This window comes from Trachypithecus francoisi, unplaced genomic scaffold (assembly GCF_009764315.1).
Source record: "Trachypithecus francoisi isolate TF-2019V2 unplaced genomic scaffold, Tfra_2.0 Lachesis_group10, whole genome shotgun sequence".
Lineage (NCBI taxonomy): Eukaryota > Metazoa > Chordata > Mammalia > Primates > Cercopithecidae > Trachypithecus > Trachypithecus francoisi.
The window spans coordinates 19,469,061-19,541,149 of NW_022681455.1; positions in this window are offsets into that span (position 1 = coordinate 19,469,061).

The window sequence follows — 72,089 nt, forward strand, 5'->3', positions numbered from 1 at the left end:
GAGAAAACCCCTTATAAAACCATCAGATCTCATTAAACTTATTCACTATTATGAGAACAGTATGGGGGAAACCACCCCCATGATTCAATTATCTCCCACCAGGTCCCTTCCACAACATGTGGGGATTATGGTAACTATAATTCAAAATGAGATTTGGGTGGGGACACTGCCAAACCATATTGATTTCCATGTAATTGTATGACTAGGAGTGAATTTATTAGTCTTGATTCTTAATTTCATTACACTGTTGTCCAAGAGATTGTTTGTTATGATGTCAGTTCTTTTGCATTTGCTAAGGAGTGTTTTATTTATAATCATGTGATCAAAGTATGTGCCACGTGGTGATGAGGAGAATGTATATTCTGTTGTTTTGGGGTAGAGAGTTTAGTAGATGTCTATCAAGTCCATTTGATCCAGTGCTGAGTTCAGGTCCTCAATATCTTTGTCAATTTTCTGTCTTAATGATCTGTCTAATATTGTCAGTGGGGTGTTAAAATCTCCTATTAGTATTGTGGAGCAGTCTAAGTCTCTTTGAAAGTCTCTAAGAACTTGTTTTATGAATCTGAGTGCTCCTGTGTTGGGTGCATATATATTTAGGATAGGTAGGCCTTCTTGAATTGAACCCTTTACCATTATGTAATACCCTTCTTTGTCTTTTTTATCTTTGTTGTTTTAAAGTCTGTCTTGTCTGAAACTAGAATTGCAACCTCTGTTTTTTCTGTTTTCCATTTATTTTGTAGATTTTGCTCCATCCCTTTATTTTGAACCTGTGTGTGCCATTGCATGTGAGATGCATCTCTTGAAGACACCATATGAATGGGTCTTGGTTCTTTATCCAACATGCAACTTTATGTCTCTTATCGGGACATGTAGCCTATTTACATTCAAGGTTAGTATTGACATGTATGGATTTGATCCTGTCATTATGATATTAGCTGGATATTTTTCACAGTTGTTTAGTGATTGCTTTATAGTGTCACTGGTCTGTGTACTTTGGTGTGTTTTTGTAGTAGTCAGTGATGAATGGTCTTTTTTCCCCATATTTAGTGCTTCCTTCAGGAACTTTTATAAGACAGGTCTGGTGGTAACAAATTCCCTCGTCATTTGCTTGTCTGAAAGGGATCTTATTTCTCCTTCATTATGAAGCTTAGTTTGACTGGATATGAAATTCTGGATTGGAAATTCTTCTCTTTAAGAATATTGTATGTTGGCCCCAATCTCTTTGGCTTGTAGGGTTTCTACTGAGAGTTCCACTATTAGTCTGATGCACTTTCCTTTGTAGGTGACTTGACCTTTCTCTCAAGCTGCCTTTAAGATTTTTTATTTCACTCCGAACTTGGAGAATCTGATGATTATGTATCTTGGGGATAATCTTCTCATGAGTTATCTTACTAGGTTTCTCTGTATTTCCTGAATTTGAATGTTGGCCTCTCTAGGTTGGAGAAGTTCTCATGGGTGATATCCTGAAATATGTTTTCCAAGTTGGTTCCATTCTCCCCAACTCTTTCAGGGACACCAGTGAGTTGTAAATTTGGTCTCTTTACAAAATCCTGTATTTCTCAGAGGTTTTATTTGTTCCTTTTCATTCTTGTTTTCCTGTTCTTGCCTGGCTGTCTTATTTCAGAAAGGGAATCTTCAAGCTCTGAGATTCTTTCCTCCATTTGGTCTATTCCACTATTAATACTTGTAAATGCATTTAAAAATTTTTGTAGTGTGATTTTCCAGCTCTATTAGGTCAGTTATGTTCTTTTCTATGCTGTCTATTTCATCTGTCAGCTCATGCATTGTTTTATCATAAGTTTTAGCTTGCTTGGATTGGTTTTTAGCTGGCTTGGATTGAGTACTTCTGTAGCTCAATTGCTCCTCTCCATATTCTGAATTCTATTTCAGCCATCTCAACCTGGTTTAGAACCCTTGCTGGAGAGGTGATGTGGTCATTTGAAGGAAAGAGGGCACTCTGGCTTTTTGAGTTGTCAGGGTTCTTGCACTGATTCTTTCTTATGTTTATGAGTGTATCTACCTTCAATCTTTGAGCTTGCTGACCTTTGGATTTTTTTTTCTTTTATTTTATTTGATGACCTTCAGGGTTTGATTATGTTATAAAGTGGATTCACCCAAATGGCTTCATTTCTGGAAGATTTTAGGGGGCCAACATGCAGCTCCCAACTTCTGGACTGCATGCTCTAAATCTGAGGGACTTGTATTTGGCCGTGACTTTGTCCTCTGGCTCCTTGAGGTTAGAAATCCACTTTGCTGGCAGGCCCAAGGTGCTTCTGGACCACTGGTCACTACTCTCCCATAGGGCAGTGTCAGACAAAGCATTTTGTAGTGCAGTGACAGTGGAATTCATCCTCACAGCATCAGCTGCAGTAGAGTGCTAGTGGGTGCCAGGGTACCTGCTTCCCTGCAGGCATTCACCACACTGGTGGAGGTCACTTAGCTAGGTGGGAGTTGAGGGAGCTCCTCCTGGTGACTGTGTGCATGGTTATACTGGAGGTGTTATTGGCTTGTAGACAGGACACTGGTGACTGCAGGTCTGGATGCTTTTTCTGTGCCCCACAAGCAGGAGTGGTTGCTTGGGGCAGTGGAATATCTGCTGTTCTCTGCACAGTGTTAGCGCAAGGGCAGGGCACTGGCTGGGGCGAGGCTGGCTGACTCTGTGCCTATCAAGGCTTTATCAGCAATGGTGGTTGGCAGGGAGAGGTGGGGCAGACTTCACTCCTGCTTGCTCTCAGGGCAAGGAATGCAAAACCTGCCTGCAGACATGCTCCCGCAAAGCAATGTGGAAAGTGTCCTTGGTCCCAGGCAGAAGCTGCAGTATGGAGAGGGGGCATGTGGCCTGGTGCGTGGTTGCAGGGGCCACCCCACGGGAGCTCTACACCAGTCAATCTTGGTCTGCCAGAGTGGAAGCTATCTGCCAGAGTGGAAGCTATCGTGTAGGTTCCCAGGGTATCCAAAACTGTCCTGCAAACATGTATAGCCAGGCTGGGGACTTGTGAGAAGCCAGCAGACCAAAGGGTGCTCAGGTTGGACCAGCCCCTATCTGCTGGGCAAGAACAAAGAGTTCAAGTCCAACAGATTCACTAATGCTAAAGTCTCCTGTGGGACCAAGTTGAGCCTAGGGAGATGGCCATCTCTGGCCATGCTCTGCTATAGATGCTCCCTCACTGAACCTCTGGGCTTAATGTCAGCTGGCTTGCTGCCCCTACCACTTTTCTGAGCTGCTCTCCATGCCAACAAGAGTATCCGTGGTGGTTAAGGGGTCTCCTCCTGCCAGGGTTCCAGAGGCCTGTGGCAGGAGCAGATTGCTCCTTGCCAGTTCAACAAACCCATTACCCAGGAGCCACTGGGGGCCAGGAACAAGTCCCTGTGTACAATAACCCCAAGCAGGTTTGCCAGCTTTCTCCCCCATCAGCCCAGCTTCCTGTCTTCCCTCCATCCAGTCTCAGTGCCTTCTCTCTCTATACTTACTATATAATTTTTTTAAAATAGCAAAGTAGTATATTGATATTTTGTTTTCTTCGTTTCATTAGGTATAACTTATATACAGTAAAATTTGCTTTTTTTTAGGTAAATAAAATTCTATGGTTTTTCAAATAAATGATATCATTTAATCGTCACCATAATAAAGATATAAAATATTTCCATCACTCCAAAAAAATTTTTAAGGCCCCTTTGTAGTCAATCCTCACTCTAACCCGATTCTGCTGGACAACCACTGAGTTTTCTGTCCTTATAGCTTTGTCTTTTATTGGATGGCAAATAAACAGAATTATATTGTGCATTTGAGTCTAATTTCCTTACTTAGCACTGTGCTTTTGATATTCACCTGAGTTACTGCATGCATGTTTGGTTTTTTGTTGTTGCAAAATATTATTCCATTGTATGGATATGCCATAATTTGTCTGCCTATCCACTCACCATCTGAGGGACATCTGGGTTGCTTCCCGTTTTTTGGGCTATGAAGAAAGTTGCTGTGAATATTCACGCATTGGTTTATGTGTAAACATCTATTTCTATCTCTCTTTGATAAACATCTTTAAATGGGTATTCTGGTCATCTAATAAATGCATATTGGTTAATTAACTCACTGAGAAACTGCTGAACTGTTTCTCAAGGTGTTTGTACAATTTTGTACAACATATGAGAATTCCAGTTGCTCTGCATTCTGGCCAACACTTGATACTGTCATTTTTCAAAAATAACACTTTTCAAAAATATGCCTGGACACGGTGGCTCATGCCTATAATCCCTTTGGGAGGCTAAGGTGGGTGGATCACTTGAGCCCATAAGATTGGGACTAGTCTGGGCAACGTGGCAAAACCCTGTCCATACAGAAGTTCAAAAAATTTAGCCAGGAGTGGTGGTACATGCCTGTAGTCCCAGCTACTCGGGAACCTGAGGTAGGAACATCATCTGAGCCCAGAAGGTCAAGGCTGCAGTGGGCTGTGATTGTGCCACTGGACTCTTGCCTGGGTGACAAAGCTAGACCTCATCTGAAAAAACAAACAAACAAACAAAAGGCCGGGCGCAGTAGCTCACGCCTATAATCCCAGAACTTTGGGAGGCCGAGGCGGGTGGATCACGAGGTCAGGAGATCCAGATCATCCTGGCTGATACAGTGAAACCCCGTCACTACTAAAAATACAAACAAAATTAGCCGGGCGTGGTGGTGGGCACCTGTAGTCCCAGCTACTTGGGAGGCTGAGGCAGGAGAATGACGTGAACCCAGGAGGCGGAGCTTGCAGTGAGCCGAGATCGCGTCACTGCACTCCAGCCTGGGCGACAGAGCCAGACTCCATCTCAAAAAAAAAAAAAAAAAAAGACAAAAAGAAAAAAGAAATACTCTGGTGCTTGCCCACCAACAAGGATTGGATAAAGAAAATGTGGTACGTATATAGAATGCTGCACAGCTATAAATTAGAATGAAATTATATCATTTCTAGCAATATGGATTCAGATGGAGGCCATTATCCTAAGCAAATTAACACAGGAAGAAAAAATCCAAATATTGCATGTTCTCACTTATAAGTGGGAGCTAAACATTGGGTACACACGGACATAAAGATGAAAACAATAAACACTGGTGAGTACACGGGTGGGGGATGGTGGAGAGAGATGAGGACAGCAGCTGAAAAACTACCTATTGGGTACTGTGTTCACTAGGTGGGTGATGAGACCATTTGTTCCCCCAAACCCCAGTGTCACACAATATACTCATATAACAAGCCTGCACATACATCTGCTAAACTGAAAGTTGAAATTATTTTTTAAAAGAAACATAAAAAATAATGCCAATAGGCAGCAGTTATCTTCTTTGTTTTTCGTTTGTTTGTTTTTGTCTATTTGCCTATCTATATACCTGAAATAATGCCTAAAAGTCTGTTTTGTTTTGGCTTAATGGTGGGGTAGAGGGAGGTTTGGAAATTTGTAGCTTTTTCCTGAATTCTTTATAATGAGGAAATATCATTTATTAGAAACAAAATGAGTTTTAGAAAATCTAAATACTATTTTAATAGCTGTTCAGCACTCTAAATTATGAATATTCTAAAAACCATTTAACCATTTATCTATTTGGGGATATTTAGATTGTTTCCAGCTTTTTATAAGATAAGAACAACTGTTCATTTCTGTATATAAATCTTTGTTAAACAGGAAATTTTGAATTTTTAATACATAGTTCCAAGATGCTTAGCAAAATATACTCCTGTATACTCCAAAGAAAAATATTTAGGATGCCCATATCCTCATACTTTTATTTGCACTACATATTTGCATTTATAAAAGTCTCTGTTAATTTGCCAAATAATGGATAATTAAGTGATCTTTCACTGACAAATATTTTCTCTACACTGAAGTCTGCATTTCAATCTATTTGTTCCTTTAGTAAATCTATAATGTTTTTTAACTTTTATTTTAGGTTCAGGGATATGTGTGCAGGTTTGTTGTATTGATAAATTGCATGTTATGGGAGTTTGGTGTACAGATTATTTTGTAATCTGGGTAATAAGCATAGTACTTAGTAGGTAGTACTTCTCCCATGCTCCACCCTCAAGTAGGCCCCAGTGTCTGCTGTTCCCTTCTTTGTGTCCATGTGTAATGTTTAGCTTCTACTCATAAGTGAGAACATGTGATATTTGGTTTTCTGCTCCTGTGTTAGTTCGCTTAGGATAATAGCCTCCAGCTGCATCAATGTTTCTGCAAAGGACATGATCTTGTTCCTTTTTATGGCTGTGTAATATTCCATGGAGTGTATATACCACATTTTCTTCAACCAGGCTACTGTTGATGGGAATTTAGGTTGATTCCACATCCTTGCTGTTTTGAATAGTGCTGTGATGAACATAGGCATGCATGTGTTGTTATGGTAGAATAATTTATATTCCTTTAGTATATACCCAATAATGGGATTGCTGGGTTGGATGGTAATTCTGTTTTGAGTTCTTTAAGAAATCACCAAACTGCTTTCCTCAATGGCTGACCTAATTTACATTCCCACCAACAGTGTATAAGCATTCCCTTTTCTTTGCAACCTCACCAGAAACTATAATTTTTTGACTTTTTAGTAATAGCCATTCTGACTGGTGTGAGATGGTATCTCATTGTAGCTTTGATTTGCATTTCTCAAATGATGAGTGGTATTGAGATTTTTTTCATATGTTTGTTGGCTGCATGTATGTCTCCTTTTGAAAACTATCTGTTCATGTCCTTTACCCACTTTTTAATGGGGTTGTTTTTTGCTTGTTGATTTGTTAAAGTTCCTTATAGATTCTGGATATTAGACCTTTGTTGGATGCATAATTTCCTTCCATTCTGTAGGTTGTCTGTTCACTCTGTTGATGGTTTCTTTTGCTGTGTAGAAGCTCTTTAGTTAGGTTGGGAAAGTTTTCATGAATGATATCCTAAAATATATTTTCCAAGTTGTTTGCTTTCTCTCCCTTTCTTTCAAGAACACCAGCGAGTCATAGATTTGGTATCTTTATGTAATCTCATATTTCTCTTATTCTTGTTTATTTTTTCTTTTTTAAACTGACTGAGTTATTTCAAAGAACCAGTCTTCCAGCTCTGAGATTCTTTCCGCAGCTTGGTCGATTCTGCTGTTAATTCTTGAGTTGTACTCTGAAATTCTTGAAGTGAGTCTTTTAGCTCAGTCAGATAAGTTTGAATCTTTCCTAAAATGGCCTTTTTTTTAACATTTTGTCTCTTAAATTATTTTTATTGTATTCCTTAAATTCCTTGGATTGGGTTTCAACTTTCTCCTGGATTTCAGTGATCTTTGTTCCTATCCATATTCTCAATTCTATTTCTGTCATTTCAGCCATTTCGGTCTGGTTAAGAATCATAGCTGATTAACTAGTACAGTTATTTGGAGGTAAGAAGACACTCTGGCTTTCTGAGTTGCCAGAGTTCTTGTACTGGTTCCTTCTCATCTGTCTGAGGTGATATTCCTCCAGTCTTTGAAGCTGCTCTCCTCTGAATGGATTGACCTTTTATTTTTTCTTTATCATCTTTGATTATCTTGGGGGGTTGATTGTGGTATAAGGTAGGTTCAGTTGACTGGGTTCATTTCTGGAAGATTTTAGGGCTCCAGGGCTCAGCTCAGCACTCCTGATGTGGGTGCTGTAACTCTTGAGAGCTGGTACTGGGCCCCCGGCTTTGTTCTCTAGCTCCTGGAGGTTAGGAACCTACTGCACTGGAGGGGCTTGGGTGCTGCCATTCTGCTGGCCAGAGCACTTCTTTGGGGCGGTGGCAGCAGGATCCATGCTCACTGAGGTATGGCAGTGGCTGTGGCAGTAAAGTGGGGTGCATGCACATTGCCTAGGGTGGTGACATGACTTGGATTTTGTGTCCCCACCCAAATCTCATGTTCAGTTGTAATCCCCAGTGTTGGAGCAGGGGCCTGGTGAAAGGTGAATGGATCCTGGGGGCCAGGTTCCCTTGCTATTCTTGTGATGGTGAATGAGTTCTCATAAGATGGGGTTGTTTAGAAATGTGTAGCACCTCTCCCTTCTCTCTCTTCCTCCTTCTCCAGCCACGTAAGACATGACTCCTTCCCCTTTGCCTTCCGCCATGATTATAAGTTTCCTGAGACCTTTCCAGCCATGCTTCCTGTACAGCCTGCAGAACTGTGAGTCAATTAAACTTCTTTTTTTAATAAATTCCCCAGTCTCAGGTAGTTCTTTATAGCAATGTGAGAACAGACTGATACAGGTGGGGTACTGGTGGAAATGGCCTGCAGCTTTCCTGCATGTGCGGGTGTTGTCAGTGGAGCTCAGGTTGGGGCATGGTTGTCAGTGTCCATGCCTGCAGTTGCCCGGGCAGTGGTGTGATGCTGCCCCATGTCTGCCAGCTCTGTGTATGCATTCACACTGCCAGGGGCGGGGTGGAGTTGCCAGCATTTGTGCGTTTGCACTACCGGTGGTGGGAGTCCTGGGGGAGCATGGCCACTGGTATCCACTCACATGACTGCAGTGGTGGCAGTGGTGGCATGGAGGTTGGGAGGAAATTCTGGTGTCCATGCAAACATTTATGCTGGTGGTGTTTTTTGCACAGGTGTGGGGGCATGGCTGCTGGCATCTGTGTGCACATTTGTATCAGTGGTAAGGTGGAGCCGCTGGTGTCCATGAACTCAGTGCCAGTGGCAGTGGCGTGACTGTGTGTGTGTGTGTGCGGATCACTGTTGCCAATGCATGTGTTTATGGCAGCAATGGCATCATGGCTGAATGGAAACGTTTTGGGGGTTGGGAGGACAGTGAATTGTGGTCACGCTGGCAGCAGTGTTGGGTTGTGTGCATTCACACACACCAGCAGGGGAGAGAATGCCAGGCTCATCTGTGTGCACACACCAGCAAAGCCATGGCGAGGAGTGGGGGTTATAGGTGAGTGCATGCCAGCTAAGCAGTATAAGAGAGTCTGCACTAGGGTGGGGTGGGGTTGTGCACACTGCGGGGAGGAGGGGGGCTGCTCTGCTGGAGCTCTCTGGTGGTCAGGCGCCACCTGCTGGTGAAAGAACTATGATGAGGGTCGCCAGGAAGCACCCTGGTTGGGCATCAGATGTCAGCGGGTATGGCCAGGCCGGGGGCCTTGGGAGAGGCCAGCAGCCAGGAGGACACTCAGCTGAAACTGGTTCCATTACATGGGCAAGACTGCCCTGCTCTGTCCAGGTCCAACAGTCCCCCTCTGGCCAAAGTCTCCTGGAGGAACATGGCAGGGCTTGGGGACTGGGCATACCTGGTCCACTCCAGTGCTACCCTGCAGACATTTCTGTACCAAACTGTCTGGGCTCTACACAGGCTAAAGTACTGCTCCTACCACCTGTCAAAGCAGCTCCTCCTGCCAGCTCAAGTGTCTGTGGGAGGTCCATGGTGGAGCAGGCTACTCCTTATATTACCCAGTTCCTTTTTTCTTAAGTCTTACAAACTCCATTCATTTCCAGTTACTTAGGGTAGCACCTTTTCTCCCACTCCTTTCAGTGAGGCTGTTTCATACATTTGTAACACAGTTATATTCTGTTATCAGTCTTCATTCATTCCTGGGATCCCATGATCTCCTACACGATATTTTTTTTTCATTTGCCTGTATTATGGTTCAATCTTTGTGTTGTAAAGTTCTATAAGATTTTTGACATATGCACAATGCCAAATATCCATCACAGTGTCCTGAAAGATGGTTTTACTGTCCTGAAAATTGTCTGTATTCTACCTATTCTGTCTCTCATACCTTTCCCCCAAAACGATGACAACCACTGATCTCTTTAATGTTTCCATAGTTTTGCCTTTTTCATAATGTCATATAGTTAGGATTGGCTTTTTTCACTTAAAAATGTGTGTTTAATGTTGCCCATGTCATGGCTTGATAGTTTATTTCTTTTCAAGTCATTGAGTAAATTTCTATTGTTTGGATGTAGCACAGTTTATTTACCTAGTGCCTACTGGGGTACATCTTGGTTGCTTCCAAATTTGAACGAGTATGAATAAAACTGCTGTAAACATTTATGTGTAAACTTTATGTGGACAGCTTTCCGCTCATTTAGGCAAATACCAAGGAGTTCAATTGTTGAATCTTATGGCAAGACAATGTTTAGTTTTATAAGACTGACAAACTATTTTCCAAAGTAGCTGTATAATTTTTCATCCCCACCAGCAGTGAATGAGAGTTCCTGTTGCTCCACATCCTTGTCAGCATTTGGTATTGTTCGTTTTTTGGACTTAACATTCTTATGGTTTTGTACTGGTATCTTCTTGTTGCTTTAATTTGCAAATCCCTGATGATATATAATGTCGAGCATCTTTCATATGCTTATTTTCATCTGTATATCTTTTTTGATAAGATGTCCGTTCAGATCTTTATTTGAGTTGTTAGTTTTCTTATTACTGACTTTTAAGTGTTCTTTGTATATTCTGGATACAAGTCCTTTGTGAAGTGTTTTACATAATTTTCTCATAGTCTGTGGCTTTCCATTTCATTTTCTTAACAGTGTCTTTCACAGAGAAGTTTTTAATTTTAATAAAGTCAAACATCAATTTTTCTCTTACGCATCATGCTCTTTATGTTGTATTTAAAAGCTCATCACTGAATCCAAAGTAACCTATGTTTTCTGTGTCATATTCTAGAAATGTTATAGTTTTATATTATATAAATTGGTTTATAATCTATTTTAAGGCACTTTTGTAAAAAGTGTAGGGTCTATGTCTAAATTCTGTTGCCAATACATATGGCTGTCCAATAGTTCCAGTGCCATTTATTGAAAATACTATATTTTTTCATTGATTTGCCTTTGTTCTTCTGTCAAAGGTAAGTTAACTATATTTGAGGATGTTTCTTATGGAAAACATTCTAGGTGCATTTCTAAATGATTACTTTTCTCATTCCCTGTGCTAGACATGAGGGAATTTTTCATGAGTCTTCAATCCTTGAAAACCTGATGGGATTCCTGGAGGTAAAAGTGTTGTGGCCCTCCTAAGGTGAGGTGCCCAAGGAATTTCTTACCCTTATGCTAATCCATACTCGGTCTCTAACAATTCATTAATATTACCATTGAAGTGTTTCTACCAGTTTATGGCTGCAGTGACTTCTGCCCAAGGTTAGCTTATCTGGGATGTGATACCTCATATTCACCTGTCTGTAGATTGTATAGGGTGGGAGTTTACTCTGGGATCTCAATTATATAATAAATTAAAGAAATGTCCATGATTTTAAGTTTGTTCAGCTCTTTTCTTATAAGTGTCATGCGTGTCTGTGTGAAGAGAGTCCACCAACAGGCTTTGTGTGAGCAACAAGGCTGTTTATTTCACTTGGGTGCAAGTGGGCTGAGTCCGAAAAGAAAGTCAGCAAAGGGAGATAGGGGTGGGTCAGTTTTATAGGATTTGGGTAGGTAGTGGAAAATCACAGTTAAAGGGGGTTATTCTCTGGCGGGGGCGGGAGTCACAAGGTGCTCAGTGAAGGGAGCTTCTGAGACTCATTGTCCAGGAGAAGGAATTTCACAAGGTCATGTCATTAGTTAAGGCAGGAACTGGCCATTTTCACTTCTTTTGTGGTTCTTCAGTTGCATCAGGCCATCTGGATGTATAAATGCAGACTTGGGCTCAGAGGCCTGACAGTAAGGATGAGAATGATGACTTCCAAGCTGCTTAGGTAAAGGAGCTGAAAAAAGAAGTCTCTAAATCTTGTTTTTTATAAATCAACATTCATGGCCTTAACTACCATGTTAATACTTCTCTCTATTCCCTCCACTGGTCTTTGTGCTCTGTTGATTAAATTGTTACAGTGTTCAAATGTACAGCAGTACTTAATATGATTATCCCCTCCTCATGTCTTCTCTAGTGATGCTTTTTCTAATCTATTTGAAACTTTATTTTTCAGAAAGGCTTTAAGTCATTTTTTTCAAAGCCCTAAAGTTAAATATATTTAAGTTTTATTTGGAATAACATTTAAACCTGTAAATTTAATACAGATGAATTGATATCTTTATAATATTCACTCTCCTCTTACAGTAGTATATGACTCATCATTTATTACAACTTCGTTCTAGATAACTCTTACAAATTTTATAGCTTTTCTTTTTTATAAAGTTCTTATATGCTATCAGGTTGAATTTATTAATTGTGTTACATATTCAAAAGCTCTATTCTCTTGTATAATTTTCAGGTACTTAGGTTGATGAAGTTTGAAAGTGGTATATTAAATTCCCTCATTAAGCTTTGAAATCCTCTAGTTAAGATTCTGAATTTCTTACTATATTTTTAAACTTCTGTGTAGGTTTTTAATAAAATCAACTAGTTACTCTGTCATGAGATTAGAGTTTTAAAAAATCAACTAGCTCTTTTAAAAATTTAATCTATAATTTGCCTTAATGTTTCATTTATTTATTATCATTATTATTTTTGAGACAGAGTCTCGCTCTGTTGCCCAGGCTGGAGTGCTGTGGCACAATCTCAGCTCACTGCAAGCTCCGCCTCCTGGATTCACACCATTCTCCTGCCTCAACTTCCCAAGTAGGTGGGACTACAGGCGCCCACCACCACGCCCGGCTAATTTTGTTTGTATTTTTAGTAGAGACGGGATTTCACCGTGTTAACCAGGATGGTCTCGATCTCCTGACCTCATGATCTGCCCGCCTTGGCCTCTCAAAGTGCTGGGATTACAGGCATGAGCCACCACACCTGGCCTATTTATTATTTTTGATGAACTTCTATTATTATTTCATATAAATTTTTTCCTATCATATTGAGAACATTAACAGATACGTTACAGAATAATTTTCCACTCATTTTATGAGGTATACTTTTTCATAAATTTTCAGAATAATACTACCTTTCTCTTATGGTGAGTTTTCTCCTTCGTCTTAACTTTTTTGACTCATATTTGCTCATCTAACAAAAAATATGCTGAGATTCAATTCTGTTTCAGTCTCTGGAATATGTGCTTAAAATATAAAGTACTTTGAGACTTTACCCCAGCAGTCATGAAACAGAGAGTATTATAGTGAAGACAGAATGAAATAAATAATTACAATGTGATAAACACTGCCTTGAGGTAGATCACAAATTGGCTGTTAAATCTTAATTATGTGATATCTCTAAACCTCTACTTCCTTGTATGTTAAAATAGGATAAGAATAACACCTATCTTCTAGGAATATTGTGAGAAAAAAATGAGATCAAGCATTTAATTGGACAATTAGGTTGGCTGGTACAGCGCAGTTGTTTAAAAACAGTTAGCTATTATTTTTGTCATGAATAGCCCATCATGAACTCCCTGTCTAAAATTCTGCCATCACTCATTTTCTGTCCCAATGACCTGTATTATTTTTTAAAGCACTTATTTCTGTGTGACATTCTCTTATTTGTTTGTTTGCTGATTTCTTGTATACTTCCTCCCATAAGGATGTACATTCAAACAGACAGAGACTATTTTTATTGTCACTGCTTGCTTTTGCCCAGCATCTGGAAAAAAGATGCTCAACCAAGGATTAATACATAATTTAAATGTTTATTTTTCCAATAGCTTTATTTTCTCAATTTATGATAATTACAAAAAGTATAGAAACTACAAAACTGTATTAAAAATATAAAATATCCCTAGTCTCATCATCCAAATGCTGCTTTATGCATTTCAGTGAATTTTCTTCCTGGGTTTTTCTATGTAGATACCAATTAGGCCATATTGTATGTACAATCATGTATCCTGCTCTTTTTCTTTTAACTTCACAGTCTAGGCTTTTTTCTCATATTTCAAAACTCTTTTTTTCCATGGATACGTAATACAATATTATGTGCTCATTTAGCAAAGTCTAATTATTGCATATTAAGTACTACAACATTTCCTACAGTAACCTAAAAGTATAAGAACAGCATTACATATTTTATATCTATATATATAGATAGATTCATCTATGCAATAAATACTCATTAAATGTTTATTATATGTTGGGAATAGAAGAGTAAACAAGAAAACAGTGTCCTTGCTGTGATGGAGCTTCCACTCTAGTGGAGAAGACCCATGATTTATAACCAATCTCACAATTATTTCTATCATAATTATGAGGTTTTACAGAGGAGATGCATATGATTTTAAGCATTCTTGTCAAATATAAATAAGGAAAATATCAGAGAAAATAAGAAGAAATGACATTTAAAGTGAGATCTGAATGTTGAGTAGGAATTAGGCGGGAGAAGAGAGTGGAGAAAGGAAAAGGAATCAAATGAGGAAATACTCAAACCCCACAGAAAAAAACGAATGAAGGCCCCAATGTGGAAATGAGCAGTGGATAAGGAAGAACAAACAGTACAGCCTGGGGAGCAAAGGAAAGTGAGAGTGTGACTTGTGTACCTGTGTTAATTTGATGCATTCTACGTACCTGGAACAGTACCAGGTATAGGTACTGAGAAACAGGTAATAAGGTAGAGACTATGGATTTACCAAACGTGGAGCTTGTCTTGAGTTGTTTTGTTGGTAGTTATGATGAGCACTGATTTATCACGTATCCCTTTGTTGATTAGTGGTAGAGCATGTATGCACAAGCCTGATCCCCACAATAAGTAGAACCAATTCACTGAGTATTAATCCATGGGTTTGGCCTAAGGGTTCCTAGGTTCTAATGGAATGAACAAACCTATCTCATTATGTTGATATTGATGATATTGATTGTCTTTCTTAAGAACAGTTACTACTCAAAATGGTATCATCTCTTTGTCTATTTGTTTTCGGTGGATTTCAGAGAAATGTTACACAGCCTCAAAGTTTTGTTTAAAGTTCTGAGAAAGATAGTATGTGAATTGCGTCCTCCTCAAAATTGCAGTGGTGCTAGTAAACAAAAATTGAATTTTAGAGTTTAACATTCAAATGAACATTTACCACTTAGAGAAATAAAGACCAGTAGGGAAAATACTGAGAGGAGGGAATCATGTAGCATTTGCATTTGATCCTTAACCATTGGCAAAGTCCTCTAGAAAATCTGACCTAAAAAGAAACGTTCATTAAATTCATCTTTCCATGTATGCCTTGTGAGAATTATCTACATCAAAGCCACATGAAAAAATAGCAGACTCCAATTATTCCATGAATCTCATGCTTTTTAAAAAAATACAAATACTGATTTGCAAGTAAGTTATAGCACTAGGTAGAATTTTCCTTTAATTTTATGAGTTAGATAAAGATTTTCTAAATAAATCATTTATACCTTCATCAAGTATTTATTAGGAATCCTGCATACAGAAAGCACTACACGGGTGCTACAAGAAGTACAAAGATGTATAAAACACAGTCTTTATTTTCTTTCAAAGACTATACAACATCTGCAGTAGGATGTGTGTGATTATAGAAAAATGGTGACAGCTTTCAGTTTAATAAAATCCAAGTTGATCACAAGGCAAGATAAAAATAATACAGTTTGAGTGCTCTTGAGTCTGGTACCAGAACCAATTTTAATCCACGTTATTATATCACGTGATTTAAATAAGAGGCAATTATTTGTACCCCAGAATACATGGTTTATCATGTCACCACAATGACTCACTCTACCTGACATGAAATCCCTCCAGGAGTCCTTGATAAGTGAAACAATAAGAACAGGGGGTTGAGTCAATAAACCCAAGTTAGAACTTATTTATATAAGGTACATTTGGTTGAAAAGATGACATTTCAGCTGCCTTTCATTTCAAGGTTCCTGATATCACTAATGTTAATATTGCTTAAATGTATTCAATTGGCTGGTTCAGCAAGTCTGTCTGCAGCATTATCTTAGTCAAGAAGTAGAATTTTAAAGATGCTGTGAAGAATGCCTATTATCCAGGATCTGATAACATTGTTATTTTATTATTATTTTTTACATCCTGAGAGAGGCAAGTAAAATTAAGCTTTAAACTGATCTTCCTCTTCAATTTTTATGCTTGGACTTGTAAAGACAATATGTAATACCTACACTATGAGATGTCACTATCCCTTTAGATGACAGGTGAAATTATACATATACATATATTTGTAGCAATATACATGCAATACTTCTAATGACACTTATATGTTACCCCTCTTATCCAAGGTTTTCCTTTCTGTGGTTCCAGTTAGCCACAGTCAACTGTGGTCAGAAAATGGAAAATTCCAGAAATAAACAATTCGTAGGTTTTAAATTGCACATCATTCTAAGGAGCATGACAAAAATCTCATGCTATCTGCTGCATCCCACCTGGAATTTGAATCATCCCTTTCTTCAGCATATCCACAAACGCTCCGCACCTGTTAGTCACCTCGGAGCCATCTCTGTTACCAGGGGAGTGTTATGGAATCACATTGCTTATGTTCAAGTAACCCTTATTTCACTTAAAAATGGCCCCTAAGCACAGAGAGTAGTGGTGCTGGCACATTGTTAGACTTGTGCTATTTTATTATTGGTTATTGTTAAATTTATAAATTAAACTTTAAACCGAATTTATAAATTAAACTTTATCATAGGTAAGTATATACAGGAAAAACATAGTATATATAGGGTTTGGTACTATCTGTGATTTCAGGCATCCACTATGGGTCTCAAAATGTGTCCCCAGTGAATAAAGGGAGACTACTCTATGTATACTATGCATCTCTATCATTGTGATACAAGTATTTCTACTGTGCTGTGAAATTTGTTATAAACTCTCACACACGTATATTTTTTATCCAAACAGTTTATATCCTGACAGATGGTCTATCCACCATGATACATTTCATAACTTGAGATTTGCATTGGTTCAGTAGATTATTTAATGTTAAGTTCATTAGAGATAACATCTCATCACTGTGGCCTCCCCAAGGACTTGGAACAGATTGATACTGAAACCAAGTAACACCTTGTCATCCAGAAATCCATAATCGGATTGCCTGGACTCCAGGGACGTGGGTCGGACAGCAGAATTTCACTTAATAGGCCACTCAAAGAAGTTATCGTCTTGAGCTCCACATTTATCTGGAGGAACTTAACTTAAACAGCAGGAAGGCAGCTTAAGAATATCTGCCTTTTGGCAAATTGTATAAAGGCCTTTTACCAGGAGATTTGGAGACAACAAGAGAGGCAACGAACAAGATGGTTATATTTCTGAACTTAATTTGAATTATTATTATAGTAAAATAAAATTTATCAAATGAACACTAAATAACATTAGGGTGAGAAAGAAGCAAAGCTTTCATCAGTAAAATCTGGGACAGCTGCAGCCCCTCACAAGCGTATCCCCTGTGAATTGTACGGCTTTTGTAACATGTGACCTTGTACTATTTATAAAAACGAGAGTATTCCTCTAAGAGCCAAGATCTGAGGAATAAAACACAATTGATGTTTCATAGAGTTTGGAGAGAGTATAATGAACCTCTGATGTTAGAAAATGATACCAATTCTGACCTTTATAGCTCTGGAATGGAATCTGGCAATGGATGAGATGAAAGTTTTCCAAAAAATTAACCTCAGCCTTTCTTCCACTTCAATATTATTCATTAATTCTGGGAATTTGTCTTTGGATTGCATTTTTTTCCTCCTCTTATTTATTGCATGCTAGATGTCTCTGAGATGGGTCATGATGACACAGTGAAAGAAAAAAATAGCATCTACTTAATTAGCCCCTACTAGTTATTTGCCCAGTACTGCACAAGCAGCATCTCATCATTCTCCCAGTGCCCCTGTGAGCCTGGTGTTAGGCTAATAGAGGTGAGGAAACCAAGACAGAGACATGTAGGTAATTCGTGGAGCTGGTATATAATCTCCAGTTATCTGATTCCAAAGCTTGGGATATTTGTCACTGCACTGTAGTAAGTCAGCACTAGGAGACAATCCGCAACCGTAACACATCCTGTTCATTGGCCTTTTTAGAGAACTAAATAGATATCAGAAAACTTTGATATTGTTCAACTTAAAAAGCAGTGGGTTATATGCAACAAAACTGCAGGTACAATGCAGGGTAAAGAAGTCACACACCACAGGTCCTCAAGTGTCTGTGGTCTAATAGTATAAGACATTATTGATTGCAAGAGTTGCATTATGAAAAGAATAATAACTAACACAGAGCCCCTTCTAACTGGCACACACTCTTCTGAACACTCTCTATGGATTAATTCTAATGAGCACTCTGAGGTAGGTAATATTATAGTTTATTTTTTCCTGATGAGGAGATTAAACAGCAAGGTAAAAAGTCTTTAAAGGTAGAAGCTGGACTCAACCCCAGCAGGCTCCCCCAGAGTCTGGGATCTTCATAGCCTATTGCCTTAGCATCATGATTTGGCTTGACTTCCTATTCTAAAGGAATTGGTGCTAGCTTTCCTTAAAAGTCAAGAGTACTACCCCATGTGGCTACTTCGAATGTGACTGAGGGGAAAGTGAGTAAGTCAGATGAGAAGCTGCCCTCTTGTCTCCTTAAAGCATCAGAGTAGGGTGTGACCAAAAAGCAGAGCAGGGTGTGACATCTCCAGTGGTAGTGGGAAAAGACAATTGTTCAGGAACATTTACCACACTTACCACCTCCTGACCAGGGTATCTTGTAGGGATTCAGTATGTATTTCTTTGTGTCTGACATTTGACATAACAGGTATTATCACCAATTCTACCACTTGTCCTAATTCCTTGTTTTGAAAATAAATGCTGCTGCATTTTGTTTGTTTTAATAGTTTTGGTATGGTGACACATTTACATTGTTCACAAATAAGAACAATTGAAAAATACAGAAATATATTCAGCAAAATATCTTGATCCTACCTCTGATCGCCATTTACTAGTTCACAGCCCACATTGCCTGACCCCAGGAAAGTCCTTCTAATTATGTATCCTTCACTTACTAATGCTATGCAAGCAAATGTGAATATATATTATTTCTCACCATTTTTTTGACCAAAGTGAGCATATTATATACATTGTTCTTCTCTCTCCTTTTTAAAAAATTAATAGTTTACTTGGAATCTTTCCAAACTAGCACATGATTTTTTTTTAAGTGTCACTTCATAGTGTTCCATTGTTTGAATGATCCTAATTTATCTAATCTTTATTAAACTCCCAATGGACATTTGAGTTGCTTCCAGTATTTCGCTATTACAAATTCTGACACGCAGGATAACCTTGAATATATTTCATTTAACACATGTGCAGGTATATCTGCAGGATTAATTCCCAAATTAGAAATGGGTCAAAAGTTATATAAATTCATAATTTTGACAGGTAATATCAAATTGACTATTACAGGTCTTCCCAAGCTTTTTCACATCATAAAACTCATCGTAAATACAACCATCAAATAACCCGTGGGTTAAACTGGAAAAGATTTGGAGTTGTATAAAAGATGACTTATGGCTAAAGGCAACAAGCCTAGGAGCTGTAATTGATCAGGATCCGTCTAGCTGCCGGAGGGCTGAGGTGATCAGGATCTCCCAGGACAGTGGTGGGAAAGCTCCCTGGCAATGCATGCTTCTATCAGCACTGTAGCAGAATGCCTATGTCCCTCAGCATCACCAAGGGGCCTTCTAAACTGTGGTATCTGAATTAACTTGATAGATGAAGAATGGTATATCTATGTGGATTTACTGTATTAGAAGTGAACCTCATCATTTTTTATGTTTGAGCTGTCCATTCAATCTATTTCTTTTTTTTTTCTATAGAATTATCTTTTACTGTTAATTTGGGGAAACTATATATTAGGAAAAAGTATTCCTGTGTCTGTGCTAGAAATTGCAATTATTCCCTGCCCTATGTATATTCGTCTCTTTCTTCATTATGTTATTTTTGTGTTAGTTTTGTTTTTCCTTTTTGCTTGAAGAAGTTTCTTTTCTGTTTTCTTATGTCATCTTTTATCATTTAGGTTTTGAGTTGCTGGTTAAAAGGGAATCCCCCACTTCAGATTTATATATGAATTTTCCCATTTTCCTACTATTTTAAAAACTTTTCTTCTTTAATTTTAAAAAAGAAATTTGTTTATTTGGAATTATTACTGATGTTTAGTGTAAGGTGTAGATTCCAACTTTTTTTTTTTTTCCAGATATGTAATACCAACACCATTTACTAAAAAGTCCATCTTTGTTTTTGCATTTGGGAAGTGTTTTAATTTTTCTTCATATTGGTTTCTACATTTTTATTACATGTATTTCTAGAGGTATTGCTTTGCTGTTTTAAATGTTTTCCCATTATATATTCTAACTCCTTGCTATTTGTACATAATAATCTATTACTTTCTATTTATTAAAATTTTTACACTATAACTTTCCTGAATTCTCTCAATCTTTGTAGTGTTTAAGTTGATTCTCTTGGGTTTTCAAATATACTATGATGTCATCTCGACACAGTTACTGTTTAGTGTTTACGCTTCTAATTTTCCTTCATTGTCTAATCATATTGACTAGTAATTCCAGCACTTTGTGGGATAGTAGAGGTAGCAGTCAACATCTTGATTTTCATTTTAGCAGTATGTCTCAACTGAGCATGATATTGACTTTTTGGATTGAGATAAATATGTTTCCTGTGCTTAAAAAGTGTGTATACATCCTTACTGAACTAAATGTTTTTGTGAAGAATGGCTGTTATACTTTGTCAAATGTCTTTTTGACATATATGAAAATAATCACAATGTTTCTTCAACATTATAAGCTGTCTATTAACAAATTTCAGAATAACAAACTATCCTTGTACTTATTTAAAGAAACACTTTATGGAGGTATGAATATATACAAAAAGCTGTACATATTTCACATATACAACTTGATGAGTTTGGAGTTAAGAATACACCAATGAAACCATCACTACATCAATGCCATTATCATATCCCTCTCTTTCAAAAGGTTTCTCCCACTGTCTTTGTTTATCTATATTTATGATAAGAACACTTAACATAAGATCTACCTTTTAGCAAAATTTTAAGTATACAATACCATACTGTTAATTATGGACATTATGCTGCATAGTAGATCAGTAGAAATTATTCATCTTGCATAGCTAGAACTTTGGAACTTTTGAAAAGTATCTCCTCGTTTCCCCTTTCCCCCAGACACTGGAACCATCATTTTACCATCTGCTTCTATGAGTTTGACTATTGTAGATTTCTCATATAAATAGGATCATGTAGAATTTGTCCTTCTGTGTCTGGCTTATTTCACCTAGCATAATGCCCTCCAGGTTCATTCATTTTGTCGCAGATGGCAGGATTTCCTTCTTCTTAAAGGGTCAATAATATCCCATTGTCTGTGTATACCATGTTTTCTTTATCCATTTATCTGTTCGTGTACATTTAGGTTGTCTCCACATCTTGACTGTTGTGCATAATGATGCGATCAATGAACATGTGAATGCCGATATTTCTTAGATATTCTAATTTTATTTTCTTTGAGTAAATACCCAGAAGTGGAATTGCTTTCAATTTGAGAATGCTGCATCCTGTTTTTCATAATGGCTGTACCAATTTACATGCCCACCAACAGTGTGTAAAGATTCCTTTTTCTCCACATAGTCACTAACACTTGTTATCTTTTGGTTTCTTTGATAATAGGCATCCTAATAGATGTAAGGTGATATTGATTTGCATTTTCCTGATGGTGTACTTCTAAAATAAATTCTTCTTTCAAAATAATGATTCTTTTCACAAGCCTTTGAATTTCATTTGCCAAAAATTTCTTTAGAATGTTTCTGTTTTTATTTATAACTGAGATTAATCTATAGTTTTGTTTGTGTGCACATCTTTATTAGGTTTCATTACCAATTTTATTATCAATTGTATACCCCCTTTCCAAAAAGAATTTGGAGATTTTCTTTTGTCTAGTCTTTTCCAGAACAATTTAAATAGCATTGGCATTATTTGCTTTTAAGATATTTGAATTCCTTTATGAAACTGTCCAAATCAGCCACTTTGCTGGGAATAACCTTTGCATAATTTTGTCTATTGCCTCTCTTGAAGTAGTTCTGTTTAGGTTTTCTGTCATTTGTGTTGTCATTTTGTGTAAATCATATTTTCCTTAAAAGATAACTATTTCATCCAAGCTTTTCAATTTAGAATTCTTATGAATCTTTAATTTCCTCTGTTCCTATGTGGTCATTTCCTTTTTACTATCTGGTTGTATGTTTCATTGCTTGTTTTTAATTGCAAATTTTTTTGCCTTTTTTCTTGATTAAGTTACTTAATATTTTGTTCTTTCTTCAAAGAAACATCTTTTCTTTATCTATATTAAATCCATCATTTTTCTAATTACTAGAATTAGAAAATACAGGCCATAGGATCTGTCACAACTGTGCCATTATAACATGAAAGCAGCTGTAGATCATTTGCAGATGAGTGGAGTATGATTGCATTCCAGAAAAACTTTATTGTAGATTCTGCATCCTAAATTTTATACAATTTTCACATGTGTGGAACTATTATCCTCTGATTTTTTTCAACAATTAAAAAATGAAAAAAACATATTTTGTAGGTCATATGAAAACAGGCAGGAATTAGATTTGGCATAAGCCGTGGTTTGCGGGTCTCTATTTCCTCTGCTATATCTTTAGACATTCATTTCTTTAGACAATATCTATTGGCTCCTTAATGTGAATAGTAAAAACTTTCCTGTATTTTCTTCCTGTACCTTCCTTCCTCAATGTTATCCTGTCGATATTTTCTTGCTTGTTTTCCTTCATACTGTTAAATAAGAATGTACTTCCATTGTGTGAGTTATGACCATTTATTGACAAGCTTTGACCCTAAGTGATCATAGATAATGCAACTCATAAATGTATCCACCTTCTTTTCAATATTTTCCTTCAACTTTTTTGGTGTATAATAGTTGTATGGTCAGAATATACAACAATTTATTTGCCACATTCTACCCACACTTGTTTTATCAACAGGTGGAGTGAAAACCCTAAGAAGCAGGCACAATACTATGATGAGGCCATGAACACTTAAAATCTCTCATGATAATTCTAACATGTACAAAAATATACATCTAAAAATCAGCACCAATGTAGAGACTGTAGGAACCATAGGAATTGGGATAAAGGGAAAAATAAATGTTGACAGGAACAATGACTGAAAGGTTTAGACAGGAACAGAGATTTCAAGATTTTCTTGGAGGCCTGAACAATGTTAACTCATGTTCTTCCCTATAATGTTTGCTCTAAGAACTGTGGAAAATCATCTCTTGCTTACCATTCTGCCTCACTGGTTGCTTTCCATCTACCTCAGGATATCTGAAACTGAGAAGAAAAAGTAAAGAGGTGAAACCAGTTGATGGGGAGGATGAAGCTTTTAGAATTTAAAAAATATATATTTTCTCTGTGTAGTCTCCAGAGTCTAAGCCAACTCCCCAGAACCAAGCCAGGCTCCCAGAGGCATTCTGGATTCAGGATTCTTGGCACAAAGTTTCCTAAAGACAGAGGGTCCCTTTGAGCCATGTCCTGGAACCTGAAACCAAGCCAAAATAGCTTTCAGAGAGAGAGAGAGAGCGGCGAAGGAGCTTCAGAACATTTTGTGTCATATATTTGCTACCAGCCTCTTTGCTTTATAACCTTTTAAACATTATTTTTTCTTCCTGAACGTTTTAGTCTGTTATTGTTAGTCATTTCAAAGCGGCTCCTATTAAGGCTTTTGTGAGGCTAGACTCTCATTCCTTTCCATGGCTTTCCACTCCGCACTCTGCCTCTGCTCTCTCTAGTACTGTTTACTTACAAGCTTGGTTTTGGCAGTCAGTTAAGTTTATTTTACATTTTACTGAAGTGTGAGGGGAAATACTGATAGAAAAACTAAACAAAATTCCTCACAAAATGGTATCACCAAAATGAGCAAAGTACCTGAAAGAGTCAAACATCCGGGTGCCCAGAACTCAAAGCCTGATTTTTCTTCCCTATAAGGCACCCTCAGCCTTTCTTCCTGCTCTGGCAGGTGATAAGATCACCTGGAAATTAATCAGTAGTGGAGAGGGGCCTGTATTCATTGTCAACCCACATTGCAAGTCTGGGTCTCTGCTTCCCCATGTTTCTTGTCTGTATTGCCATAAGCTTATCAGAATAGGGTGCACAAACTCCTTTGTTGCTGCTTTAAAGAAATGGAAATGCTAGATCTTCTATTAAGTTAAAGGGAAATTTTTCCTACTCCTGTCCCAGCTATCAGTGATTATTGTAAAATAACATCAAATAATTTATCCCTTAATATAGTCATGTGTCTCACCATAAGATATATGTTTTCAAAGAAAAATTATGGTAGCCATATATAAAACTAAAGGTATATAAAATGATAGTGGACATATAAGTTTACATGATTTTTCATGGCAATTCTATTAGAGTGGACATTAAGCAGACATGAATGTGGAGATATATATGAGTATATATAGAGATACACACACGTATGTCTTTCTTTAAATATGTCAATAGCTGAATGATATACATTCTTATAATATCTTTGGAGTAATGTGGCAATTTAACACAAAGGAAAAACATAATTTATAAGAGCAAATGCAGTCATCTAAAAAGATTATTCCCAAAGGATATAAAAAGGGGCTGAATATTATCCATTAAACAGAGGAGGAAGAACACAAACTTGGAAATATTGGTGAAAATAAAAATACAGACAGACTAAGGGACCCTACATAAGAAAATGGAATAACCTATGTCAAAGATGTTGTACAAAGTAGATGCCAGCTCTGTTTCCATCTTTCTACATCCCCGAGTACAACTCAATGTCTTCATGTGAATTTTAGTGCGTCTTTTTTTACAATAAAATTATCGTGGGTTATTGATAACAAATTATGTTACTGGCCTGGGCCTCCCACATTCAGGGGTATTTCAGATGTCCACTGAGATATAGATACCACTGCTGAAGTTCATTTCCCTGAGAAATGCAATAATATTAGTTAAAGTAGCTATATAATGGTGAGGTAACAAACATTCCTAAAATATTAGTGTCTTATAACAACAAAAGTATGCTCTGGCTACATGTTCATTTTGAATTAACTGTGAAATCTATTCCACATGTCTTTACTCCTAGGTCCCAGGCTGGGAACCCTGTGTGTAACAGGAGTATAGCTAGATCCTCTGATGGCAGAAAGTAGGAAATGTACAGAAAAGAATCTCAAACTGTCTCCTGGCACTTGTACTCAAGTTTCATTTTCCAAAAACAACTTAAAATAACACGCCCAACATCAAGGAGATAGGGAAATGCAGTCTTACCGTGTAACTGGAATGAGGAAAGCTACATTATCATTGAGCAGCCCTAATACCTGAAATGAACACTTTGATCATATTTCCATTGTATTTCTTTCTATGTTACTAATAATAACAAGGAAATTTAAACTATTAAATGTTATAGTTCATTAAATTTTAGCTATTTAATTTGATCTCCCAAAGTTAAAACTAAAACCTTCTAGGATATATGTTATATGAAATGTGGTAACTTCCAATAAGAAGATAGAAAACATACACTGAAAAGATGTGGAGTAGTAAGAGAAATTTTGTCAAGACACTTCTCCCCTATTTTTCCTATGGAACAAAAGCCTTAATCTGCAGAGGGAAGAGGGAAGGGCAACAAGCACCACCGCCTATTGCAAATAGGATAAGAGAATGGGAAAATAATCTCTATCCCTCAGGAAGGAGCAGGAATACAGGCTGGGCTCAGGACTACATGGTCAGTGGTGAAACCCAGAAACACAAGATGTAGGTACTTGATGATGACCTAAGAGTGAAGCTTAGTCAAAACAGCGAATGTCTCAATCCTCCATGACAGGCTAACCAGCATGTAGAAAGAAATAACTTTCAAGATATAGACCCTCTGTATACATGGCATTAAGGAAAGACTAAAAGCTGATAGTTGAGTAGACACTGAAAAAAAAAAGAGGGTAAAAACCTTCAGGCAAAATAGTCCCCACTCTAAACACAAAGCATCACTAGAAGAATATGTGGTGCACCGAGGATAACCATTGCAACAACAAACCTAAAACACAGCTCAGCTTCTAATTAGCTTAACCCTAACCTCTCCACAATAAAATCCTAGCAAAAGAAAACTATGCCAATTTCCAGGAATAAATGCTATATACCTCAGCCCTTACTATAGTACACAGAATTTCAAGTCTTCAGTAAAAAGTACAAAGCATAAGAAAGAAAAAAGAAGAAAGCCCAGCACATTCCTAAGAAACAAAGCAATCCTTAAAAGCAGACTCATATATGACATAGAGATTGGAATTATCTGCCAAGGAGTTTCAATTAAATATGATTCAGATATTAAAAGCTCTAATTGAAAAGGTAAATAATATGCAATATCAATTGGATAATTTCAGCAGAGAGAAACAAACTGTAAGAAAGTATTAATTAGAAGTGTTAGAAATGAAAAATACAGTAATGGAGTAAAGAATACTCTTAACAGGTTCATAGTAGAGTTGACTTAGTCAAGATATATTAGTTTGGTAAGGCTGCCACAAAAAAGTAGCACAGACTTAGTGGCTTAAAAACAGAAATTTATTTTCTCACAATTCTGTAGTCAGAAGTCTGATATTAAGGTGCTGGTAGAGTTAGTTTCTTCTGAGGTTTCTTGGGGCCAGGGATCGGGGCAGACAATTCAGCTCATAACATAAGAAAGATATAGCAAACTTGAAGATAAGCCCATAAAAATTACAAAAACTGAAACTAAAAAGTAAAGTTCAACAGAAAAGCTCATTATGTAATTTTATATTACATAAAATATATGTAATTGGAATCTCAGAAGAAAAAAAAACAGAGCAGAGGAAAAATAATAATAATGAAGAATTTTTTAAAAATTAGACAGACATCAAACCTCAGACATAAGAAACTCAGGAAACCCCTAGCAGGAAAAATATCAAACATACAAGCACACATGTACACCACACCACACCTACAGCTATAATATTCAAACTGATTTTTTAAGGCAAGGAAAATCTTGAAATAAGTCAGAGAAAAATACATTATCTTGACAAGAATGAGGATAAGAATTAAAGCAGCTTTTAGTCAGAAACCATAAAAACTAGAAAACAAAGAAGTAAAATATTTAAACGTCTGAAAGAAAAAGAATGCTGTCAATCAATAATTCTGTATTTGGTAAAAAAAAAACAAAAAATCTTTAGATTCTTAAGAAAATAAGAACGTTTTTCAGGTTAATAAAAATAAACTAAGAATTTGACAGAATTTTTACTCAAGAAATATTGGATGAAGTTCTTTGGGTAGAGAAATACAACAGGCTGGGCGTGGTGGCTCAAGCCTGTAATCCCAGCACTTTGGGAAGCGGAGACAGGATTACGAGTTCAGGAGATCGAGACCATCCTGGCTAACACAGCGAAACCCCGTCTCTACTAAAAATACAAAAAATTAGCCGGGCGTGGTGGTGGGCGCCGGTAGTTCCAGTTACTCAGGAGGATGAGGCAGGAGAATGGCGTGAACCCAGGAGGCGGAGCTTGCAGTGAGGTAAGATTGTGCCACTGCACTCCAGCCTGGGTGACAGAGGTGAGACTCTGCCTCAAAAAAAAAAAAAAAAAAGGGAAAGCACAGTGTATGGCAACAATAGCACAATAAATGAAAAGGGAAAATTGGGATGGGAACATACTGTTATAAAGTTCTTACACTACACATGAAGAGATAATCTTATTTAAATGTAGACATTGATTGATTAAATATGCATATTGCAAACTCTAAGACCACCAATAAACAGTCCTTAAAAGGTATATCAATAAAGGAAATAAATCATTAAAAAGTACCAAAAAGACAGAAGAGGAAGAATAAACAGAAGGAGCAAATAGAAAATAGTTAGAAAGTTAGTATATTTTAAACCACATATATCAATTGACATCACCAGAAGAAACAGAAATTGTCAGATTGGATAAAATATCAAGATCCATTTACATATTATCTATAAGAAATTCATATTAAATATAGAACTATACATATGTTAAAATTAAAAGGATAGAAAAAGATATACCTACAAACATTAACCCCCTCCAAAAAAAAAGATTAAGTAGTCATATTAGTAACAGACAAAATAGACTTCAGATTAAGGAGTATTATCAGAGATAAAAAGAGATATTACAGAATGAAAAAGAGTCAATTCTCCAAGGAGATAGAAGAATGTTAATGTTATCCATCTAACAACAGAGTTTCAAAATAGACAAAGAAACAGCATATGGAATGAAAGGAGAAAGAAATAAATCCACAATTATGGTTGGAGACTTACATTCCTTTCTCAGTAATGCATAATACAAATAGACAGAAATCAGTAAGACTATACAAAACCTAAAAACATTATCAAACATCTTGACCTCACTAGAATTTATAGAAAGTTTTTAGAAATCTAACAAAGAATAGAATAGACATAGAACATTCAAAAAATAAACAATACAATTTTTAAGCCTTAACAATGTAAAATAGTAGAAACCATATATTCTCAGACCATAATGGAACTAAACTAGAAATCAATAAAATAAATATAATATGAAATTCCCAAATATTTGGATAAAAAGAAACCTTCAAAATAACCTATGAGTCAAAGAGGAACTCTCAAGTAAAATTTTAAAATATTTTGAACTGACAAGGAAACCTAGAAATACAATCTATCAAAAGTTTTATGATGCTGTTATTGCAGTACACATGTGTGGAATTATATTATTCAGTTTTTATATTGAAAAGAAAAAAAATTTGTCAGATTAGTAACCTAAGCTTCCAGGGTAAGAATCTAAAGAAAAGCAAACTTCACAATAAGCAAAAGAAAGAAAATACAAAAAAAAAAAAAAAAAATACATGCAGATGTCAACAAATTGAAAACAAAAGAACAATAGAGAAAATAAATAAAACTAAAAGGTATTTCTTTGAAAAATTAATAAAATATATAAAGCTCTAGCCAGAATGACCAAAAATAAAAAGGAATATCATAAATTATTGATATTAAGAATGAAAAATGAGACATCATTAGAGAACCTACAGACATTAAAAGGCTATAAAGGGAATAGTTTAAACTACTCGATGCACATAAATTTAACAACTTAAATAAAATTAGCAAATACTTGAAAGATATGTTATAAAACTGACTCAAAAAGGAATAATTTGAATAGTTCCATATCTATTAAAGAAATTGATTTTTTTTTTACTTTAAAGCCTTTCAAGAAAATAACTCTAAGATTAGATGGTTTCACTTGAGTGTCCTACCAGATACCTAGGAAGGAATAGTATAAAGTCAATTTAATGTTGTCTAGATAAAAGAATAGAAAGTAATTTTGGAATGCCAGCATGAAGAGCTCTATAAAGCTGCTTCACAATTATAAATCATAATTGTTGAAAATTATAGAAAGCAACTATTTAAAATTTCTGGAATTTGTCCTAGGGGATACAGCAAGTTAAGCAGATTTATTCAAATCTAACTTTTGGTAAGAAAAGAGAGAGTCTATGGCATTTGATCCATGACCTTCCCCTGCCCACCGTCAACTCAATATGATGGAAGCTCTTCTCTAGGAAGATGCAGTGAAGAACATGGAGCTCCTTCTCCCAAAAGATACAATTTAGGGCTACAGTTTTCCCTGCATGAGGCAAACCACAAGAATTCCTTATTTGTTCCCCAACTTTGTGCTGCAGGAGCTGGATTCCAGACAAGTGGAACTAAGATGTCTGAGGTTCCTTTTTTTTCAGCCAGTTCCCACTTGCAGAGCTATCTCAGGAGCAAAAAACTGAGAATTCTGGACCCCAATTACCCTTGCCTTACAGTATTTAGAGGGTGGAAGTTTCATGCCGGGACAGTCGAGCTGAGAAAAACAATGGCTATCATACTTGCCCAACATCTAATTTGTACAACAGTGGTATCACTCTGAGAAAGAGATCACTGTCCTCATACCCAGGTCTAGAGCAGTGGCACAGTGAGAAAAGTAGCCCAAAAGAGCAGGCAGTTCTATAGCTCTCCCAATGGGGCTGACTTTGTTTAGAACACAGTGCAGAAGAAGAAGACTTTATAAGAACCTCAAGCTTCTTAAGGTTATCAAAATCAATGAATATTTTGTCAATCAGGAATTCAGAGGTGGCTGGTACTCCATGATAACAATAAGCAAAATTGTAAGTAAGCTAGAATTTTAATTCATAAAAGGAAGGAAAGCTCCAATTAGCCCTCCTGTGGTAAAAGCAAGTTTCGCTGTCTGCTGGCAAGATGGCTGAATAGGAACAGCTCCAGTCTGCAGTTCCCAATGAGACCAACGCAGAAGGTGGGTGATTTCTGCATTTCCAACTGAGACCAGGAGATTCCCTCATGTGCCTATAAGACCAGAGCTCTGGGTTTCAAGCACAAAACTAGGCAGCTGTTTGGGCAGACACCAAGCTAGCTTTGGGAGTTTTTATTTGTACCCACCCCAGTAGTGCCTGGAACCCCAGTGAGACAGAACCGTTCATGCCCCTGGAAAAGGGACTGAAACCAAGGAGCCAAGTGGTCTCGCTCAGAGAGTCCCACTCCCACAGAGCCCAGCAAGCTAAGAACTGCTGGCTTGAAATTCTCGCTACCAGCTCAGGAGTCTGAAGTTGGCCTGGGATGATTGAGCTTGGTAGGGGGAGGGACGTCAGCCATTACTGAGGCTTGAGTAGGCAGTTTCCCTCACAGTGTTAATGAAGATGCCGGGAACTTCAGACTGTGCGGAGCTCACCACAGCACGGCAAAGTGGCTGTGGCCAGACTGCCTCTTTAGATTCCTCCGCACTGGGTAGGACATCTGTGAAAGAAAGGCAGCAGCCCCAGTCAGGAGTTTATAGATAAAACTCCCATCTCCCTGGGACAGAGCATCTGGTGGAAGGGGCAGCTGTGGGTGTAGCTTTGGGTGGACTTTAAGCATTCCTGCCTGCTGCCTCTGAAGAGAGCAGTGGATCTCCCAGCATAGTGCTTGAGCTCTGCTAAGGGACAGACTACCTCCTCAAGTGGGTCCCTGACCTCTGTGCATCCTGACTGGGAGACACCTCCCAGCAGGGATCGACAGACACCTCATACAGGAGAGCTCTGACTGGCATCAAGTGGGTACCCCTCTGAAATGACGCTTCCAGAGGAAGGAGCAGGCAGCAGTCCTTGCTGTTCTGTAGCCTCCAATGGTGACACCTAGGCAAACAGGGTCTGGAGTGGACCTCCAGCAAATTCCAGCAGACCTGCAGAAGACGGGCCTAACTGTTAGAAGGAAAACTAACAAACAGAAAGCAACAACATCAACATCAACAAAAAGGATGCCCACAGAAAAACCCCATCCAAATGCCATCAGCATCAAAGATCAAAGGTAGTTAAATCCACAAAGATGAATAAAAAACAGCACAAAAACGTTGAAAATTCCAAAAACCAGAATCCCTCTTTTCCTCCAAATGATCTCAACTCCTCTCCAACAAGGGCACAAAACTGGACAGAGAATAAGTTTGATGAATTGACAGAAGTAGGCTTCAGAAGATGGATAATAACAAACTCATCTGAGCTAAAGGAAAATGTTCTAACCCAATGCAAGGAAGCTAAGAACCTTGATAAAAGGTTACAGGAACTGCTAACTAGAATAACCAGTTTAGAGAAGATAAATGACCTGATAGAGCTGAAAAACACAGCGCAAGAACGTTGTGAAGCATACACAAGTATCAATAGCTGAATCGATCAAGTGAAAGAAAGGATATTAGAGATTGAAGATCAACTTAATGAAATAAAGCATGAAAACAAGTTTAGAGAAAAAAAGAATTAAAAGGAATGAACAAAGCCTCCAAAAAATATTGGACTATATGAAAAGACCAAACCTACAATTGATTGATGTACCTGAAAGTGACACAGAGAATGAAACCAAGTTGGAAAACACTCTTGAGGATATTATCCAGGAGAACTTCCCCAAAATAGCAAGATAGGCAAACATTCAAATTCAGGAAATACAGAGAACACCACTAAGATACTCCTTGAGAAGAGCAACCCCAAGACACATAATCATCAGATTCTCTAAGTTTGAATGAAGGAAAAAATGTTAAGGGCAGCCAGAGAGAAAGGTCAGGTTACCTACAAAGGGAAGCACATTAGACTAACAGTGGATCTCTCTGCAGAAACCCTACAAGCCAGAAGAGATTGGGGTCCAATGTTCAATATTCTTAAAGATTTTTCAACCCAGAATTTCATATCCAGCCAAACTAAGCTTCATAAGTGAAGGAGAAATAAAATCCTTTACAGACAAGCAAATGCTGAGAGATTTTGTCACCACCAGGCCTGCCATACAAGAGCTCCTGAAGGAAGCACTAAATGTGGAAAGGAAAAACTGGTACCAGTAACTGCAAAAACATAACAAAATATAAAGACCAATGACACTATGAAAAAACTGCATCAACTAATGTGCAAAATAACCAGCTAGCATCATGATGACAGGATCAAATTCACAGCTAACAATATTAACCTTAAATGTAAATGGGCTAAATGCCCTAATTAAAAGACTGACTGGATAAAGAGTCAAGACCCATCAGTGTGCTGTATTCAGGAGAATCATCTAACATGCAGAGACACACATAGGTTTAAAATAAAGGGATTGCAATCCTAGCCTCTGAAAAAACAGACTTTAAACCAACAACGATCAAAAAAGACAAAGAAGGGCATTACATAATGGTAAAGGGATCAATGCAACAAGAAGAGCTAACCATCCTAAATATATATGTACCCAATACAGGAGCACCCAGATTTATAAAGCAAGTTCTTGGAGATATACAAAGAGACTTTGACTCCCACACAATAACAGTGGGAGACTTTAACACCCCACTGTCAATATTAGATCAATGAGACAGAAAGGTATAAGGATATTCAGGACTTGAACTCAGCTCTGGACCAAGTGGATCTAATAGACATCTACAGAACTCTCCACCCCGAATCAACAGAATATACACTCTTCTCAGCATCATGTAGCACTTATTCCAAAATCGACCACATAATTGGAATTAAAACACTCCTCAGCAAATGCAAAAGAACGGAAATCATAACAGTCTCTCAGACCACAGTGCAATTGAATAAGAACTCAGGATTAAGAAACTTATTCAAAACTACACAACTACATGGAAACTAAACAACCTGCTCCTGAATGACTACTGGGTAAATAATGAAATTAAGGCAGAAATAAATAAGTTCTTTGAAACCAATGAGAACAAAGACACAATGTACCAGAATCTCTGGGACCCAGCTAAAGCAGAGTTAAGAGAAAAATTTATAGCACTAAATGCCCATATCAGAAAGCAGGAAAGATCTAAAATTGATACCCTAACATCACAATTAAAAGAACTAGAGAAGCAAGAGCAAACAGATTTAAAAGCTAGCAGAAGACAAGAAATAACCAAGATCAGAGCAGAACTGAAGGAGATGGAGACTTGAAAAACCCTTCAAAAAAATCAATGAATCCAGGATCTGGTTTTCTGAAAAGATTACCAAAGTAGATATGCTGCTAATAAAGAAGAAAAGAGAGAAGAATCAAATAGACACAACAAAAAATGATAAAGGGGATATCACTACTGATCCCATAGAAATACAAACTACCATCAGATAATACTATAAACACCTCTATGCAAATAAACTAGAAAATCTAGAAGAAATGGGTAAGTTCTTGGAAACATACACCCTCCTAAGACTAACCAGGAAGATGTTGAATCCCTGAATAGACCAATAACAAGCTCTGAAATTGAGGCAGTAATTAATAACCTACCAACCAAAAAAAAAAAAAAAACCTAGGACCAGACAGATTCACAGCCAAATCCTACCAGAGATACAAAGAGGAGCTGGTACCATTCCTTCTGAAATTATTCCAAACAATAGAAAAATAGGGACTCCACCCTAACTCATTTTATGAGGCCAGCATCATCCTGATACCAAAACCTGGCAGAGACACACACACAAAAACTTTCTGGCCAATATCCCTGATGAACATTGATGCCAAAATCCTTAATAAAATACGGGCAAACCAAATCCAGCAGCACATCAAAAAGCTTATCCACCACGATCAAGTCGGCTTCATCCCTAGGATGCAAGTCTGGTTCAACATACACAAACCAATAAACATAATCAACCACATAAACAGAACCAATGACAGAACCACATAATTATCTCAACAGATGCAGAAAAGGCTTTCAATACAATTCAACACCCTTTCATGCTAAAAACACTCAATAAACTAGGTATTGATTTAATGTATCTCAAAATAATAAGAGCTATTTATGACAAACCCATTGGCAGTATCATACTGACTGGGAAAAAGCTGGAAGCATTCCCTTTGAAAACTGACAATAGACAAGGATGCCCCCTCTCACCACTCCTATTCAACATAGTATTGGAAGTTCTGGCCAGGGCAATCAGGGAAGAGAAGGAAATAAAGGGTATTCAAATAGGAAGAGAGGAAGTCAAATTGTATCTGTTTGCAGATGACATGACTGTATATTAAGAAAACCCCATCATCTCAGCCCAAAAACTCCTTAAGCTGATAGGCAACTTCAGCAAACATTCAGGATAGAAAATCAATGTGCAGAAATCACAAGCATTCCTATACACCAATAATAGACAGAGAGCCAAATCATAAGTGAACTCCCATTCACAACTGCTACAAAGTAAATAAAATATCTAGGAATACAACTTACAAGGGATGTGAAGGACCTCTTCAAGGAGAACTACAAACCGCTATTCAAGGAAATCAGAGTGGACACAAACAAATGGAGAAACATTCCATGCTCATGGATAGGAAGAATCAATATCATGAAAATGGCCATACTGCCCAAAGTGGTTTTTCGATTCAATGTTATTCCCATCAAACTACCACTGACTTTCTTCACAGAACTAGAAAAAAGTACTTTAAATTTCATATGAAACCAAAATGGTGCTGGGGAAACTGTCTAGCCATATGCAAAAAACTGAAACTGGACCCTTTCCTTACACCTTATACAAAAATTAACTCAAGATGGATTAAAGACTTAAATGTAAAACCTAAAACCATAAAAAACCTTAGAAGAAAACATAGGCAGTGCCATTCAGGAGATAGGCATGGGCAAAGACTCCATGACTAAAACACCAAAAACAATTGCAACAAAAGTCAAAATTGACAAATGGAATCTAAGTAAACTAAAGACCTTCTGCACAGCAGAAGAAACTATCATCAGAGTGAATAGGCAAACTACAGAATGAGAGAACGTTTTTGCAATCTATCCATCTGACAAAGGGCTAATATCCAGAATCTACAAAGAACTTAAGCAAATTTACAAGAGAAAAACAACCCCATCCAAAAGTGGGCAAAGGATATGAACAGACACTTCTCAAAAGAAAACACTTATACGGCCAACAAACATATGAAAAAAAGCTCATCATCACTAGTCATTAGATAAAGGCAAATCAAAACCACAGTGAGATACCATCTCATGCCAGCTAGAATGGTGATCATTAACAAGTCAGGAAACAACAGAGGCTGGAGAGGATGTGGAGAAATAGGAATGGTTTTACACTGTTGGTGGGAGTGTAAATTAGTCCAACCACTGTGGAAGACAGTGTGGCAATTCCTCAAGGATCTAGAACCAGAAATATCATTTGACCCAGCAATCCCATTACTGGGTATATACCCAAAGGATTATAAATCATTCTACTATAAAGACACATACACATGTATGTCTATTGTGGCACTATTCACAATAGCAAAAACTTGGAACCAACCCAAATGCCCATCAATGATAGGCTGGATAAAGAAAATGTGGTACATATACACTATGGAATACTATTCAGCCATAAAAAAGGATGAGTTCATGTCCTTTGTAGGGACATGGATGAAGCTGGAAACCATTATTCTTAGCAAATTAACCCAGGAACAGAAAACCAAACACTGCATGTTCTCACTCATAAGGGGAGTGGAACAGTGGGAACATATGGACACAGGGAGGGGAACATCACACACCAGGGCCTATTGCGGGGTGGTGAGCAAGGGGAGGGAGAGTATTAGAACAAATACCTAATGCATGCAGGGCTTAAAACCTAAATGACGGGTTGATGGGTGCAGCAAACCACCATGGCACATGTATACCTGTGTAATAAACCTGCATGTTCTGCACATGTATCCCAGAACTTAAAGTATAATAACAATCATAATATTAAGAAAAACAAGTCTCAATGACTGGCATCAAAGACTATCCCAACAGGCCTCCTTAATTTAGTCAGATGGTGGAGCAACTTATGCCCTAGGGCATTGTTGAAAACAATGGCTCAATTATTGGAGACTAACAGTAGAGTGTGGTACCAATATAGGCAGACCAGTTAGAAGCTCAACAGAAATAATAAAGAAAAGACAGTTAAAACAAAACTAACTAAAGCCACTTTTATCCATGGAAATTGGGGGTGGATAGGATGACTGTGCACATACCCAGAGCTGTGACCTCTGAGGTGCAGCATCAGAAGATGAACACTATAGAGTGATAGACGTCACTGAAATATTAAGTCACTAAATAAATAAACAAGCAAAAATAACAAAAACTACAACCCCCTGGTTGGGAGAGAATAAATCAGTATCCAGAGTTGCAACAATAAATTATTTGCATGTCCATAGTAAGAACTAAACCCTCACAAGACATGAAAACACATAGGAGACCATGACTTATAGATGGAGGAGAAATTAGGCAGCAGAAATTACTTTGAGAAGGCCCAGATGTCACATTTGACCCACAAAGACTTTAAACTAGCTAAAATGAATATATTTTAAGAACAAATAGAAGCATTAAAGAAACAAAGAAAGGCCTGATGACAATTCCTCATAACATAGATAGTATCCATAAAATCATAGAAATTATAAAAAGGAAACGAATAGATATTGTAGAGTTGAATAATACAATAACTAAAATGAAAAACTCTCTAAGGGGACTCAACACAAAATTTAAGCTAGCAAAGAGTCAGTAAATTTGAAGATAAATCAATAGAGATTAAGCAATTTGAAGAACAGAGAGAAAAAAGAATTTACAAAATGAACAGAGCCTCAGAGAAAGGTAATATACCATTAAACACACCAACATATGTGTAATAGAAATAGCATAAGAAGGCAAGAGAGAAAAAAGAGAAATAATATTTGAAAAGAAATGAATAAAATCTTCAGAAATTTGATAGAAAACATAAATCTACACATCCAAAAATTCAGTCAACTGCAAGCATGATAAATGCAGAGATTTACCTCCAGAGCCATCATAGTGAAAATGCTGAGACAAAGAGAAAATTTTGAAAGCATTAGGAGAATATTGCTCATTGAGCAAAAGGAAAAGCAATGAAATTAACAGCCGACTTTTAAGCAGAAGTCATAAAAGCCAAGAAGCAGTGGGATAACATCTACAAAGTTATAAATAGAAAAAAAACCCTGCCAACTAATAATTTTATACCCAGCAACACTACATTTTTTAAATGGAGGAGGTAAAATTAAGACATTGTTAGATAAACCAAAACAGAAATAATTTGTTTTCTGCAGAAACACCTTGCAGGAAATTCCACAGAAAGTTCTTCAGGATGAAAGGAAGTGACACAAAATCTACATATAAAATAAAGAGTATCAATAAAGGTAATTGTGTAATTACTAAAGACAGTATAATTGTATATTTTTTCTTTCCTTTATTAAATGATTTAAAAGGCAATTATATAAAACAAGAATTATACAATTTGTGGACCTATAAAATATAGAAATGTAACATATGTAACAATAACAACACAAAGGACCAGGTGGGCACAAATTTGTATTGGAGAAAAGAAAATACATTAGATGTTATAACCACAAAATGATGTTAAGGAAAGCAGAAAGAGTAAATTATAAGAGTAATTATAACAAGCTCAATAGGCCGGGCGCGGTGGCTCAAGCCTGTAATCCCAGCACTTTGGGAGGCCGAGACGGGTGGATCACAAGGTCAGGAGATCGAGACCATCCTGGCGAACACAGTGAAACCCCGTCTCTACTAAAAATACAAAAAACTAGCCGGGCGAGGTGGCGGGCGCCTGTAGTCCCAGCTACTTGGGAGGCTGAGGCAGGAGAATGGCCTGAACCCAGGAGGCGGAGCTTGCAGTGAGCTGAGATCCGGCCACTGTACTCCAGCCTGGGCGACAGAGCGAGACTCCGTCTCAAAAAAAAAAAAAAAAAAAAAAAACAAGCTCAATAAATATATACTTCTTTTGTTTTCTCGGCTTATTTAGAAGACATAAAATCATATTAAGTAATAATTATAATAGTGTATGATTGTATTTGTAACCAAAATAAACATAATATATACAATAATAGCAAAAAACAGAGAAAGAGGAGAAAATACAGCTATGTAGGAGAAGCATCACTGAGGAAGGCTAGATGTTGGGCTTACTAGACATTTTGTTAACTTTTTAAAATATGTTAAAAGAACAAAAAGAAACAATGCCAAATGAACTAAAAGTATGAGAAAGGAAAATAAACAAATGCAAACTCTCGATTTAAAAATACAATAACTCAAACAAAAACACACTAGAGGATAGAGAGGCACAATAGCATGTTTTAATTGGCAAACTTGAAGATAGGGCAAAAGAATCAGCAAACTTGAAGACAGGTTAACTGAGACTATCCAGTCTGAGAAACAGAAGAAGGATGAAGAAATAAAAGAGCCTCAGAGACCTGTGGTACACCATCAACTATACCAAGATATGCATAATGAAAGTTCTCAAAGAAAAGGTGAAAGGGGGATAAAATTCATACTTGAAGAAATAATGGCCAAAACCCCTAGTTTCAGTGAAAAGCATTAGTATTTACATCCAAGAAGCACAACACACTCTAGGTAGAATTAATTTTAACAGATTTACACTCTGCTGTATCATAACCAAATTATTAAAAGATAAAGAAGTCTTGAAAGAGCAAGAAAAGCACGCATCACAGGTGATCCTCAATAATATTAACAGTTGATTTCTCATTCAGAGACTATGGAGGCCAAGAGGAGGTGGGATAATGTGTACAAAGCACTAAACAGTCCGGGCGCAGTGGCTCATGTCGGTAATCCCAGCACTTCGGGAGGCCAAGGCGGGCAGATCACTTGCGGTGAGGAGTCTGAGACCAGCCTGGCCAACATAGTGAAACCCCATCTCTACTAAAAATACAAAAGTTAGCTGGGCGTGGTAGTGTTAGCCTGTAATCCCAGCTACTCAGGAGGCTGAGGCAGGAGAATCGCTTGAACCTGGGAGGTGGAGGTTGCAGTGAGCTGAGATAACACCATCACACTCCAGCCTGACTGACATAGCAAGACTCCGTCTCAAAAAAAAAAAAAGCACTAAACAAAAAAGACTGTCAACCAACAATACTACACCCAGCAAAACTACTGTTCAACAATGAACAAGAAATTAAAACATTCCCATATAAACAAAAACTGATTTGTCACTAACCAACCTGCGCTATAATACAAAGTCCTCTACCTGAAATAAAAGAATATGATACATTAACTCAAATCTACACGAAGAAATCAAGAACACTGATAAAGACAAATACATAGGAAAACATAAAAACAGTTAAATGTATTTTTGTTTGTAAATCTTTTTTTCTTTTATGTGAGTTAAAATACAACTGTGTAAAGTAGTAACTATAAATATATGTTGATGGGCATACAATGTATAAAGATATTATTTGTGTGACAATAATAGCACAAATCTTGCAGGTGAGAAGAGAATATAGCTACATAATAGCAAAATTTGTATACACTATGGAAATTAAGTTAGTAGTAATCTGAACTAGATTGTTATATATTGACATGTTAATTGTAACCCCTAGGGAAACTACTAAGAGAATAACATGAAGAACACAGAAAAAGAAACAACAAGAGAGTTAAGATGGCATTTTTGGAAGAAAATACGATTTCATCAAAGAAGACACTAATTGAGAGGTAGAGGAATAAAAATAACACAGTACCAGCAGAAAACAAAACAAGAAAATTTAAAAGAATAGTAGAGATGAATCCTATCTTATCAATCATTACATTAAATGTGAATGAATTGAACAAGGCAGAGATGTGCAAAAAGCATTTCTAAGGAAAACCATGATCTAACTATATGCTATGTATGTGAGACAAACATTCGATTCAGACACACACAGGTTGAAAGTAAAAAGATGAAAAATGATATACCATGTCAACAGTAAACAAAAGAGAGCTGATATACTAATATCAGACAAAATAGACTTTAAGACAATAATTGTCACTAGAGGCAATGAAGGACATTCTTTCATAATAAAACTTTCAATCCATTAAGAAGATATAGCAATATAAATTTGTATGCACCTAACAACACAACACCAAAAACTCAAAACAAAACTAACAGGATTGAAGGAAGAAACAGACCATTCAACATTAATATTTGGAGACTTCCCCAATATCTCACTTTCAATAATAGGTATACATTTACTCTACATATTTCTCTCTAAGCACTGCTTTCGCTGAATTCCATACACATTAGCATGTTGTATTATACATTCATTCATCTCAGAGTATTTTTAAATGTCTCTTGGGATTTCTTCTTTGACACACTGATATTTAGTAGTATGTTCTCCACCTATTAAAATTTTTTGAGACTTGTTTTATGGCTTTGTATGTGATACATATTGCATGTGGAGAATGTTCCATGTGCCCTTGAGTAAACTGTGTATTTGTTGTTATTGTTTGGGGTGTTCTATAGACATCTGTTAGGCCTATTAAGTCCATAGTTTTGTTAAAGTATTTTTTATGAAATAGAGAAGTTCATAGACAGACATAAGCTACCAAAAATGATTCAAAAAGAAACAGAAAATTTGACTACACCTACAGTAAGTAAAGAGATGGAATTTGTCATCAACAAATTTCCCACATGGGAAAGCCTAGGACCTGATGACTTTGTTGCTGAATTCTACCAAGCTTTTAAAAAGAGTGCCAAATCTTTCTCCAGAGCTTCCAAAAAAAAAAAAAAAATCGAAGTGGATAAAACACTTTCAATTCATTCTTTGATGCCAATATTTTCTTGATATCAAAACCAAAGAAAACATTTTGGGGAAAAAAAACCGCAGGCCAAAATTCTTTATGAATATAGATGCAGAACTCAACAAAATATTGGCCAACCAAATCCAGCAACATATAAAAGACTGAAAAATTGCCCCAGATTGAAGGAACTAAGGAGGCACAATGACTAAACATAATGGGGAATTATAGATTGAATCTTGGAACAGAAAAAGAACTTAATTTAAAAACTGGTAAAGTTAGGCCAGGCGCAGTGGCTCATGCCACTGTAATCCCAGCACTTAGGGAGGCCGAGGTTGGCAGATCACAAGGTCAAGAGTTCGAGGCCATCCTGGCTAACATGGTGAAACCCCATCTCTACTAAAAGTAAAAAAATAAAAAAATTAGCCGGGCGTGGTGGCAGGCGCCCACAGTCCCAGCTACTCAGGAGGCTGAGGCAGGAGAATCGCTTGAACTCAGGAGGCAGAGGTTGTAGTGAGCCGAGATTGCGCCACTGCACTCCAGTCTGGGCAATAGGGCGAGACTCCATCTCAAAAAAAAAATAAATAAATAAATAAAAACCGGTAAAGTGTGGATGAAGTCTCCAGTTAACAGCATAGTACCAATGTTATTATCATTTTGATAGTTTTACTGTGCTTGTGTAGGCTGCTATCATTAGGGAAAGGTAGGAAAACTATGGAAAGGTAGATAGGAACTCTACCATCTATAGTATGTCTAAAATTATTTCAAAATAAAAATTTTTAACAGAAAACTCTCCCTAATCGAAATGTTCATCAGAAGTAGAAGAGATAAATAAATTATTATAGCTACATTTTGATAAAAGGGAGAAGGTGTAAAGATACAGAGAGGATACCAGGGTAGTTTCTGAGATGCTGTCCATGTTCTATTTCTTGTCTTGCATTGTGGTTGCACAGTTTTCAGTTATTCACTTTGTGAGAGTTCATCAAGAAGTAATTCAATTGCACTGTTACATTTCAGACATAGCACTGGCTTCTAAATTCAAATGGTTCTATTAAAATCAAGATTCATGAATCAGGTTTAAATCTAAGGCCAACAGCGTTAACTGTATCAGAGAATGGTCTGATGCCTAAATGAAAATGTTATTACAATGTAGCATTTGATTAATGAAAACACAGCCCCCCGTAAAGGGGTAAATCTCGAAAACATCCACTAGAGACCAATAGTTTGTGTTGTTTCTCTTGAGTTTTCTACAGGGACAGTTATAATATCTATAAATAACAACATTTTCTTTTCTAAAGTTAAATTCTGTTTTACCAGTTCCATGTAATTTCTTCTAGTTCCAAAAAGCTGTTTAATAATTTGGAAGGCATAGGTATTTCAATGACTTCAGCTCTACTTAACAGAAACCCCAAATACACAGGGCTTAAATAAATCAGATTAATTACTTCATTTCATATAACCCTAAAATAGAGTTATTTCAGGGCTGGTAAATGTATCTCCACAACATTATTACATGATCCAGATTCTTTCTATCTTTTCTCTCGGCCATCCTCAGAAGGTTGCTCACTCCTCATGGTTGCAAGAAGGCTGCTGTAGCTTCCGTTTCTGTATTCTCAGTGAAAACATAATAAAACCATAACACAGTGACTTTTATGCATCATTTATGCCCATTTTCCCAGAAGCCCCACAACAGACATCTCACATTTTATTTTTATAATTGTATTGTACATTCTTTTCTAAGGCAACCTTCGCTTAGGCAAACAGAACATTACCAGGACTGGCTTCGACTTATCAAGATGCACCCTCTGGGACTAAAGAGGGGCCCAGTATCCAATGGAGCACATAGACACACAGTGCCTGAATCATATTGAGGTTCTGTTAGCAGAAGGAAGAGGAAATAATTCTGAAGTAGGAATTCACCAGCTGTTAGAAACAGCATCATTTTATTATTCTTTACTGTAATAATACATTATTTACAGGGGATTCAGTGTTCCCCGTGAGGAATGATGCAGCTGTTGGTTGAGATACTCTTTAGAATGCTAAGGAAGTACCATTCTATTTCTAGTATTCTGAGAATTTGTATTGGCAGCAATATGTATGTAGTACTTAGTCAAATCCTTTGTTTTGTGTTACTTTCTGTTTCTGTCTTTGCTTTTTCACTTTGGTTGGGGTAGAGTTGGCAATTGGCCTTCAGGCTAACCTTTAGCTTATTGACACGCTTTGTTTCATTAAGAAACTTTGTAATGTCTAATGTTGCATCCTCTTTATTTTCTCAAAATATACCTTCTTCGGGCATGGGAATATTTGGTTTTTAATATAATTCCAGATTTTACCTGAAATTGTTCTTCAAACAAGTATCTGAATTGATTTAACATACACATTTACAAAACAAGTTTTATGGAATGGTTTTATGGAATGGTTATAATAATCATAAAATGATTTGAAAGCTTTCTATTTTTCATTTATGCAATGAAATTTTTTTAAAAATTCTTTTCTGTATCATTAGGTCCTAGAACCTTTCTAGATCTTGGTTCTTGGTTTAAGTTTTGAAATTTAGGAAAACAGATCAGTTTTATAAATTTTTTTCTAGAAAATCATGAAATGATAAAAACATAAATAAAGTAGCTTAAAGGCATACAAAATATTATCTTGTATTTTTTCCCTCAGTAGTTATTCATTTCTAATTTTAAGTATTTACATTATATTATCTTTAGATTTCCCAAAGGGTTTTCTATTTTGTTAAGATTTTTTGAAAACCAGCTCTTGGATATATTTGCTAAATCATTAACTATCAGCTTTTGTTTTTGATATTTTTTTTTCTTATTTTTCTTTGAGTTCCTTTGCTGTGCATACTCAGTTTCTATGATTGAATATTTTATTTACATACTTACATTATTCTAGCATAATGTTGCCACTCAAGTATCTGAAGTGGTGTGTAAAAAATTATTTGGCCACCTGTTATAGTGATGTTTTAATCACATTATGATTACTTCTAAAATACTCTAGAATTAAATATGTTACCTTATTGCTCTTTACTAATCATAAAATTTTAAGCAATACAGAAATATGAAATAAAAAATATACTTTCTACTGTACCTTACCTCAAACCAGCTTTCTTTCCAATGTTACCAACTGCTAATAGTCCCTTTATTGTTTTAAACATTTTTTACTTACATTAATATGCATTACATTTTTTAAAGGCTGTAAATGTTCATTCTTATGTTCATATCATTGCCTGCATGTACAAATATTTCTTTATAATAGATTTCAGTGAGTGAGTTTCCTGGGTCAAGGTGTATATACATGTTTAATTTTGATAAGAATTCTCAAATTGCTCTCCACAAAAGGCTGTATTAGTCCACACAACAATAGTATGTATCCATGCCCATTTTCCTACATCCTGGCCAACCTTGATATATAACCAACATTTTAATTTATAATTTGATCACCATGGTTTTTAGCAGATAGGTTTTAATTTCTAAAAGCTTGGGTTTTTTATGTTGTTGGTAGTGGTTGTTTAGTCTTTTACTATTGTTTCAAAATTTTCTTGCAACAGTTCAATACAAGAATGTAAACAACAAAAAATGTATTTTTCAAAATGTATTGAGATTTCCTCTGCAGCTTCTATTGGTAAAATTTGCCATGAGTGCCTAAAAAGTGAAGCATTTTCTCTGAAAAATACACACTTTAAAATATGTTCAACATGAATGTATTATTATTATATTGTTTGGGTTATCATATCTGTATTTTATATCTAGCTACTATTCTTTCAAAACTAAAAAGTTGTTTAAAATTTTAATTACTATGCAAATGTATTATAGCTTTCATTTAGTTAGAATGTCTGTATATTCCTGAAGTTAAATTATAGAATCCTAGTCTAAGAAAACACATCAACATACTTATAGTTCACATATAAATGCTACTGTATATATTTCTAAGCAAATAACAAGTCCAGGCTTCTGGCTTCCTCCCTTCAACCCAGATTTGGAGATGCCAATGGCAACTCACAGAAAGTATTAATGAAAATCCTAGGGAGTGACAGAGGTGAATCAGCCCCAGTATGTGGGAAACAGCTTCCAGTAGGAGAGCTCCAGGGCTGGTGTGCATTTGTGGCCTGGCCTAGGGAGAGTTTTCTAGTAGTGCCCTTTTCTTTAATTGCTTGTACCTTTGCTCCATTGGACAGCCAATAGCAATAAATATTTCAACGATCCAGAACATTTTTCTGCATTCCCTGAACTAAGCAATAACCTTAAAATGTGTCTACTCTTGGATTAAAACACAACTTGGATCAGAGGCACTGGGGAATTTTCTCAGCAGCCAAGAGATGACTGGGGAGGTAGAGAGGCATGGATTACAGGGAGAGGCTCCCTGTTCTGAAGCACTGCTCCTTCCATTCTCACTGGAGCGAGTGAAAGCTTAAAGCCCAGGCTTTCATCAGTTCCCATAAAGTTGACAAAACTAGTCAATAGAGCTAATGATGACAGAGGATAAAATTTCAGTTACTGTGAAACCAATAGTTTTGAGGACTTAAAATGAAAGCAAAATAACAAATTGAGGGAGTTCTACAAAAGGAGACAGACCTAATGAAAAAGAAAGGAGAATTTAAAATACTCATAGATGGAAGAGGACATTGGGAACATGAGGTAGAAAAAAGCAGCTATGAAGAAAAATCAATTGGAGGTATTTGGGATAAGAGATATAGTGTTGAATAATCTCAATGGATAGATACGTTTGGTGAGCAAGGGGTTAGGTCAAAGAATATTTCCAGAAGGGAATCAGGAGAGGATAAGTGAGAAAGGAAAGGTAACAAGCAGGGAAGAAGACAGGAGACATTCAACATCTACCCATAGGAGTCCCAGAAAAAAAATGTAAACAGAGAGGGGGAAAAATTTGAGAATATAGTGGCAATTTTACAAACAGTAAATGTTGTCATAATATTTTGGAATAGCAGGGCTCAGAAAGTGTCACATAGGGTAGAAAAGTACCCTAGATGCATTTTAGTAAAATTTAAGAACACCATAGACAAAGAAAAACTACAACAGATTCTAGAAAGAAAAATCAGATTCTCTCTAAGGAGTAAACATTGGATTGGCATTAAATAGCTTAACAGCAACACTGACTTAAGAAGATAATCGAATATTATTTTGAAAGGGCTGAAGAAATTAAATTTTAATAAAGAGTTTCATATATACCTCAATTTGCACTTAAGATAAAAGAGGATTAAAGATATTCTCAGGCTAAAGGGTCTCAAATAGTATTACAACACGATCTACTTTGAAAGAATTTTTAGATGTTGTACCTCAGGAAGAAGAAAAACAAATGCAGAAGGCAATAAGATATAGAGGAAAGACAGATGGATGAACATGTCAAAATAGGCAAAAATTTGTAAAAATTTAATCCGTATAATCTAATATTAAAACTCTGGAAAATACTTACTTGACTGGAAACTGGAGGCAGTATTCACGGCACCAGTGGAAGATGAGAACATGCCAACTAAATGGCTTGCTGGCCCAGGGTAATATATAGATGTATCTTAGCTTTAGTGTTGCTAAATAATAAATAAGCATGCATTTGAGTGTTAACAAATTAGAGGTAACCACCAGGAGAATAAAATAGAATGCAGAACTTTAAGACAAGTAAAGAAAAATTTCCTCTACCCACTGGAAAATAGAGAATGTATAGTAAGAAAGCATAATAAATAGAAACAAAGTAAAATGGTAGGAATAAGCCCTAGTGTAGCAATAATCACAACAATAACAAAATAGTTTATTTACAGCCCACTGTATTCTAGAAACGAATTAGGGTGACTTTAAAAGAAATACTATATCAGCAAGATAAACTAAATCTAAAATACAAGAGAAAGTAAAGCTATGATATGAAGATTCAGTCATAAGTAAAGTATATACACCTAATGCTGGCTTCAAATAATGCCTCAAATACCAAAAGATTGATAATGGATACCTATTAGAGCAAGTTTATAAATTCAAATACATGATATTACTACTTTCTTTTGAGATATCACCTCTCAGAATCTTGTCTAATTGGTCTGCAACTCCAACTTCACCTGTCACTCTCCTGTCAGCCACTGAGAATTCTACAGTATTAACTTCACATGCTAACACCAAAATATTAGTCAGGATAGTTACCTAATTAAAAACATTTTCCCTCTGTTCCCTTTAAACTGATTTAAATTTGCCTCTCTGAAATACCAATATTGTTCTACAGCTTTTGTCATAATGACATTTTCCTTTAAAGACATATCTCATATAGCACCAAAGAAGAATTTCCCATTTCTAAAAGGTTATTTCATATTTTCCTTAATCATGGATGCATGAGATAGTATCACAGCAAAACCTCATTCAATACATGTATTGTAACAAGTTAGACCACAAGTTAGACACTCTAATTGTATGACTAAGCAAGTCATTTTCTGAACGTATTATTCCCTCATTAATAGAGGTTAGGATAAATGATCTTTAAAATATCCCACAGTTTTCATATTTTATATTTCCCTTCTATATTGACTTTGTTATAATTCATTCATAGAATAATTTACTTTAACATATGTTACTTTTTATTTCTATAAAGTGATATTTATTGTAGAAACACAGAGCTAAAGTGTGAAGAAAAAATCACCCATAAATCTGATTATCTTTGTCTATTAACATTGCTTTATTTATATGGCACTTTGCTTATGGTTTTATGTCAGTGACATCATGTTTACATGAAATCTTATGTCATATTTCTATTGCTTAATATTAAAAAATTAGAATTTGCATGTTACTAAATTTGCTACCATATTTACACAGTTATAAATGTTGCCATGCATATTGCTCTCTGTAACCATGTGTGTTTGGGAAGTTTTTTCTTAATATAATTTCTATGTCAATGATACAAATAATGTTCTATTTAGGTAACATTTCTCAAGCGCTTACTAATGTATCAGACATTGTTCTAAGTGCTTCACAGATATTAACTCCTTTATCCTTACATCAATTTGTTGAACAAGGTCTTATTATTATCCATTTTCTCTCGAGGCAGATTTTGAGGCACATAGGAGAGGTTAAATTCTTTCCTCATGGCTAGATAGTAAGCAGCAGAGTTAGAGTTCAAATCCAGTTTCCGAAGATGGAAACATCACAGAAGCACCTCTAAACAAATACACTCATACCCCTCAGACTGAGTTTTAGTGCCAGTTTTTTCAAGATGATGCACAAGACATGCTGTGATATCAATTTGCTATTAAAATGGTAGTGTGGTACCTTTATGGCATAGAAAGAACTGGACTACTTCAGAGTCTACATGACTTCTTTAGGTAAAAGGGCACACATCAGTGTCTAAAGGTTTTCTTTTTTTTTCCTCTCTCTCTTTTTTTTTTTTTGAGACAGAGTATTGCTCTGTCACCAGGCTGGAGTGCAGCGGCGCAATCTTGGATCACTGCAACCTCCGACTCCCTGGTTCAAGTGACTCTCCTGCCTCAGCCTCCCGAGTAGCTGGGATTACAGGCACACACCACCATACTCAGCTAATTTTTGTATTTTTAGTAGAGACGGTGTTTCACCATGTTGGCCAGGATGGTCTCGATCTCCTGACCTCAGGTGATCCGCCCGCCTCGACCTCCCAAAGTGCCAGGATTACAGGCGTGAGCCACCATGCCCGGCCTAAAGGTCTTCTTTAGATAAAAGGTCACAGATGGAGCATTTCCTTTTAGAAGTAGTTTTCTCAGTCTATGAGTTATCTAAAGGTGCTGAAGAAGTCCAAAATTCATATGCCTACAACCCTCCGTGTGATGGATAAGAAAACTTATAAGGATCACAAGAAACACTCTAGATCTCAATGCACACATTAGTTCTGTAGCAAATACAAATTTGTAAAAGATGTATTTGTTTATGTTTTTGGCTTTCTTTGTTAATATGTTATTTTTAATAACCTGAAATCACAAGTTATTTAAATATAAATTACTCTCCTAAAGAAATGAACATTAACTGCATTGGAAAGTATTCCTCGTTTCCTCCTTAATTCCCCTGTGCAGGAGTGACATGGCCAGTGGGTAGGCTTGGGAAGCATTGAAGTTCGCCATGGACTCAGTAGCACCAAATGCAGCTCAGGTTCACTTAAGCAAAACTCCCTAGTATCATTTTTATAAGTAGGTTTAGGATTTAATTAGTCAAGTTTTCATCCACATTGCCTATTTTTCTACTGCACTCTGCCAAAAACACTCTTTGGCAGATGGTAAAATAATGAAATTGTTGGCTCCAAAATCCAAAATCTTGGAGATAATTAGAAGATTTGATACAGGTAACATTTATTAGTCATGAAGAGCTTGACAGCATGGAGAATTTTTCAACCCACACAATTTCTAAAGGAAGAGAAAATATCATTTTTTAAAAATACTGATCAAATTATGTTTCTGTGACAAGAAAGGAGAAATACATTTTATAAGGCCTAGCTGGACAACTTCTTCATTCAAGCACAGCCTACACAGAGAAGGAAGGAAAGTCTTTATAAAGTCTATTCCGTTACTGAGCCACAAAGGCAAAAAACAAACAATGTTTGAAAATTTCTCTCTGTTCTGGTTACATCAATTGGAACTTCACCAGTTAGAAATGAATACCAAGAATAATCCTGGAAATCATTTAAAGTAGCTATAAGTGAATAAAAATGTCTTCAAATTAACAACTTTCCTCCTTTCTTAGCATAAGCATCATTCTTGGGCTGGGAAGGAACCCTGTGCGGGGGCATTTGCTGGTTGTAGCAGCTTACAATTTTAAGACGTAACTATTTTAGCTATTTAAAGCAAGAAGGCAGGAAGGCAGGCAGAAAGAAAGAGGCTTTTTTTTTTTTCTATTTTTCCAGTTGAAATATAATGATCTTTAAAAGAGAGAATTTCAAAAGAGAATGGCTGGCTCTATAGATGTTATCAAAGATTGGGGTTAATTCTTCTGGATTATGAAAATGGAATGATAAACTGGCAAAGAATGAAATACAACTAGAAGGACTAGGAAAGAATATTTTTCAAAGAAGATTTGTTAACCAGACACTTCTGGAAACAGGGACAGTTAAACTGTAAAACCAGACATTATTGTAGATATCTGATACAATTATAAAATAACAATAATAGATAGTTTTCAAGTAAACATGACCTAGAAGGTGGTGAGAAACAATTCATCAGGAGCATAAATCAGGATAGAATATGATCACCATAATAGCTGACGTTTATCGGGCCAGTCATATGTGCAGACACTGTTCAAAGTACTTTATACACATGAACTCATTGATTACCTACAGTGTTTCGGTGAGGTAGTTTTCAAGGCTTTGGTAGATTGAATTGCTTGACTAAGGTTGCAGAACTGTTAACAGTATAACTGGAAACTGAACTCAGGAAAAATGATTTCAGAATCCATGGTTTTAACCTCTATGCAATATGACCTTATCCTAATACAAGGATGATAAGGTAAATTTAAAATTTATCTCTAGACTGCTGGCACAATCTTTTATGTAGTAGTGAGACCATTATGAAGGTATATATGTTCTATAATAATGAAAGGGTATGCCTCATTCAAAGGAAATTGATCTTAGAGCAACATGTAACAGTATTTCATGTAAAGAAGGTGTACATCATGTGACCAAAAGAAGAAAGAAAGGAAGGAAAGGAATAAAATATCTATGGTCACAACATAGAAGAAATACACAAACATGCTAAAGGGTACTTTTGACAGCAAGAAAAAATAATGATTTGATTGTAAGAATATTGTAGGCTTTCAGATAATATTCCAGATATCTCAGATGATATCCATGTTAACATTTTGGTACTTTGTATGTATGTGTGTATAAAGAAACATACATATATGAATTCAATAAATATTTATTGAGTTCCTTCCTACTGCCAGACACTGTTGGGTTTTCTGTGTTTAGAGTGAAGAACAAGCCTGCTTTCACACTTATGGGAGAAATAGAAAATTGTAAATGTATTAGTTACTAATAACATATGTTATAAAGAAAAATTTATCATGATGAAAGAAGGAATCAAGGAGCTATTTTATTTGAATGCTGAGGAAAAGTCTTATTGAACTCAAATAAAGAGGGGGAGGTGGGTGAGAAAGAGATAAGCAGGAGGAGGAGGTGGGGGAGGAGAGGGGATCAATGATGGTCTGGAAAGAGAATTCTAAGCAAAAGCAGCAGCAGGGTAAAAAACCTGGTGGAAGAACATACTCTGGTTGTTTAAGAATAGCAAGAAAGTCAGTGGAGCTGGAGAGGTTTCAGCAAGAGGTAAGGAAATTATCAAAAAATGAAATCAAAGAATCAGGCAGAACCTTGTCATATTTATCAGTTTGGGCTTCTTGCTAAAGAGTGTGTGTGGGATGCTATTGTAAGGTTTTGAGCAGGAGAGTGAAATGATTTGATTTCCACCTTAGAAATCTCATCCACATCACTATGCAAAAGAGCAAAATCAGGATAACCAGTTAGGAGGCTGTGGGAATATTTTAGACATGAGGTGATAGTATGAAGTCTGATATGCCAACTGGACTTCTATGTGAAAAATATCTTGTAGACTGTTGGAAAAACTGGTCAAAACTCAAAGGAGAGGCAGGACAGAAGATATACATCTGTGATGCCTCAATATATAGATAATATTTAAATCATGTGTCCCATAGAAATGAACATAGGTTTAAAAAAAGAAAGAAAGAAGTGTGAAGACCAATACCTGGAAAATTCCAATACTTACAGTTAGAGAAAGGAAGAAGAATATAGCAAGGGAGACTGAAAAGTAGTAGCTTGTGAGGTAGAAGAAGAATCCAGAGGCCACAGTGTCCTGAAAATCATGAGAAGAAAGTATTTTATGAATAAGGAAATTATCAATGCATTTGATTATAGATAGACAGAGATAGAAATTGAACTGTAAATATGTTTGAGCTTTTTAAAACTGGAAATATAGTAAATAATATTTATTCATATTTTAAGCATATTTTACTTTCTGTATAACATTCAAATCGGAAACCATTTTAAGAAAGACTATAAGAGGATAAGATACAGGTCTAGAAAAATATGTTTTTGGTAAGCTACTTTGATTCCCTAAATGAAAGTTATTAGATAAGGCTCTGTTATGCTCTTATGATTGCAATAATCAGTATGAACCACATCATAAGAGAGGAAATAATGAGTGGTTCCTCTTAGAATCAGTGTTTTTGGGGGTAATAGATTTTGTGATTACTCAAAATTAAACAATTTAAGTAAATTATCAGTGATTCTGGGGGACTTGGAGAGCCAGACTGACTAAGGCTAAGAGGAGAGAAGAGGGAAAAAAGTGAATCCCCGTCTTTTTTCAAAGCCTTGGATTGGTAGATGCTCATGTTTTGCCCACAAGAGGTTTTCACTTGGCCGGGCACGGTGGCTCAAGCCTGTAATCCCAGCACTTTGGGAGGCCAAGACGGGCGGATCACGAGGTCAGGAAATCGAGACCATCCTGGCTAACACGGTGAAACCCCGTCTCTACTAAAAAATACCAAAAAAAAAAAAAAAAAAAAACTAGCCGGGCGAGATGGCGGGCGCCTATAGTCCCAGCTACTCGGGAGGCTGAGGCAGGAGAATGGCGTGAACCCGGGAGGCGGAGCTTGCAGTGAGCTGAGATCCGGCCACTGCACTCCAGCCTGGGCGACAGAGCGAGACTCCACCTAAAAAAAAAAAAAAAGAGGTTTTCACTTGTTGAGCTAGCTATAAGAAGGTGAAGAATATAGGAGAAAGGTATATGCCTACTGGGTTCATCCCGACGTGTCAAGCCTGTCCAAAATCTGCAACCATAACTTCCATTATATCTCATTGGCCAGAACTTAGTCATGTGGTCGTCACTCTCTGAAAGTTAAAGGGGTTAGTTTTTGTTTATTTATTTGTTTGTCTTTAAGCTGAGAATACTGTTGCTCTCAACGAAAATAATATTCTGTAGTAGGGAAAGACAGGACAATAACTAATGTGTGACTAAATAGAAGTCTCTGGATAGGAACCTGAAGATACACTTATGCTTCTTTTTTCAGTCCTCATTTCTCATCATATTTCTTCCTCCAACTATAACACAATTCTATATTTGTATTTAATTTATTGTGTTTTATTCTCTAGGTTTTACTCATACTAAATTTACTCTGCCAAGAACACTTTTCTCCTTTCCCTTTCATGTGGCTTAATTCTTCCAGTTTTTCCACTTTCAGCTTAAATGTTACTTCCTAAAATCTGCATTGCCTTTGTTGTCCTCATTAGCATTAGCATCATGAATATTATTATTATTAGTTTTGCTAAACACTAAGGACAGATTGCCTCTGTCTATTAACCATTGGCTAGTAGTTTCTCATAGAATACCTCGCTTAGTCTATACTCTCAAGGAAGAAGGCAGAGTCCAATGCAGGTGGCTAAATTCCAGCTCATGTTTTCCTCTTTTGAGGCTCCTATCTGGAAGGTGTAGGGTCCATTCTTTACCTAATTTTGGACCATTGTTTCTTCTCCATTTGTTTTGGTTGTTTTTAGAGAGGCAACTATTATACATAGATTGAATTTTCATTCTCTGACCAATGCTAATGCGAGTGCGGTTTAGGTTCCTCAGTGGTCATGTTGTACAGCTGCTCTGAGCCTTGCCATTGTTTGCTTCTGAAAATGCAATCACTTGAATTCTTATCAGATCTTAGTTACAAGGTAGCAAACAAACTGACTGCTCTGCTCGTGCTGAAAGAATTCAGGAGGTCTTTGTGTAGAATCTGATTTATAATCCTTATAAAATAAAGTACCATTCCAGAGTTACTAGTGCCATCACTCAGGTCTTGCTGCTCACCAGTGTGAAATTAGAATAGTTATCCAGGACTTCAGGAAGGTGGCTGACAAGAGATACCCGGAGTTTGTTGCCCCAACAAGAAAGGACCAAGACAATGAATAAACAGCTAAGATTTGACTGGAGTATTGAAGGGAGAGCACTGGAGTGCATTGGAAAGATGGAGACACACCAATGATGATTGGAAGTCCAGAAGAGCAGCATGGAGGTACCGGGCCTCTTCTGGCCTCCTGGCCCAGATCAGATCTGATAGGAGTCAGGAAGGATTTTTTGTGTGTGGAAAAAAAAATGCCAGCCCCCACTGCCACCACAAACACTTACAGTCCTTCTACAGAAGAATCCCAAGTCCTCACAAGCTCTGAATCCAGTTTCCCGGAATCTGAGCTTCGGGAATTCTGCATTGCCTCAGACTAGAAGCATGAGGTGTGCACTCTGCACTCCCCACCTGCCTGCTGGGACCCAAGCTGCAGCATGACATCATCTTGAGAACAGAGTCACCTCTGGAGTTCACCCTGCTTTGGCAGCCAGAAGCCACTGCATCTTCTCGAGCACTGGGAGTCCAACTTTGTAATATCAAGCTCACATGGGTGGCTGAATGCCACAACCCCAGCTGCAAGGAGCCTAGGCTAAGGATCACCTATGACTTTGTTTGTGCACAGCAGGAATATCAATCCCTGCTGCTACACTTTCAGGCAGAGAAACCATCTGTCAGTTCTCCACAGATTGAATCCACACTTGAGCTGGCCAAACTGCTGCATGCCTTCCACAGGAGAGGCCCTGAGCCTCTGAGCAGCTGATACACCCCTAGGGTGGCAGAGTGGTTGCCCATCCATGCTCAGGACTAAGTAACAGCCCCACATCATTCCCTTTATTCCTACAAACATGCCCCTAGCTGGCTCAGTGGTCCTGGGACCCCAATAAGGACCTGAGAAATAGTCCCACAGACCATGTGTGGAAGGCATTCCCCCAGGCTGGCCAGGAGCTGTTAGCTCATGGGCCAAACCTGAGAAAGAGCTGCATGGGCCACCTTTGGTGGGTATGTGCCAAACCAACTAAGCAGCCTTCCACCCACATCTTGGGCGTGAGAAACAGCTCTGCAGGTTGCCTCTGGCAGACACACCCCCAGGCCAGCTGAGTAGCTGTGTACCTACATCTCAGGCCTGAGAAACAGCCCTGTAGGCCACCCCAACAGAAACACCCTCACACCAGCCATGTCACAGGCCTGAGAAAAAATTCTGTGGGTTTCCATTGGCAGACATACCCCCAGGCCAGCTGAGTAGCTGAGCACCTGCATATCAAGCCTGAGAAATAGTCCCACGGGTTACCCTTGATGGTAAACATGCCCCTAAACCAGTTAAGCAGCCTTGCACCCACATTCCTAATCTGATAAATAGCATCATGGGCCTACTACCCCACCCAGCCCACTACATCCCCAAGCCAACCATGCAGCCTTGAGCCTATATCCCAGGCCTGTGGGCCACCCCAACTGACATGCACACAGGCCAGCCAAGAACTTGTGAGACTTAAAACTTGTCAAGTCTCAGAGAGAGATGGACATCTGGGTCCAGGAAGCTCAAAGAATCCCACATAGATTCAACCCAAACAGATCCTCTTTAAGCCACATTATATATAGTCAAATTGTTGAAAGTCAAAGGCAAAGAAAGAATTCTAAAAGCTGCAAGAGGAAAGTATCAAGTCACATATAAGGAAATTTCCAGTAGACTAGCAGTGAATTTTTCAGCAGAAACCTTATAGGCCTGGAGAAAATGGGATAATACATTGAAAACACTGAAAGAAAAATATGTCATCCAAGAATAGTATACACAGCCAAGCTAACCTTAAGAAATGAAGGAGAAATGAAATCTTTCACAGACAAGCTATACCTAAGGGAATTCATCACCACTATATCAGCCTTACAAGAAATCCTCAAGAGGATTGGATGTGAAAAGATGATAACCACCATTATAAGAACATGTGAAATTATAAAACTTACTGGTAGAGCTGATAATAAAGGAAAAAGAGAAAGAAATGAAACCTTATCACTACAGAATACCCCACCACAAAAATAAGCAATAAGAGAGAAAGTAAGGAAGAAATAATATACAAAACAACTGGAAATCAATTTTTAAAATGACAAGAGTAAGTCCTGACCTATCAATTATAACCTTGAATGTAAACAGATTAAATTCCCCATTTAAAAGATATAGACTGGCTGAATGGATGAAAAAATAAGACCCAACAATATGCTGCCTATGAGAAACTCACCTTACCTGCAAAGACATATATAGACTGAGAGTGAAGAGATAGAAAAGGATATTCCATACAAAAGAAAGCCAAAAGCAAGCAAGAGTAACTAAACTTATATCAGACAAGACAGGCTTCAAGTCAAACATACAAAGAAAAAAAGAAAAATAATGTACAATAACAAAGTGATCAATTCAGCAAGAGAATATAACAATTGTAAATATGTGCCCAACACTGGAGCACCCAGATATATAAAGCAAATATCATTAGATCTAAAAGGAGAGATAGACTCCAATGCAACAATAGTTGGAGACTTCAACACCCTACTCTCAGCATTGATCAGATCATCTAGACTGAAAATTAATAAAGAATATCAGATTTAAACTGTACCGTAGACTAAAAGGACCTAACAGTCATTTGCATAACATTTAACCCAACAGCTGCAGAATATACATTCTTTCCGTAAGCACATGTAACATTCTCAAAGACAGACCATCTGTTAGGACATAAAACAAGCCTCAAAAATGTTTTAAAAATAAAAATCATATCAAGTATCTTATCTGACCAAAACAGAAAAAAAACCTAGATGTTGATAATAAGGGAAACATTGAAAATCGTACAAAAACATGAAAATTAAATAGCATGCTCTGAATGACCAATGGGTGAAAGAAGACAATAAAAAATGAAATTTGAAAATTCCTTGAAACAAATGAAAATAGAAACACAACATACCAAAATCCATGGAACACTGCAAAAACCGTATTGAGAGTCAAATTTATAGCAATGAATACCTACATCGAATACCTAGAAAGATTTCAAATGTGCAACCTAATGATGCACCTAAAGGAACTAGAAAAGCAAAAATAAACCTAACTCAAAATTATGAGAAAGAAAGAAATAATAAAGATCAGAGCAGAAATAAACAAAATAGAGACTATGTATTATACACACACACACACACACACACACAATATTGATTAAACAGAAAGTTGACTTTTTGAAAAGAAAAAGCAAATCTACAAACCATTAGCTAGAGAGACTAAGAAAAAAGAAAGAAGACCCAAATAAGTAAAATCAGAAATAAAAAAGGAGGTGTCACAACAGATACCACAGAAATACAAAGGATCATTAGAGATTACTATCAACAATATGTCAGTAAATTTGAAAACTTAGAGGAAACGTATACATTCCTGGATACACATAACCTATCAAGATTGAGCCAAAAAGAAGTAGAAAATTGAACAGACCAATAACAAGTAATAATATTGGGTCGGTAATAAGCCTCCCAACAAAGAAAAGCCCAAGACTGATGGATTCACCACTGAATTCTACCAAATATTTAAAGAATAATTCATGCTAATTCTTCTCAAACTATTCCAAAAAATTGAAACAGAGTGAATTCTTCCTCATTCATTCTATGAGGTCAGCATAACCCTGATGCCAAAACTGGAAAAGGACACAACAAAGAAAGAAAAGTGTCGGCCAATATCCCTGTTGAACATACATGCAAAAATCCTCCACAAAATACTACCAAAAAGAAACCAACAACACATACAAAGATAATAAACCATGATCAAGTGGAACTTACCAGGAATACAAGGATGACTCAATATATGCAAATCAGTAAACATCATACATCACATCAATATAATAAAGGACAAAAACCATATAATCATTTAAATAGATTCAGAAAATATTTTGATAAAGTTTAACATCACTTCATGATTTTTAAAAATGTCAATAAATTACATATAGAAAAAAAGTACCTCAACATAAGAAAAGCCACATATGACAAACACACAGCTAACATCATACTGAACAGGGGAAAGCTGAAAGATTTTCCTCTAAGAACTAGAATAAGACAAGGATGCCCATTCTCACCACTGTTATCCAACATGGTATTGAAAGTCCTAGCCAGAGCAATTAAGCAAGAGAAGAAATAAAAGTCATTCAGATTAGGAAGGAGGAAGCCAAATTGTCACTGTCTGTAGATGACATAACCCTATATATTGAAAAACCTTGAGGACTCTACCAAATAACTCTTAGAACTGATAAATCAATTCAGTAAAGTTGCAGGATACAAAATCAATATACAGAAATCAGTACCATATTTATACATGAACAATAAATAAGCTGATACAGAAATTTAGAGGCAATCTCATTTATAATAGCTACAGAAAAATAAAATACCTAGGAATTAATTTAACTAAGGGGGTAAAAGATCTCTACAAGAAAAATTACAAATCACTCTTGAAATATAGCTAGAGGAAAGAAAAAAATAAAAATACATCCCATGCACACAAATTGGAAGAATTAATATTGTTAAAATGGCCATACTACTCAAAGTAATCTACAGATTCAATGCAATTTCTATCAAAATGCCGATAACGTTCTTTATTTAAGCAGAAGAAAAATTGTAAAATGCATATGGAATCACAAAAGATCCCATATAGACAAAGCAGTTCTGAGATAAAAGAGTAAAACTAGAGGCATCTGTTAACTTCAAAATCTGCAACACAGTTGTAGTAAGTAAAACAGCATGGTGCTGTCATTAAAACAAAGACATAGACCAATGGAACGGAATAGATAACTCAGAAATTAATTCTCACATCTACAGAAAACTGATTTTTGACAAAGGTGCCAAGAACACTCATCGTGGAAAGGACAGTCTCTTCAATAAATGAGGCTGGGAAAACTGAATATTCATATGCAGAAGAATGAAACTAGAACTCACTCAATACAAAAAATCAACTCAACGTGGATCAAGGACCTAAATGGGATACCTGAACCTATAAAACCACTAAAAGAAAACAGGAAAAATGCTTCAGGACATTGTTCTTGGAAAATATTTTGTGAATGAGAACTCAAAAGCACAGGCAACAAAAGCAAAAATAAACAAATGGAAATATATCACACTAGAAAGCTTCTGCAGAGCAATGGCAACAACCAACAGACTGCAAAGACAAATTACAGAATAGGATAAAATATTTGAAAACAATTCATTTCACAGAGGATTAATATTCCCGAATATAGAAAGAATTCAAACATCTCAACAGCAGAAAATGAACAATCTGATTACAAAAGGAGAAAATGATCTAAACAGACACTTCTCAAAAGGAGACATACAAATGGCTAACAAATATATGAAAAAATGCTCAACATCACTAATAATCAGGAAAATGCAAATCAAAATCACAATAGGGTATCGTCTCACCCCAGTTAGGATGGCTATTGTCAAAGAGAGAAAAAATAACAAATGCTAGCAAGAATGTGGGGAAAGGGGAACTCTGATACACTGTTTATGGGAATGTAAAACAGTACAGCCACTATGGTGGACACTATGAAGGGTTCTCAAAAAACTCTAAGTAGAACTACCATATGATCCAGCAACCCCACTACTGAACATTTATCCAAAGGAAAAAAAACCCAATATATTGAAGAGCTCAGATAGGAAATCAACCTAGGTATCCAACAACAGATCAATAGATAAAGAAAATAAGTTATATATACACCATGGAATATTATTTGGCCATAAAAAAGAAGGAAATCCTGTCATTTGTGACAGCATGGATGGAACTGGAGGGTATTCAGTGAAATAAACCAGGGACAGAAAATTAAATGCAAAGTTCTCACTCATGTGAAAGCTAAAAATAGTTGATCTCATAGAAGTAAAAAGTAGAACAGAGGATACTTGAGGCTGGGAAAGGTAGGAATGAGGGAGGGATAGGAAGAGATTCGTTAAAGAGTACAAAATTACAGCTACATTGAAGGAATAAATTCTAGTGTTTTATACCACTGTAGGATGACTATAGTTAACAATAATATGTTATATAGTTTCAAATAGCTAGGAGTATATGGAATGTTCTCAATAGAAAAAAATTATAAGTGTCTGAGATGATGGATTGATGGATATGCTAATTACCATGATCTGATCACTATCTATAAAAACATCACTAGGTATCTCATAAATATGTACAATTAGCATGTGTCAATTAGAAAATTAAATTTTAAAAATGTATCCAGCTGATTGTTGCTAAGTTCTTGAAAACATCACAGATAGGCCTCTGATGGGTTGATACGCCTAGAAGCAAAGTTACCTAGCAGGGTTAAGTTGATTAAGAACAGGCTAGCTTGACCTTTATTTTGTTTTGTTTAATACTAGGATCAAAGCAAGCTGAAACAGTTCATGCATTAAGTCTGATAAGCCCTGAGCAATAAAAGTAAAGCTTACTTAGACAGCACTGAGGTAAGTTAAAATATCTTACAACAGACCGGGCGCGGTGGCTCACGCCTGTAATCCCAGCACTTTGGGAGGCCGAGACGGGCGGATCACGAGGTCAGCAGATCGAGACCATCTTTTCTAACACGGTGAAATCCCATCTCTACTAAAAATACAAAAAATTAGCCGGGCGTGGTGGCCGGCACCTGTAGTCTCAGCTACTTGGGAGGCTGAAGCAGGGGAATGGCGTGAACCCGGGAGGCGGAGTTTGCAGTGAGCCGAGATCGCGCCATCGCACTCCAGCCTGGACGACAGAGCGAGACTCCGTCTCAAAAAAAAAAAAAAAAAAAAAAAAAAAAAAATACATATATATATGTATCTTACAACAGTGGTGATTTCTGAGAAGGATTAAGTGGTGATTTCTGATTCTCGGCTCAGTCGGGAGAAGTGATCAATCATTTGTCTACTGCAGGAAACTATCATCGTTGTGCCCTGGGACCCACAGCAGTGCACACAGTGGTGTTGTGGTTTGTGGTGCCTACGGCAATGCTGATTGGGTCAGGAGGTAGGTAACCAACTTAAGTTTGTCTACATAATCGTTTTTCTGGAAAATTTAGAAGAAAAAACAAAAAGATAAATCACTCACCAAGAGTTTGGACATGTAACGTCGAAATCAGGAGATTAAAGTGGCCATGTTTCCTGGAATGGGGCCAGTGATGAAGAGAATTATCAGTCTACAGAAATTGAGATAAAGCCACCATGGAGGGGAGAGTCCTGCAGGTATCTAACAGTTCAGTTCTAATCTGTTCCAGGGGTCCTTTTGCACTCCTGCCCTTGGGTTCTATGAGACTCCGCTGTCATTTCAATAAGAAGGCTATCTGGAATTGGCTTCTGTCACTTGTGACCAAAAGAGGATGCTTTTATTTGTCTTCATTTAAATATAGCCTAGGATTTTTTTTTTTTTTTACTTTTATGTTTACAATTTTCTTTGCATGTACATTTTAAATATATTGTAACTATTAAATTCCACTTTATGTGAAAATAGTAATTTATTATAAGTTTACTTTAATTCACCTCTTCTCTCTACTTTCTTATTTTATTTTCTTGAGACAAGATCTCACTCTGTTGCCCAGGCTGGAGTATAGTGGTGCGATATCAGCTTACTGCCACCTTCACCTCCTGAGCTCAAGTGGTCCTCCGGCCTCAGCCTCCCAAGTAGTTGAGACCACAGGCATGTGCCATCACACTGGCTATGTTTTCTACTTTTAGTAGAGACAGGGTTTCACCATGTTCTCCAGCCTGATTTCAAACTCCTGGGCTCAAGTGATCTGGCTGCCTTAGCCTTCTGAAGTCCCGATTTACAGGCTTGAGCCACCACCAGGCCATCTCTCCACTTTCTAATCATGGTCAGTATAACCTACATGTAACAACCAAGGATGCTGATGCTATTGAATTAGTTTGTTTCTTAATACTTAAATGTTCTCCTTAGAAAAAAATATTTTAAAAACGTTTAAATTTGTCATCCAATTTACTAGAATGTGGGTACATTTGTATGTGTTTACTACTTTTTCACCTTTCTTATATTTTAACTTATACTTCATGGCATCAAAAGCTAGACTATACTTTGGTAAAGTGTTTCAATAATTTTACATTGTGGCATGTAATCTGAATCTTTCTTCTTTTTTTTCTTTGACGGTGTCTCGCTCTGTCACCCAGGCTGGAGTGCAGTGGCACGATCTTGGCTCACTGCAACCTCCACCTGCCGAGTTCAAGCGATTCTCCTGCCTCAGCCTCCCGAGTAGCTTGGATTACAGGCACCCCCCACCATGCCCAGCTAATTTTTGTATTTTTAGTAGAGACGAGGTTTCACCATGTTGATCAGGCTGGTCTTGAACTCCTGACCTTGTGATCCACTCGCCTCGGCCTCCCAAAGTGCTGGGATTACAGGTGTGAGCCACCGTGCCCGGCCCTGAATCTTTCAGTGACTTGAAATCATATAAGAATGATGTCATAAGAGTAGTGTTAGCTATCAGTGCCTGTCCATATTCCTCAGACTGTGTAATTCTAACAACAGACACCTTCCAACTGCCAGAATTTGTATCTCTGTGCTCAAAGAATTTTTTCCAATACAAAGGTATTCTGCCTTGCCTGTGCAGTAGCCTGAAAGTACCACAGAATTAACAGTTCGACAGAGAGGCTCTCAAGCAATGGCAAATGATTGACATGAGATAGTACAACTACTCCAGCTTCTCCACCTTTCAAATGGAATAATTCTGAAACGTGGTCTTAAAAAATGTTTAGAGTTAAAACTCACATAACATAGAATTAACTATTTAAATTTACAATATAGTGGCATTCAGTCCATTCATAGTGTTGTACGACCAACACCTCTATCTAGTTCCAACACATTGTCATCACTCCAAAAGGACACACTATACCATAAAGCAGTCACTCCCCATTCCCTCTTTTATACAGCTCTTAGCAACAAGTAATTTACTTTCTATTTCTATGCATTTATTTAGTCTGAATATTTCTTATAAGTGAAATAATATAATTTATGACCTTTTGTGTCTGGTTTATTTCACTAAGCATAATGTTTTTGAGGCTCATCTGTGTGGTGGCATAAATCAGTACATATCTTTTTATGGCAGAGTAATATTCCATTGTATGGTTATACCACTCTTGTTTATTCATTGATTAGTTGATGGAGATTTGGATTGTTTCCACCTTTCAGCTATTGTGTAGCACCACAAAGAATACCTGTGGATAATGAAGGTGATATTCATCTAGAATACGATATTATATTATGTTCATTTATTTTTGATTCTTTGAGATCTGGTTGTAGAATTGCTGGGTCATATGGAAATCCTATGTTTAAGTTTATGAGGAATTTCCAAACTGCCATAACAGCTGCATCATTTTACATTCCTACCAGCAAAGTATGAGAGTTCCAGTCTTTCACATCTTTGCCAACACTTACTACTTTCTGCTTTAAAAAAAATTCTAGCCATCCTAGTAAGTGTAAATTAGTATCTCATTGTGGTTTTCATTTAAATTTCCCTAATGGTTAATGATGTTGAGCATCTTTTAATGTGCTTAATGACCATCTTCTTTGAAGAAATGTCTATTCAAGTCTCTTGCCCATTTTAAGTTGGATTATCTTTTTGTTACTCAGCTATAAGAGTTATTTACATATTCTGAGTATTAGACATTATCAGATATGATTTCTCTAATTCTATAGATTTTTACTTTCTTAATAGTGTCCTTTGATGCAGAGAAGGTTTTAATTTTGATGAACTCCAATTTATGTAATTTTTCTTTTGTTGCTTGTGTTTTTGTGATACCTAAGAATTCATTGCCAAATCTAAGGTCATGAAGACTTTGGAGCATGCATTCTTATACTGTTTCCCAATGCTTCCAAATTGGATTAACTCCAGTGGTAGCTGCCTTAATATTTAATATTTTGCTGGCTACATTCCTTGTCTTTCTGTTTCACTTCTCACTTACCTCCTGATTTTCTCCATACCTCCAAAATAAACAACTTGCACACAGGGGCATTGGCTCAAAGTCTGATTCTAGAAGAAGCTGATCTAAGACAACCAGGATTGGGGCTCGACATCTTTTACTTAAAACCCCACTGAAAGATTCATCATTTTTTTCTGGCATTCAGCATTGTAAAGAAAAAGGATGCAATCTGTTCTCTATGCAGGTATTGTAAGGCTCCTTTAAAAATCCATAAACCAAAAATGAAACTGTATATTCATATTAAGTGGAATTTCTCTTCATTATTTTTTTTCTAGATTGTGGCACTACCTTTTTCTTCTCCACATTTGATACAAGCAAGATTACAACAAATTTAGTTTAAAGATGTAATTGGTTTTTAGTTGCAATTCTAGAATTGAGCAACGTCTCAAGATATAAAATGGAATAGATATTCTAGTGAGCTGAGAAGATGTTGGCTTTATAGTCAGAAAAAAGGCTGAAGAAAGCAGAAATAAGGAATGAAAAATAGATTTGGTCATTTCAAAGTTACTTTCCTTATAGAGTTAAAACAAAGGGAACTTTCTTATCATGCTGGCTCAGGTAAACTGGGTCCTTCTGCTTTGTTATTGTGACTCTCCTGATTTTCTGGAAATCTGGCCCATTTCAGAATTCAGTTTAAGTGGCAACTAGCACTAAGAAGTCAATTCTGGTTTGGTCTGGTGTGCTGGGGCCTCATACAGGAGCTTGGTCCAAAATAATGGCCTCTCTTGAATTTATTTGAAATGTATTTTGGCCTTAAAAGATTTTATTATATATTGTTGACCACTGTTTTTCCAGTTTTTTAAAAATCATTTTATAGAGAAGGAATTATAAATAAACTGAATCTTTAAATTTTGCCCAGTATCATTCTTGTATTCATTTTCTGCCACAGTAATTCTACTCTGAATTGCTTCTAACAAGAATTTTAAGCCTAACATAGTTTTGGTTCGAGTACATTTATTTCTCCTCTGTTAGACATTTCTCATCTTATATTTCACTGTTTATCTCATGTAATCCTAATTTATCATATTTTGTTTAAAACATAAAAGAAATTCATTCTAAAAACTTCTATTTTGCAGAGCAAAACCTCTGTAGGTAGACTCGTTGCTTAATTATTAGAACTATTGTTTTCTTTGTTTTGGAAATGATATACAGGCACTATGCTGTCACTGTTATTTTCATTCTTCTTTAAACAAAAGTAGCTTCATTCAGATCAACAGAATGCCAACAAGCAAGTGCTGCTCTACTTTGAATTTTATGAGGTTCCCTTCTCAAATCTGAAGCTCAAGGGCAAGGTAATTTTTATAGGTCCAAGTAAAATTTATAGTCCTTAGCTTTAACTTATACTTTTTAGACTGCTACCCAAGACTGAGGTAAGAGCTTCTCTGGCTCCATTTGTTTGCTTTCTAACAGTGAAGGGGTGTTTTTTTCCCAAGTGATATGAAAGCCCACAGGCTTTTCCTATCTCTTTCCCTTCCTCTTGCTTAGTGCTGATTTTACAAGATAGAGAATATCGCTATTATTCCCCCCTCTCGACCATGCTCCACCTCAAAGGACTTGCAGTTTTGATCTGTAACATATCTGGGGAAAAAAAAAAGCAGTTTCTATGTTTGAGTATGGGGAGGAATCAAAGGGAGAGTGAGGAAGGTTGGTGGGATCTGAGAGGTGAGAAAGGTCTGACAAAGTTTCCTTTCCAGAAGTTTGCATATGAGCTGATTTCTTATTCTGACCCGTGTGGATTGTGACAGGGAATTATTTCCTTCTAGAAAAACCTCTGTAGAGTGTTGGCTGTCTTTAGCTTTAGTTTGTCTCATTTTGGTGCATTTTTTATGCTTCTCTCAATAGGAAGTTGGAAAGGGTCACATCCCAAAACTGAAAAGCAAAACCAAAAGGCTGCATATGAAACTATGAGGTTGTGTGTCTGTGTCTGGCAGAAAGTGTGAGGTGGATAATGTGTAAGGACTTAAATAGAGTGCACTTTGTTCACTGCTGCCTTCTTCAGATTTGAAGATCACAGATGGGGTTTGATAATGTGGTGCCCCAGCCCAAGAGAAGAAGACAATAAAATAATGAAGGAGGAACCTAAGAGCAGCTAAGCATGCCTAAAGTAGGAATGTATTTCTAGCTCATTTCTTCCCCACTCATAACTATTGAAAAGCAGCTGGCTGTTTCTTTAATTTAATCCTTTGTCTATCTTAGAGTTGACAAAGCAGGTTCTATTTAAAGGAGCCTTTTACATTTTCAAAGGAGAAAAAAATGGGGTGGGGGTGGCATATTATATGAGGAAACTTTAAAAACTCTTCACAAAATATATATGTTGCAGGAGAAAAGTATCAGGGGAGAACCAAATGAGTTCGATGTTTCCTTGTTTCTGCAGTCTCTTGACCTGAGTTCTAATCTTGAATCACCGCCACGTGACCTTGGCAGGTCATTTCATTTGTTTGGATCGCAGGTACTCTTCTGATCTTCTGGAATTCTTCCTGGGGCTTTAAATGTGTATATCTTCCACTTTGAATTTCCTCCTGTGACCTGCCAAATTCACAAATAACACGGGAGAGGCTGTCACACTGCATTTAGTTCTGCAGGATCACCAGCATGTGGGTGGATTCAAATCTATGGTCTTACTATTTCATTTAACCCAGATGCTACATTTCTTCTGCTTTCTCAGCTTAAGTGAGGTAGAGACTTGGACTGAGATGAACTGGCTTCATCCCAATCTGGAGAAGACAGATACTACCTGGCAAAAGCAAATATCTGGAGGAACAGACACAGTTTGACTGTCCCTTCTATTGAAAGCACATGTCTAGCTTTAGCCGGTAATCTCTTCAGTCTTAAAGCTATATTGAATTCATAATCAGAGCACTGGAAGAGACAGTAAGAACTCATCTCTTGTGTTCCTTTGACTTTTATACACAAATTCTATTTTCCCAGATAAATTGGTAAACCATCCATCCACCTTTGATTAGCCATTGTAATGCAAGCAACCTTTGACATAGATGACCCATATCAGTAAATAACCCATGAGTTCAATATATTAGACCTTGAGATGTATTATGTTATTATTTTCCCCTTCAGCTTATAGTTCTACTCAGGAAAAGAGAAAATCTGCATATTTCATCCAAAGATGACTACTACATTTTCACATTTTAATATCCCTTAAATTAGAATGCATTTTACAATTGATGTTTTGTAATAATTTTTATTAGCAGGATCTTAGAGGTGATGTTATTAATACATTAAAAACTGTTACATCTTAAAGTTGATAGTGTCTTAGATTATGTTAAATACAGAAGTCGTAATTTCTTGCAAAGCTTTTGTCTTGATGGTACATGGTATTGAGGAGGCAATAGAAAGTAAACTTAGGAAGTGAACTTGAGAATTAGAGATTGATTAATTTAAATTACCATTTAAATTAAATGGTATGTGTTTGCCTTATGTCTTGCCTTTGGTCAGCTTTTTGAGTGCAGAATTTAACTGTACATTTTACTGATTCAATATGGTACCTTATTTATTTTGAGCATTTTTATCTACATTGTCATAACATAAATAAGTAGTCATTCATTGTGAGAGAAGAAGATCACTGTAAAGAAAAGAGAAGAAGCTAGCCTTAAATTTCCAACTTACTATTTGTATTGACCAAATTTATATAATAGCAATCTTTTGCATTACTTTATGTAAGAATTTTTCTATGGTAAACCAAATTATTAGAAAAATTCATTAAGTATATCTATAATCAAGAATCTCTTATGCCAGTGATTTTCCAACTTGGTTGCACATGAAAATCAGTAGGAAGATTTTAGAAAATACCTGTGACGTCTGGACTCCATCACGCACTAAATTAAAGCAGAGATTCTGGGAGTAGGGTCTTGGCATTTTTAAAATACACTTCTCCAACAATAGAGAAAATGAACAATTGTATGTGAACAAATTGGATAATCTAGAGGAAATGGACAAATTCCTGGAAACACACAACCTACCAAGACCAAATCATAAATAAATAGAAAATCTGAATAGACCTACAGCTAGCAAAGAAACTGAAGCAGTAATACAAAACCTTCCACTAAAGAAAACCCTAGGACAAGAAGGCTTCAATGGTGAGTTCTTTCCACCATGCAAAGAAGAATTAACATGAATCCTTATCATGTTTTTCTTCAAAAAAATTGAAGAGAACGTTTTCTAATTTATTCTATGAGGCCAACATTACCCTGATACCAAAGCCAAACCGACACTATAAGAAAACTACAGACCACTATCTTTGATGCATAATGAAATAAAAAATCTCTATAAAATACTAGTAAACAAAATTCAACTACATATTAAAAGGATTGTACACCATGATCAAGTGGGATTTAATCCTGAAATGTAAGAGTGGTTCAATATTTGAAAATCAATATAACACATCACATCAACAGAATAAAAGGAAAAAAATAACGTGACCTTCTCAATTAATATAAAAAAGGCCTTTGACAAAATTCCACACCCTTCCTGATAATACACTCAATATTAAGAATGGAAAGAATTTATCTAAACATAGTAAAGTCCTACCTGAGAAACGCATAGCTAACACTATGCTCAATCATAAAAGACTAAAATATTTTCCTTTAAGATGAGGAACAAGGCAAGCCTGCTTTCACCACTTCTCTTCAACACAGTACTGGATGTCCTAGCCAGAGCAATCAGTCAAGAAAAAAATGGAATTTAAATTGGATAGAAACAACACAATTATTATCGGTCACAGGCAACATAATCTTATATGTAGGAAACCCTAAAGATTACAAACAGACACAACAGCTAGAACTAAAGAATGAATTAAGCAATTTCAAAACCCAAAAGTAACACTCAAAAGTCAATGGCATTTTTGCAACAATATACAGTCCAAAAAGGAAATTAAGAAAACAATTTTTAGGCCGGGCGCGGTGGCTCAAGCCTGTAATCCCAGCACTTTGGGAGGCCGAGGCGGGCGGATCACAAGGTCAGGAGATCGAGACCATCTGGCTAACACAGTGAAACCCCGTCTCTACTAAAAAGTACAAAAAAAAAACCGGGCGAGGTGGCGGGCGCCTGTATAGTCCCAGCTACTCGGGAGGCTGAGGCAGGAGAATGGCGTGAACCCGGGAGGCGGAGCTTGCAGTGAGCTGAGATCCGGCCACTACACTCCAGCTTGGGTGACAGAGCGAGACTCCTTCTCAAAAAAAAAAAAAAAAAAAGAAATAAAATAATTTTATTTATAATAACATCAAAAATAATAAAATACTTAGGAATAAACTTAACCAAGGAGATGAAAGACTTGTAGAATGAAAATTACAAAATGTTGCTGAAGGAAATTAAAGAAACAAATAAGTGGAAAGATATTCCGTGTTCATAAATTTGAAGCATTAATTTTTTTTTTTTTTTTTTGAGACGGAGTCTTGCTCTGTCGCCCAGGCTGGAGTGCAGTGGCCGGATCTCAGCTCACTGCAACCTCCGCCTCCCGGGTTCACGCCATTCTCCCGCCTCAGCCTCCTGAGTAGCTGGGACCACAGGCGCCCGCCACCTCGCCCGGCTAATTTTTTGTATTTTTAGTAGAGACGGGGTTTCGCGTGTTAGCCAGGATGGTCTCGATCTCCTGACCTCGTGATCCGCCTGTCTCCGCCTCCCAAAGTGCTGGGATTACAGGCTTGAGCCACCGTGCCCGGCCCATTAATATTTTTAAGATATCAATAATACCCAAAGCGATAAAGAAAATGTGGTAGATGTACATGGTGAAATACTATGCAACCATAATAAAGAATGAAATCACATTCTTTGCAGCAACATAGATGGAGCTGGAGACCATTATCCTAAGCAAATTAACACAGAAAAACAGAAAACCAAATACTGCATGTTCTCACTTATAAGTGAGAGCTAAACATGGAGTACACATGGAGACAAAAAAGAAAACTATGGACACCAGGGCCTACTTGAGAGTGGAGGATGGGAAGGATTGGAAAACGACCTATCAGGTATTATCCTGGTTCCTCAGGTGACAAAATTATCTGTATACCAAACCCCCATGACATGCAATTTACCCATGTGACAAACCTGCATGTGTACCACTTGCACCTAGAATAAAAGCTGGAAAGGAAAGGCAATACCCAAAGCAATGTACAGATTCAATTCAATCTCTATCAAAATCCCAGAATCCCAAAATTCTGTTTCATACAGAAGTAAAAATAAGCCATTTTAAAATTTACATGGAATTTCAAGGAACCCCAAATAACCAAAACCATCTTTAAACTGTAGAGCAAATGTAAAGGTCTCCTACCTCCTGATTTCAAAACTCACTACATACCTACACTAATCAAAACAGTGCAGTACTGGCATAAAAACAGACATATAAATCGATGGAATAGAATAGGGCCCAGAAACAAACCCTCACAATATGTAGTCAAATGATTTCAACAAGGTGCCAAAACTATTCTAAAGTAAAACGTCTTGTCAGCTGATGATGCTGGGTAAACTGGATATCCACATTCCAAACAGTGAAGTTGGACCCTTAACACCATATACAAAATTAAACTCAAAATTAATCAAAGACCCTAATGTACGAACTAAAACTATATAACTCTGAGAAGAGAACATAAGGAAAAAGCTGCATGACATTGGATTTGGCAATGATTTATTAAATATAAAACCAAAACCACTAGCAACAAAAGAAAAAACAGATAAATTGGAATTTGTTAAAATAAACAACTTGTGTGCTTCAAAGGACACTAACAACGGGGTGGAAGGGTGCGATGACTCACACCTGTAATCCCAGCACTTTGGGAAGCCAAAGCAGGCAGATCGCTTGGGCTCAGGAGTTCAAGACCAACCTGAGCAATATAGCAAGACCCCATCTCTACAAAACAAAATTAGCCAGACGTGGTGGGGTATGCCATGATTATGCCACTGCCTTCCAGCCTGGGAGATTCAGTGGTACCCTGACTCAAAAAATATATGTATCTTAACAACAGAGTGAAAATGCAGCCCAAAGAATGGAAGAGAATATTTGCAAATCATGTATCTGATGAGGGGTTGATATTCAAAATATATATTTTTAAAAAAACTTCTACTCAGCAACAACAACAGAAAAAGCCAGCCTGATTAAAAACTGAGCAAAGGACTAGAATGGACATTTTTCCAAAGAACATATACATGGCCAATAAGCATATGAAAAGATGCTCCGTATCACTAATCACTAGGGAAATAGAAATCAAAATTATAATGAGATAACACTTCACATTCATAGGATGGCTTTTTTTTTATTTGAAAACAAAATGGAAAACAATAAGTGTTGGTGAAGATGTGGAAAAATTGAAGCCCTTATTTATTGCTGGTGGGAATAAAATATGGTGCAGCTGCTCTGGAAAATGGTATGATGGCTGCTTAAAAAGTTAAATGTAGAATTTCCCTGTGATCCAGCAATTCCATTTCTGGGTATATATACAAAACAATTGAAAGCAGTAACTTGAACAGATATTTGTACACCCATGTTCATAGCAACATTATTCACAGTAACCAAAAGATGGGAACAACTCAAGTGTATGTTGACTGACAAACAGACAAACAAAATGTAGAATATACATATAGTGGAGTATTATTCAGATTTTTTAAAAAAAGAAATTAAGAAAAATTTGACACATGCTTCCAGATAGGACATTATGCTAAGTGAATAGCCCAATATAAACGACCAATACTAGGTGGTTCCACTTATATGAGATACCTAGAGTAGTCAGATTCATAGAGACAGAAAGTAGAATGCTGGTGACAGGGGCTTGGGGAGTCATTTAATGAGTACAGAGCTTCCATTTGGGAAGTTGAAAAAATTCTGGAGATGAATGGTGGAGATGGTACACAGCAATGTGAATGTACTTAATGCCAGTGAACTATGCACCTAAAAATAGACAAAATGGCAAATATTATGTTATGTATATTTGCCATAATTAAACATTAAATTCAAAAAAACCCAAACCTCCCCAGGTGTTCTCATACAGTCAAGTTGGAGAACCATGGAGTTATACCAAATGATTTTCTCAAGTAAGTCTTGACACATTTGACAGTTGAGTTCTAGATGAAGACAGAAACGGTTTTGCTCCATGCAATTCCCTGCTCTTAACACAGAGTTTGACACAAATTATAATAATCCTATCTGCTTTATATTGACCCCAATTATGTGTCAGAAATTGTGCAAGACCAATTGTTCTCAAAGATGAGCGTGCATCAGAATTACCTGGATGGCTTGATGAAACTTGACCAGAAGAGTTAGGTATAGGTTATTGCATTTCTAATAATTCCCTAATGGCGTTGGGCTGGGGACCACAGGTTGAGCACTACTTTGCCAGGCACTTTTTATGTTACAATAACATGTACAACAATCTATGGGGCAGGTATCATAGGGAGGCTGAGGCGTCAACATATTAAATAATTTGTGCAACATCA